Source organism: Aptenodytes patagonicus, chromosome 1, assembly GCF_965638725.1.
Source record: "Aptenodytes patagonicus chromosome 1, bAptPat1.pri.cur, whole genome shotgun sequence".
NCBI classification, from domain to species: domain Eukaryota; kingdom Metazoa; phylum Chordata; class Aves; order Sphenisciformes; family Spheniscidae; genus Aptenodytes; species Aptenodytes patagonicus.
In genome coordinates, this window is record NC_134949.1 from 122,250,973 (window position 1) to 122,310,912 (window position 59,940).

At 42.5% G+C, this 59,940-nt stretch overlaps 2 protein-coding genes across 6 annotated transcripts; both read left to right on the forward strand.

The window, feature by feature from the left end:
- The first annotated feature begins 9,091 nt into the window (after positions 1–9,091).
- IFNAR2 (interferon alpha and beta receptor subunit 2) lies at positions 9,092–32,603 on the forward strand. 3 transcript variants are annotated; one of them, XM_076353170.1, is made up of 10 exons: positions 9,092–9,208; positions 10,065–10,304; positions 12,780–12,876; positions 16,211–16,255; positions 16,567–16,696; positions 16,886–17,049; positions 19,385–19,557; positions 26,995–27,157; positions 27,604–27,722; positions 31,149–32,603. In XM_076353170.1, the coding sequence occupies exons 3-10, from the start codon at positions 12,834–12,836 to the stop codon at positions 31,836–31,838; spliced, it is 1,527 nt and encodes a 508-aa protein (XP_076209285.1). In that variant the 5' UTR covers positions 9,092–9,208; positions 10,065–10,304; positions 12,780–12,833; the 3' UTR covers positions 31,839–32,603. The 3 variants fall into 3 exon arrangements, with proteins under 3 accessions (XP_076209285.1, XP_076209293.1, XP_076209301.1); XM_076353178.1 differs by having other exon boundaries at positions 10,070–10,304; XM_076353186.1 differs by lacking the exon at positions 10,065–10,304 and adding an exon at positions 10,351–10,668.
- A 1,262-nt stretch (positions 32,604–33,865) lies between these two features.
- Positions 33,866–48,853, forward strand: IL10RB (interleukin 10 receptor subunit beta). Of its 3 annotated transcripts, none has more exons than XM_076353221.1 (7): positions 33,866–33,966; positions 37,754–37,877; positions 39,189–39,358; positions 41,558–41,724; positions 43,886–44,036; positions 45,584–45,741; positions 48,080–48,853. In XM_076353221.1, the coding sequence occupies exons 1-7, from the start codon at positions 33,918–33,920 to the stop codon at positions 48,290–48,292; spliced, it is 1,032 nt and encodes a 343-aa protein (XP_076209336.1). In that variant the 5' UTR covers positions 33,866–33,917; the 3' UTR covers positions 48,293–48,853. The 3 variants fall into 3 exon arrangements, with proteins under 3 accessions (XP_076209336.1, XP_076209328.1, XP_076209318.1); XM_076353213.1 differs by lacking the exon at positions 33,866–33,966 and adding an exon at positions 34,955–34,999 and having other exon boundaries at positions 41,561–41,724; XM_076353203.1 differs by lacking the exon at positions 33,866–33,966 and adding an exon at positions 34,961–34,999.
- The last annotated feature ends 11,087 nt before the right edge of the window (positions 48,854–59,940 follow it).

Genomic DNA, 59,940 nt, shown 5'->3' on the forward strand with positions numbered 1-59,940 from the left:
GATACAAAATAAATCTAACTACTCTGTCAGCCCACTGCAGCTCCAACACAATCTTTTTATTATTTTGGTATGTCTATGTTACATCTTAGCGAAGAGACAAAGCAAAACAGGAAAAATACAAGTGTTCATTTCATTTGGTGTGTGGACTAAGAATAATTGCCATCAATATTGATTAACCCTTGGGGACACCACTGAATTTAAAACCCACAGACAGTGAAATCCCAGCTGATGCATGCTCTGCTTTGAGTAACACTTATTACATGTGTCTATGTTTATATTTATCTGAGAAAACGGTTAAACTAATGGTCCCACACTGGGAATAATATGTTATCATATGCTCCAGGATTGTGCAGTTTCTGCAGCTCTCTAACCCTACCAGGTGCTAATCAATGACAGGTTGATTAAAGTTCTTCCAAAACTGAGCATGCTGAAAAAAAATCAAACCATTTCTGAGTGTTTAGCAGCCCCAGAAAGCATCCGATAGTCTTCTAGCTCAGTGCTGGTTTTTAATGAATATACGTCACCAGAGACGAGATTCTGTACCACCCTACTGCAGTCCCTACTAGGTTAATTGACTTCACTGAGGTGGCATGAATTCATGCAGAATTTGGCTTAACAAGTCATCCCTATATTATTTTAGTTATTGCACTACAGGCAGTGAAAACTATGGGCCAGGTACCAAATCCACTGTTAGTGCGATACCAAATCAGATCCCAACTCAGTTATGGGATATACCGAGGCATCAAAGGCTAGCAGAATCACTTTAATGAAGAGGACAGGTTGTTAGTAATATTAGCCAGGCAAATTAATTCTCTGTGATCTATCTTCCAATTAATAAGTATTAAACCAGATTTTTTTTAACATGTATTTTATATTTAAATTGTACAACAATTTCATCCATGGCTTACTCCGTGCCTAGAAACGGATGTTTCACTGGGGCTTTGTATGAAGGTTCCCATGGTTGTTTTCATTACACTCAGTGCTGTTATGTGATGATACAGTATTGTGTTTACTTACTGGAAGTACTCACTACAGTAGACATTTTAAATGTAAGAAAATATTCAGTAAATGTCCTGATTTTGTTTTGTTTGGGTTTTTTTTTTACTTAAGACTTCTCTGTTTGTATTACAACTACATCACATGCAGGAGAAAGTATTTTATTTATAATAGGGCGGAAAAGGGCATGCTGTATTCAACCAAGTAATGAAACACTAACACGATTTTAAATTAAAGCTTCAACTGTTAAAAAATAAGAGATCTAAAGTACTGATCTGTGCATCTGGCTTGCAAACAGCCATGCCGAAAGCACAGAGATGTAGTTACATAGAAAAGAGCTCGTTTATTAACTTGCTTGTACAAAAACTGTCTTCACACAATTAGTACTACTAGTAGTAAAAAAAGTAGATTTGGATTTATTCTATACAATGCACTTAGAGTAAGCTGTAAAAATACGCAGTAATAGGTGAAAAAGTCCTTTGTCATTACATATAGGAAAAAGTGGCAACTTGGAATTTTTTCCAAGGTTTAGACTTCAGAGACCACCATCTTTAGGAAAGGAGGTGCGGTACTTCCTGAAAGGTTAATTTTACACTGGAAAGTGGCCACATCTTCCCAACCAAAATAAGTGTCCCATCTAGAAGCATAATCATGGACTTCCACTGTGCCATTATAAGGCAAGGATAAGCACTGTTTCCTGCCCACCCATCTGGGAAGTATTTATTATATATATGGTCCTCATGCATAGCAATGCCTATAACTATCCTAGAACTGTGAAACACTGAATGAACTATACTTCACTGTACTTGCTTAAAACTTTCTTTTTAATCCCTGACTAGATCTTCAGCCAAAGTTTCAAAGCAGGTATGAGTTATATTTTAAAGTGCTCCCTTTTTCATAAGAACATTGCACTGTGTGCGACAGCCAAAGAGCGAGGCCATGGGCAAGTACTGTCTAGCACTCTTTTCCTATCTGTCATATAAAGTTGCACAGAAATTTAATCAAACTTTTGTTAAGACACTTAACAAGCGGTAAGCTGCCAATACTGATTATCCAACCAGAAATGAAAGGCTTATTCAGACCTCCATTTTCAAACACAAACCGTATCTTTGAGAGCACATAAAAGTCACTATAAAACTGAGAAAATGCTTCCCATCTTTAGTTCTTTTCTTCCAGACAAAGAGTATGGGACAGATTTCGGGGTGAAAAGTATCTACTAGACAACAGGGAGTCACCATTCCTCTTCTACATCTCCCTAGTCCAAGGAGGGAAGTACAACATCATGTTTCCAGTTGTGATTCTCTACATGATAAACCACGTAGAGATCAAATTAAATTTTGCAGATCATGATAAGCAAGGATTCAGTCTAGCACCTGCATATCCCCTGAGAAAATGATCAAGGTTACTTAAGGTAGCGCTTTTTGGAGAAAAGTTAGCAGGTTCTCTAGAATAATCAGTGTTGAAAGGTAATATTTGTCACTGCTGTTACTGAAGTGTCTCAAAATCCCAGCCAAAGACCAGAAATCAGCAGTAGTCACCTTTTACATGCACATGGCCTGACAGCTATCTTTACCCAGAGAGAGCTCATTACCTACATGACTCACAATACAACGCAGGCAGGACGCAGTGTAAGGCATGTAAGACAGAAGAAGCAGAACCTGTACAGCGAGGACCTCCACAACCCAGGTGTAGAGGCTTAGGCAAGGAAAAGCTCTGATGGACAATCCATTTTCTGCAAACATGAAACAGATCCTTTTCCTGTGCAGTTGAAATGCCACCAGGTCTACATAACATTGAGTTTCACGTGTCTTGCCATGCCTGCGGATTTTATTTCTTCTACGTGGCAGCTGTATGTAAGAACTCGGCTATATTCCTGGAGCCATTATGCCTATTAGGTTCACGTGGAGTTTGGAGCCTTCACAGTACCTGAAACGCCACAAGGAACCTCTGCGAGTCCACAGGCACTGGAACAGCCCATGTTCACAAAATCCTGTTATCACTAAGCACACCTGGCTTGGATGTCCCAGAGTCCGAGTCTGTCCTCCTGATTCTGCAGCCATAAGGACATAAGCTCAGTCAGACTTCATCACACCTAAAATTCAGTTATACCCGTGTCCTGTCTCATGCAGCAGCCAGCAGCACAGACCTCAGAAATAATGTAAAAATGGGTTAAGCGTCTAGTCATACCTTAACATTTAATTTCATCTGCCACTTTAATCTATCCAGTAACCCAGTGACAGCTGGGAAGTATTGCAAAGTATTTCTACCCTGCATAATTTCACACTCGCAGTAAACTTCGTCTGCCTGCTCCCTTTTCCAGGTGATTTCTGAATGTGCTGAATAGTGCAGACCCAACATATGCCTATGCGGAAGAAAAACATCCTGCACCCACTGTCTAACCTATCCTAGAGTCCTGCATTCCCTCATACTCCAAAAATAACCAAGGGTTGTGCTTGGCACCCCACCAGAAATGTATGGCATCTCAGGCCCCGCCACCAAAGGCAGTAGTTGACACCTTTCCCCACCCGCCCAAGTTGAGGATGAGGCAAGTTCTCTCCCCCCGCCCGTCAGGATTAGTTGGCCTGCAAGGTGAGACACAGGGGTGATACAGGTGACACCTGAAGGTGACAGGCCACATCCTAGAGACACCGAAGAATTGGATTTTAAGCAATCTTTCAAGAAACAAAAGATTTCTTAGTAAAAAGGAGAAGGATCTCACCAGTTTCCTAAGCCTACAAAGGGACAAGGAAGTTGGGCCAAAATTCAGAAATTTGCTTTTATATTACAATTTGAGTCAAAACACAGAGGTGGTAAAAACTGACTGAAATAAGTCATTTGCAAAGTACTGAAGTAATACCGGAAACCTACTCTGTCTCTCAGCTTTGCACAGTGAAGTCTTTCAAAACAAATAAGCATAAGCGTCTTTTGTGGGGACTCGCACAGAAACCACACCTCTCTCCCACCAGCAAATCTGAAAGCATGTCAAAGCACATGACCAACACAGGAAGACAGATTAAAGACATGCATGAATAATAAAAAAAAAAATTTGATGGCTCCTATTTTTAGTGTGCTGGTCCATGATATGCTGGAAGGTTTAATAAAGTACATCTGAGTTCTGCTAAGAGAGGTCTCAGTCTTCCAAAGTGTTGATGAAATCTTATTAACACAAAGGCGAAGAGCATAAATAGGTGTATATCTAATTTTAATGCAAGTACTTTCTACAAGACTTCCAAAGTACTCCTCTTCAATGTCTTTTCCAATACTCTTTCCTAGAGAAACAGCATCACCTTCAGGCCAAAAAAGATCACATTCCAATTTCTTTAGTCAGGAAAGACTTAAAAATCACTTCTCAAAATCTTGCACATTTTTTATTTCTTTCTGATCCTAGATTGCAAAATATGAACATACAAAAAAAAATTTATAGGGCTGCACAAATTAAAAAAAAAAATAGGGGGAAGGGGCAATCTCTCCTAGTTTTGGATCCACTGAAGTTTCAGAACAGTCCACACAGTTGAGCTCAGAACAAAATAAAGATAGCAAAAACAGAAATAAGATTTAATAGAAATAGATGTGTCAGAAGTAAATAATCAGGGAAAGTTATATAAAGATGCCTACACCTGGAAATTGTATAACAATGTTCTCCCTAACACTATTGCTAAATCGGGTGCACCAGTACTAGCGTTGACAGTAAGCATAGCAACTGGAAGACAGGCTCACAGCACTTTATACTAGTTCTAATTAATTCACAGCATTTATATACTCAGTGAAACCCTGCCAGTATAGAGGATCGGCCCTTACTAGAGGTATCAGCGGTGAGGAGAAGAAATGAAATAATGCAGGACGTGGAAAAGTTGAGGATATCTCAACTGGATGTGTGAGATGAAATGAGTGCGCCATGAATTCACAAGGAAAATAAGAGCACCTCAGCCCTGTCTCTCTACATCTTTCTTTATTCCCTCTTTCTTTGCAGTGGGCCAGTGTTACCAACAAACCTATCAGTAGCCAACTACTATAGCAATTATTTTGCTATAGTAAATAACCTGAAATGCCCAGTAACAATAATACAGTCAAAAAGGTCAACATGGTGTATGAATGGCAGAAAACAGGAAGTTTCAGGGTGTGCACGCAGAAGAAGCTGTCAGCACAAATTAGGTCAAGCCAAACGAGACTTACGTGCACACTAGGTACTTCCTTCATATCAGGGAAAAAAACAGATGTAGCGGTGCATAACTTCAGGACAAATACCAGCTTGTTGAGCTATTTTGAAATGATCGTTTGAATTATTTTCATATTACTGCCTGTCCTGGGGTATGGCATACACACATGATCATCTTTAATAGTAAAAACTATTGAGCACAATTAGGATGAGCAGCCACAAGAGAGGAGGTGTGACAATGGTCTGTTATTCCAAAAAGCTTGGGAACTACCATTCTGTGCAGCACAGCATGGGGACTGCCACGTGTGTTTAGCTCCTGGGCTTACTCCTCCAGCTCTACAGCAGCAGTTGCATCCACAGACCTGCCCACAGCTGGCAATTCTTTGGCTCGTCTAGATACCACAGTAGCTCCAGAGAGGAACTGGATGATCTTTTTGTCATGTCCCAGGCTGGCTTGTTGTGATATGCTTAGAATACTTTGGACCTCTGAACAATCTCCATGAGCTCCATAAGCTTTGGCCTGTGCAGACAGCGATGGTCTGACCTTGTGTCAGTCTAGACTGGTGAGACTTTCCTTCCAGACAGCCCTGCATTCAAAACCTGAATAGCAAAGCGACAACTGAGAAGAGAGGGTGCTTACTTTACCAGTGTTAAAATCTAACTTTTAACCCCAGTGCTGTGTGTTAAGATTCCTGCTCCAAATTCAGACATAAAGTACTAAAACGCAGAAGGAAATGTTTCCGCCATTGCCCTAATGAAAGAGCAACCGCTTCTCTCTGCCCAGAACTGAACAAATGGATGACAGTGACTTCTTCTATGCTAGTTAACCTTTTGTAAGCTTTGCCTTTCTTATATTAGTTTTGAATCTAGTTTTAAAACTTCCTGCTCTTTTAACAATCATGTATTTCATGGGTTAGCAGTGGCACATTTAATCCTGAGAAATAATTTTACTGTAAATTAAATTTGATTCATTGTAACAGATGAATCACAGTGAACACTTCAGATTATTTTATGTAACCTTATACTGCACAAAGGAAACTGAGAAAGAGAGTGCAGACACCTTCATTGAACAGGAAATTTAGCATGTCAGTTACTTCCTCGAAATGCCTTCGTTCCTTCCCAGTGTCAGCTTTACACGGCATGTTTCACAGGCAACAAGCTGTTCTTTATCCAGCATGGGCCTTGTGCAAGTAATGCATCAGATGATCTCTCAGAGAGCAACTGATGAACCAGCCATCTCACCTATGAAATAATAATATTTTCCCACCCCAGCAAAGGGATCTGAAGCCCATGGAAGAAAAACCCTACTTAAATAGAAATAATAAGTATGACATTATGAAAAATTAGTCCAAATAAGGAAAGAGTTTCCTTATTTAAAAAATAAACACAGGAAAGGCATAACTCCAGGAATGGGAAACAATGTAAGAAAGCCCCTGAGGCTAGTCAGAAAGAAAAACATTCTGCGTGCAGGAAGCAAGCAGAACATTAACAGATACCGCATATAAGTGGGAGGGATTTTAACTTACGAAAAGGATCAGGTGCTCTTCAGGTAATTCAGCAATGTTGCAGCTCTGGGTACTCTCTGTTAGTCTGAGCAAAAAGAAAGAGCCAGCAGCCATGGAAAGGAAAAAGCAAAGGCAAAAAAAGACATATCCTAAAGCTAAAATCTTCAGTGATACCAGAGATCGTGAAGTTGGCTTTGAGCATGGGTAAAGGATAACACAGATACCAGCACACAACTGAAATGGCAAACTGCAATTTTATTGTAAGAGGTTTACAAACAAGCTTACTCAGCAGTCACTGCATGGATGTAAACAGTTCCCTGCAGCCACTAGCTGGGGACCTATAAAAAGGGAACCTGACCCACTGGATCTTCTGCTCCACCTTTTCCGAAAGGCTTCCTTGGAAACGTTTTTCAAGTTTTTTCTGGCTTTTTTGCCAATCACTCAGGCTGAAGGCTGGTATCTTTACTCCTCCCAGCAAAATTCTTCTCCCTTTACCCCTACAAATATTGGCTAATGACAGTCTCCCATAACATGGTCTCCTTTTTGCTGGCTTCCCCATCACAAAGTAGGTAGGCAGCCAAGCAGGTGAAGGAGTCCCTGCATCTGAAGAGTCAAAGGCGAAGTAGCCGATTCCTGCACGAGCCAAAGCTGCTGAACTCTTACCCCTCCTGCTGTTGCTCACTTAAGCTTTTTTCCCCTCACCACTCTCTCTCCCCCATACAACGGAGCCAGTGACTTGAAGGTTGCTTCATCCCTCCTGTACCTAGGCCAGACAGAAGATTCACTGGACGACCAAGTGACAGCATTATCACTGGAGACAATGAGGAAGGCTGGCGAGAAAGCTGAAGATCTCACTTTTTGCTGTATTTAAAGAAGTGGAGAGGCAAGGAATGATCAGAAAAAGGGAGAAGGAAATGTAAAGAGAAAAAAAGCGCAGCTAAATTTCAGCATCTTCAGCACCAAGTGCTGAGAGACCACAAGAGCCAGTGAATTCATTTGATAGACAGGAAAGTACAATATGGTTTGGGGCAACTTCTGCAAAGATGGCAGGAAACTAGAACAAGGTTTCACTAAAGATAATGCTGAAAAAGCAGCTAACAAAAAATAGAAAGGCTCACAGGTAAAACAGCCTTAAGAAAAAAAATGTGCGCTGGAGCAAGTGGAACAACAACAAAAAAATAAAAATTAGAGTTTAGGAGACCTTTATGTTTGGATAGGCAGAAGCTGAGTGAGCCATGGGAAGGTAGTGTCAGAAGTATAAAGCAGATGTAGGCATGCCGAAAAGCACAGTACTATTGTGGCAGAACTGTTCAAGGCAGAATATCATTAAAATTTCGACTGTCCTTCTGATTTTCATTCCAGCCTCTGCTTCCAGGTAAACGTTCCGCCCTTCAAAAAGTTATTTTGGAACTGGAATCGAGAAACACAAATAATGATAACTCACAATAACTCACTCATGAGACAAACTCATGCAAAGACATACAGTGAATTTAGCCTGTTTGGAATTTCTAGTCAGAACTGGGACTTTTTCAGTTTGCATCTCAGATCCAAGGTTATTTCTTCATGAAGGAAAATGGAGAAAAACTGTCTTCACTACTTTTGAGCTATTAATGGGTTAAAGCAATATGTATTTTTAATCAGAAAGTTTGTAGAAGCCTAAAAGATGGTGATTGGAAATCTCAGGTTTGCTTTGCCTTGTATGGCTTAAGGAGATGCAGCATGACCTCATGTCCAACCACCGAACAACTCCCAAAATTACACGTGTCTCCATCAGTGAAGAAACAGAGGCCGACAGACAAGGAGATGTAGTCGGTGAGGCCGCAGGTGCAGCAGGACACGGCCACTAACCAGACCTGGTTTCTTACCCCTCGCTCACCTCAGGTAGGTACCACGATCTTCTCATGAAGATCCCTCACATGACATGATCCAGGCTATATTTAATACCACATTACTGCTGTTTCCACTATCAGAAACTACTTGGACAGAGGACAGCTCATCCATTTGGGTGTCCATTAAGGCAAATATTTATGAAGCGCTTGGCAGCAGCACCATGCTCCCTCAACACTAAGGACAAGGAGACCACAAACGAGGAAGGGGATCAGCAAGCGCTTTCGCAGCTTTCCACCGAGACTTCCTTCACGACAACAAGCATCAAAGACGGGGGCGGAGGGGTGGGGGTGAGGCGAGGCGGGTAAAAGAAAGCGAAACAAGGGCAGAAATCGCTTTCCGCGAGCGTGGGGAGGGAAGCTGTGCTTCGCCAGGGCAGCCTCCGGCCTCCGGCGAGCCGCGGACCCCGCTCCGGATGAAGCGGCGCCCTGAGGCCGGGGCCCAACGGTCCTAACGGCCACTGCCTCGCAACGTACGCCGGCGCCGGGCCGGGCCGGGCCGGGCGGCGGGGGCGGGGCTAGCCGCGCGCCCCGCGCCGCAGCGGCCCCTCCGCCATTTCCCGTTTGGCGCCGGCGGCCACCGGCTCTCCCGCGGCCTCACAGGGCAGCCACGGGGAGCCAGCGCGGAGCGGGGCCGAGCCCGCAAGGATGCCGCCTGCTGCGAGGTACGGCTGGGAAGGTGTCGTCGTCTCCCCCCCCCCCCCTTTCCCTTAGTGGGTCGCCGCCTGTGGGGCGGGGGTGTGGGCGCCCGTCTGTGGGGCGGTCGTTGGAGCTGTTCCGTTAGAGCGGCCGGAGCGAGGCCTGGGGCGGTCCCTAACCGCCCCAGGGTCCGGGCCGGCCGCGCTCGACGGAGCGCCGTGGTGTGCTCCCCCCTCTCCTGGGTTATTGGGATTGTTTCTTCGGTAGTGTTACCGAATGCAAAATTGACCCTAGCGGTAGTCCGTGAAGTGCATCGTAGCTGGTTTTGATGCAGGTAATCGCGTAGCTCAAGGCCAGAAATTTGTAAGGAAAAATACACAACGGTAGACTGTGACAGAGCTGCTTGTCGCAAGTGCTGTTGCGTTGTTCTCCCTGCCGTGCTGGAGCGGCACAGGGCAGCCGAGGAGTCTGTTGGTATGTTTTAATGCTGCATGTCCCACACTGGTTCCTCCAGGGGCATGCCCGGCTCACCGGGAGCACTGCTGGCGGTGTATGGAACATGGATTTCTGGTTAATGGACTTGGATTATTAAGGTTAAATGATTTCGATATACTTAGAACCGACTTATCCAAAGTTGCCCAGCAAAGCCAGGAATAGAGCCTGGGCATAACATTACAACCCACAGCGCGATTCCTTAGCTTACATGGTTTCGGTAGTAAAGTTGATCCATACATTGTATTACCTGTGTAGGTTGAGAGCGTTCCTCTGCTGACTTCTCTGCCTGAAACATCTCCTGTGGTGTCTGTCTCTCTCTGTGTCTTTCTCTCAATGTTCTGATAAGTAGATTTCTATAAATAAATATACCATCTGCTTGTTTCAAAGAATAGGGTGTGTTTTCTGCTGTACTGATGTGGAGCTTTTCTGAAATACAAGCCAGTGACTCTCAAAACTTCAAAGCCTACCTTTTTTCTGATTGGAAGCAAATACAAAACAACCCAGCCTGACCTTCAGTTAAAAATGAGCTGCTACTGAAGATGATGTGGAAGTGTGGAGCTGAGTTTTGAAAGCGCTGGGGGCTTCAGGCAGCTCCCAGGAGAGTTACTGTGAGGCCAGGCTGATAAGGTGAGTAGGGGCTGGACTCAGTAGTATTTCTATGGTTTCTCTCCAGGGATTGCTAAAGCTCTGAAGAGGAAGAGTAACAAAAGCTAATCGGAGTTCTGGCAGAAATGGTTTTCCCCTGGAATTTCCCTGGCATTGATAGATCTGCAGAGGACATCCAGATTTAGACAACTGTGCAAACTTGGAGATAAACCTGTTTTGTCACATTTTTCTTATATTCTGAGGTGCTAAACACATAGTTTGGCTTTGAATATGCATCATGTAAGATACGTGTGGTGTTCTGCATACAGAGCCATACACAAGTCACTTCAGATTCCAAGAGTGGGACAGATGTTATTCGTGACAGCATGTACAGCAAGGATCAAGGGTACTCAAATACATCTATTGCATAATACTATATATGGAGTGCTTTGAACACGTCTTGTGATTAATTGCAAGGATTAAGACATAAAGGAAATATTTTGTTAAGTGAATTCAGGATCCTCAAAGTTTTCCCCTTAAGAGAAAATTTTGAACCACCTGAAAAATCAGATCCTGCAGGTGTAACTGTTCTTTAAAGTGACTGTGAAAGTAACATTGTTTGGTATTAGCTTTCTCTGTGACTTCTGAACAAAGCTGGTAACCTTGTTGAAGTAGAAAGATTTTTTTTTTTCCTACTTGTGTAATCTGTAAGATTAATCTGAATGAGAAAGTCAAATTATTTTATCTTCTGTCTGTCATGGTTTAACCTCAGTCAGCAACTGAGCACCACACAGCCACTCGCTCACTCCCCCCGCCCCGGTGGGATGGGGGAGAGAATCGGAAGAGTAAAAGTGAGAAAACTCGTGGGTTGAGATAAAAACAGTTTCATAATTGAAATAAAATACTACTACTAATAATAGTAATAATAAGAAGAATATAGAAAGCAAGTGATGCACAATGCAATTGGTCACCACCTGCCGACCGATGCCCAGCCAGTCCCCGAGCAGTGGCCCCCCCGGCCAGCTTCCCCCAGTTTATGTACCGAGCATGACGTCACATGGTATGGAATGTCCCTGTGGCCAGTTTGGGTCAGCTGTCCTGGCTGTGCCCCCTCCCGGCTTCTTGTGCACCTCCAGCCTTCTCAGTCGGTAGAGCATGGGAAGCTGAAAAGGCCTTGACTAGTGTAAGCACTGCTTAGCAACAACTAAAACATTGGTGTGTTATCAACATTATTCTCATCCTAAATCCAAAACACAGCACTGTACCAGCTACTAGGAAAGAAATTAACTTTATCCCTGCCGAAATCAGGACACTGTCACATTCACTAGTGCCAAAACTAAATGGACTTGATAGATATGTGTGACTTAATCGCTTTCTGGTTTGCTGATATCAGTGATAAACTTAAAGATTTTGTAACTAGTAAATCTTATTTTCTTATCCATCATTTTTAATTTGGATTGAAAAGAGGAAGACTGGTATTTTATATCTCCTAAATATTCCTCATGCTTGAATGAATTAATAAAATAAACCAAATGGAAATGAAAAGAACGTTCTCTTTGTCTATGGAATTATGATTATCAGTTGCACAGATACAGGTTCTCAACATTTATCCAGTGACTTCCTATAGTCATGCTAAAACTTTGAGCAGAGGAAGATTGACATCTCAGATAAGGTGTTTTTTAATTCATCTGATTTTAACATACTGTGTTAAGTTTGACCATAGTATGCTTTGTCGTGATTTTAAATTTTAAGCTGCTTGTTTTGCAGAGAAAATAATTTAAGTTGTATTTAAAAATAATTTTAAATTAAAAAGCAATTTATTTGTATTAAACCTGAGGAGAAGAGTCTTTGGAAATAGTTATACCCTTGCCCAGCCATCTATAGATTCACAGTTGTTCCTTAGTACTTTGCCTGTAATTCAAAACCAGATTCTGCAAATATTAATGCTATGAGGAAAATAGGGTAAAATAGTAACATCGAGGAGAGGGAATATTTTAATAGATCTTATGTATTTAAAAATTGTGACATAAACTTCGTAACTTCCTTATAATTAATAATTTTATAATATTTTTTTTCCTAACCTCCCTCTTGATCTACCCTCTTTCTGGAAACATTTTTTACAACAGTGATGAGTTCTTGTAATATTTCAAATAAAGCCAAGCAATGTTTATTTTCATTGTATTTAATAAGTTGGAGTGAGTGGGGCATAGAATTTTCAGATGCTATCTTCATGGAAAATTAATACAAATAATCATACAATGCTTTCTCTATTTATTTGAAATGGTAAGAGCCCTTTCCATGTGAAAAAAGGAAAGTGCTATTGTCATAAAATTGCCTGTCTAATCTGAGTATCCTTGCCCACTCCCCACCCCCGACAGCAGTAACTGTTTCAATACCACTGCCTCCCCCCAAACATTGAAGAGGTTAAAATAACTCTTTGTACGTAGACCTCGTTTTACTTGCAGGTAATTTACTAAGATGATTTGCTGAATGTGATTGTTTTTAATGTATTTGCAGGTACAGAAGCAAAATGTTTATTTTACAATCAGTAGCCTGTATTTCTTAATCACTATGGAAACACTGATGCATGGACCAATGCGTTTTTATCAGCTTGGTAAGTTGCCTGTACCTTTATATTGTAAGAGGAGTAGTACTGCTAATTTTTCCACCAATACTCCTTCCGAGTTACTGAAGTAAGATACCATCATCTTCTTATAGAGCTCTCCCTGGAATAATTCACAGAATCAAGAATCTAGTGTATTATATTCTACATACTCCATTCTATACATAAACCATGATTCTCCTGTAAGAAGGAAATGCTTTGAAACAGCATACTGCATTTTGCCTCTCTAAATGTCCAGTGAACTCTTAGTTGGATGTGTTGTGTTTCATTTCTTACCCTAATTTTTTTCAGGACTCCTTAGTTTCTGGATTAGCAGGCACAACAAACATAGTTTGTTGGCTGAGCTGTAGCTGTAGTGAGAAACTGTTTTGATAGGATCATTTAATTCTGTAAAAAGGATAAGATGGTAAAGAAGATTCCCCATTCAGTTTACAGACCATCTTTATTTCTCCAGTCTTAATTTTCCAGGTTATTTGGTGTAAGATTTTTTTTTCTTGTCTGTGTCTCTTATGTAAGAGTGTAACCTACAAAATTTTGCAACTCTCCAACTATCTCCAACATGTTTGTTGAAACAAAGTTCTGAGGCAGTGTGAATTCTAGATGAATGGACTTTCATGTTGATAGGGGAGAGGCATTTAAAAATCACAAATATGGACAGAATAGAAAAACATTTATGTCAACAGGAAATACATCAGCAAGACAGCTGACACATGTGAGGTGGCTGGTATAAGAGAGAATGGCAAAAGACTGCATCTCCTAATCCAAAGGGCTTGCTCCAAGGAAGTGTGTCATTACTAGAGTCTGTGCACTGACACTCTCTGTTTCTGTAATGGGAATAGCCTTAATGTGCTAAAGGCTGTGTGCCTGTTGGGAGAAGGGAGAATTCCTGCCACAAACGATTACAAATCTGAGCTTGTGTTCAGGTAAAGAATAATAACTGTTAAAGTATTGCTTTGTTATTCATACCCACTGGATGTTTTTTCCAGATAGGTGATCTGTTATTATATGGCAAGAACTCAATTGTTCTACTTTTAACTGCACTTCTCTAAGGGGATGTTTATTACTTGGTAATAACATAGAAGAACAAGTGCAAAAGGAAGATGTACAAGCGTCTGTGGTTTGAATGGCAAAACGAAGCTTGGGAAAGATGAGTTTTCTGTCTTGTGAAAATATAAATTTGCTGCAAGTGCAACTCAAGCGAGTTGCTTAATCTCTTTGCATCTCATTTCAGAAGGGATGCTGGGAGCATAGTTTAATATTTGTGAGACAGATGTCTGAAGAGCCAGATTTATAGGAGATACTTGGCTAAGTATCCATCCCAAATGATTTCAACAAATTTAGGTGCTCAGGTGTATTTGTGTGTGCTTTTGTGTGTGCCCACTGCTAATTAAAGGGCAATTTTTAAGGCACTTCTCTGCAGCCTTAAAGATTCTGTGCAGATATCTCTTTAATTAATCGAGTAGGAAATTTTTCCTTTCCTCTTCCAGTACTCTCTGCAAAAGTAGACAAGGATCATAAAATAACTGCATTAATCCATTAGGAAATTCTCCCAGTGTGTCTGGGACAGGACAGTTCCCACTGACCCACTACTATTCTGAATCCCCTCTACTTTACCAGGGATATGTATTCTGGTACTGTGTTTCACATAGTCAAGGGTTGGACCAGATGACCTCCGGAGGTCCCTTCCAGCCTCAACCATTCTGTGATAGTCTTGCCCTATCCATTATTTGTAGATCTCCATAAAGATTGTTTTAATTTTTTTATGAGGTATGTCCCAGGTTTCTTTTCTCTTTTAATGGTCATTCTTACTGTGGCACATCTTGTTGACATGTCGGGTAGTTCTGTTACATTATTTGTCATAGTGTGGCACCTGAGAACCTCAGTTGTGGACCAGAGTGCTACTGCGTTAGTTGCTGTACAAATGTAAAGTCAAAGACATTCCTCATGCTACAGAAGTTACCATTCTAAGTGAGATGAGGAGAATAAAAGAATGTGTTAAGGCAGTAGTAATCAGCACAGTTCAACAGAGGTAGCAGGCCGGCGGTGTTTTAGGTATTGTCATATTTTTGGGTAGAGGGTTTAGGTGTCAAGACAAAAGAGAGTTCGTGGAGAAGAGTTTTAGGGAAAATAATGAAGTAATTTTGCAGATATTTCCATGGAGTTTGTCAAAAGCATGCATGTTTCAAATTGCACTAAAAATTTCTTTGCCAACTGAGTATGGGAGTAGGCATCTCATCAGTAGGAGGATAGGCCACAAAATGCCTTTAAAATGAGGACAGGAAATTTATATTTGTTGCACTCAGAAGGCGGAAGGGAGCTAAAGGATCTTGAGAAAAAAATTAGAAGGGTCAAAATAATAATTTCAAGAGTCTCTTGAAGCACCACGCTGAAAAGATATGAATGATGCAAGACTGGGTTGGTCAAGGAAAAGAATTCTGGATACAGTGAGAATCTGGGTGAACGAACAGTCTCTTACGGAGGCTATACAAGAAGATGTGGGGACCTCTAGAATATCAGGATCTGCCAGAAGGCTGGGTTCAAGAGATAACTTGGGCAGTAGGCCTGACTGGCAGGCTGAATGTGGCCTTACCCACGCCCTGTGACAGGAGAAGAAGAGTTGCAGCATCTGTTGGTGGTTTTTTTTCTTTTCTTTTGCAGGCAGAGAATAGAATGCTGTAGAGTTAAACACCCACAGGGAAACATTACAGAAACAGGACACAAAATAGAGAGGGAGTTATGAAATAGAGCCTGAAATAGGAAGTTACAGGAGTTAGCTGACTGAAGACAGTGAGTAATATACCAAAGCTGTTAAACTACAGCCTCCAGGACTCCCCACGTTTAGCAAAGAAGGACATCTGTGAAGATGATTCAATGACGTTCTTCAAGCAGTAATAGTATCTTTTCCCAGACCAGTTTTAAGATTCTTGTTGTGACTTAAAATGGTGTTTAATAGACAGTGAGCTACCTGAAATATAGTCAGAATCCTCTAAGACAGTATTTGATAAGAACATCTTAAGTACGTTTATTCACACTGAGTCTTGAACCTCACCTGGCAGGGATCAGCATAAGCCTGAACCACTGTGTAGTTATCAAAGAACTAGCTCCTAGGAGCCTCGAATTAATGATAGAGGTTGGAAGGGGACATCCCATACTCTGGGGAAGGAGGGAAGGGTAGAGGAAAGTAGTAGGAAGAAGGTGTGAAAGAAAGAAACAGTTCCACTGAGGGAATACTGAGTATTTGTTGCAAATTAATATTGCCAATAAAAAGCTAATAATCAGACATTGTAGATGTACAAATGCATTAATACGTAGTTTCATTTTCCAGTGTATATCAGCGTTCTGTCTACAGCTTGTTGTTGCAGCTTGACTGGTAAGAGTTTTTATTGTCTTTCAAATGCTTTTCCTAACACAGTTCAAAAAACCTTGCATATTCTCACCAAGCATCGTTTTAAAACTTCATGATTTTTGAAGAAAGAACTTAATAGAAATATAATACAGGAGGACAGTCCTTTGCATTGTTGTTTCTATTGTGCTGAGCTCTGTTCTGTGGTTGCTTTATTTTGGGGCAAATACTGGGCTGTTCTAATTGCGTTTATTGATTAGAATTGTTGCAATCTCACATTTGTTTGCCATTCATATTGGTGGGTTGTTTGGTTTTGGTGTTTTTTTTTCCATTTCCAGAAAGATTTCTGGGAGAGCCACCTCATGACCTGCAAATGAAATCTTGCAATTTTCAGCACATTTTGTCCTGGCAGGCAAAAAGTGATCCAACTGTGCCAACGTACTATCGCGTGCTGTACACTGACCGCAGGCAAGTCTTATTTTAAAAGACACAAATTTGACTTTTAATGTTTATCGACTCAAAATACTAAGGCTGGGGTTTTCTTGGTTTTTGTCTGTTTTTCCACTCGGAAATGCTTCCCCCCCCGCCAATGCTTTTTTGTATCAGAGAATCCTGATAGATTATTTTGATCTTTTTTTAACTTGTTTTCATTTACAGGAACTGGAAGACTGCTAAACAATGTTCAAATATTACACAACTCTCCTGTAATCTGACAGATGATTTTAACGATACTTCCCTTGACTATTCTACATTGGTTCAGAGCTTCATAGGAACTGAAGTATTCAATTCTTCTGTGCTTCATTTTACACCATTTACAGACAGTAAGTTCTCTGTCTGCATTTGCTCATTTTAGTAGTTTTTATTGATAGCTGATGTATAAATGATATTCTGCTAGCTTTACAGTAAGACACTCCAAACTAACTTAGTCAGTAGCTTATTCCTTTATCTAAGAGAATATGAATTTGTATATAATCTATCACATATCAGTTACAAGACGTAGAATATATAGACAGCTTTCTAAAATTAGTGGCTACAGTAGTTCTGATAAATGGATGAGGCTCTGGTTTTGAAATAAAATATATATATATAAATATAGAGGAAATAGCATCGTGTCAAGTATTGACAAGCACAAAGTAAAAATCTCTTAAGTGCATAAGATACATGACTTAAACCAACATTGTTTTTATGTCTTCTTTGAGTAGTTAATGTTAAGAGTTAAAGAAATACCGTGTCTGCACTAGGTATAGGGGAAGAGATGTACTTGTTTGTTCATCAACCTGCTCTTTTCCCTTTCCTTGCTGAAAGAAGGTGCTTCTTAGCTGTGACATCTTCGAATGCCAGAGATGGCTTCACCCTTAGTTGTGCTTAGTATTCAGTTTTGAAGTAACAGAGACGGAGATTGAGGAACAATTGGAGGGCTACAGAGGAGAAATAGGTCATGTTACCTCTGAATTCAGCACAGAGGTAGCTGCTCCTGTGTCCACTTACAGTCTCAGAAATTATGAAAAATTGGAGGGGATGGGGAGAATAGCCACAAGGATAACTGAAGGATTTGAGAACATCCCTCTGAGGTGGAGGCCTTCAGTTGTTCAGCAGTCAGTTTAATAGAGAGAAGGATCAGAAGGTGAATTGACCACTAGTTAACAGGATGGCAGGCTTCTTCAGTCTTGTAAACAAAGCATAACAGCATGCCCTGACTGGAAGCTGAACCTAGATAAATTTTAGCTAGGAACAAGAGGCATATTTTTAATTGACCACTGGAACAAACTGTCAGATGCTCTGACTGATTGTCCGTCACTGGCAACTTGTAAACTGAAATTGGATGTTTTGCTAGTAGTTCTCTCGTTCAAACCATAAGCAATTGAGTCAAGTCGCGTTTTCCAGGGCACGGGACTTAGATGAACCCTGTAGTCCTTTTTTGTTTTACAGTGCCTGAATAGGAAAGAATCAATATTCTGAGGTATTTCCCTACTGGGTGTAGTTGATACCTACCTTCAAATACCTACGGTGGAATCTCACTCCTGTTGACAGATGGATTGAGCAAAGACAGAAAGGCTTCCTAGCAAAAAGCCAGGAGAACAACCACATTTGACTGTAACCAGATTTAAGCTAATGTTAATTTGTAACTGAAAACAAAAAATGAGAAAGGAGTAAGCGTGCAACCATTTGACTAGGACATGTTTTCCTGTTTGAGAGTAGATGAAAGCTCACGTTGGTTCTAAGTATTAAACTTTCTTTTTTGCTTTCTACCCTATTTCAGGAACAGAAGTAGTTAACAAATTTGTATTGCTTTTTTGAATTTTGCAGAGGTTGGTAAACCAGTCTCCACCTTGATCAAAATGTACATGCTTCTGGAAAAGACAAAAGTGAAATGCAAACTCTAAATTTTCATGGGTTTTTCCCCCCCCCCCCCCACAATGTAATACACAGGAATGGAGGATTATGGAGATAGTTTGTTCTCACACCATTTTCCAACATTCCTACTTCTTTCCTGTGTTGGAGGAAAGAAGATCTTAGGCTTGATTCACTATGGAAGTTTCTCTGCTCTTGATGGATGTGTAGTTTTGGAGAGAGGACAATTAGCATGCATGGCTCTTCAAACACATACATGTTCTGAGGACCCGAACTTGGGAGATTACTTTAAACTCAATGGAAGTCTCACAGAAATGTAACTATGTTTCGCTCAGTCCTCTGCCCTACTGTCAGTAGAGTTTTTAGTCTTTGGAGCTCAGCTGTCAAGTTTGGACCTATAGCCTTCCTTGTAACCAGTATGAATATGTGCAGGGCTACACACCGCTGAATTTCTACAGAGATTCCTTCCAGAGAGTGACTAGAAGATGATGATGGGCAAGAAAGTGATCAGCTTTTCCTATACATTAACCTCAGCTTTCCTCTCAAATAGATAAAAAGCTCACATCTCTGTGGAGCTGAAGCAAAACCTCCGTCACTTTTCTGCTTCTTCCCTCCCCTCCACTGCTTTCTGTTTTTAAAATCTAGTCATGTGGGAAAAGATCGTTTGACTGTGGAACTTAAATGTTGCAAGGCCTTGTGGATTTACAACAGTGACATACTCTGGAATCTGATTAGAATTGGTACTGAATACATAGTGTATATTTTTTCCATCTTTTTTTTTTTCCTCCTTCTTTTTTTCAATAGCATACCTGGGACCACCAGAAGTTAATATCAGTTCCTGTCTAAACTGCATAAATGTCACCATAAAGCTGCCAACCTCTCACTTCAGAGAAAATGAAAAGCTACTGTCTTTAATTGATATATATGAAGAGCTTGATTATGGTATAACACTGAAAACACTTGATGGAGAGCATAAGGTAAAGAACTTTTGTTTTATTTGTGCTTTAGGGGAGAAATACAGAAAGCATAAAATGGCTGTGATGGTTAGCAGATTCACAGAAGCAAGCATGTGAGTAGAAGATACTTAGAAGAAAACAAAGAGAATGGCCAACATAATCTTAGCTTCCTTTTACTGCAGAGAAGCAGGCCTAGAAGAGGAATACTAGTTGTCCTGTATCCTTACTTGAAATAAAGCACAGGGCACTGGCTCAAGTGATTATTCTCTGGGAAGACAAGGGAAAGACAGTTTAGCAGAACCTATTAGCAGGTGTATGCACAGCTGATAGGAAAATATGTTCAGAAAGCAGTTCAGTAGTTGTCTGTCAAACTGGAAAAATGTGTCCAGTTAGTTTCTGAAACAACCTATTCTGGGTCTGGTACTATTTAAATTTTTTTTGTGTGTGTGCTGAAATAGAGAGGTAGATAGGCATGATTACAACTTAAAATGATCCTCACAAAATGGAGAAATAATCTTTAAAATAACAGGAGATAATTCAATAAGGACCAATGCAAGGTGTAACACTTAAAAATAATTGTCTGTGTAATAAGTAGAGTGGTAACAGCTACACAGGCTGTTTTGCCAGAAAGGATGAGAGCATTCTACAATATTACAAGCTAAACATGACTCGCATGTTGCTGAGAGATAAAAAAATCCTATTTTTACGTACTCAGTACTTGTAAAGCCCACCTACCCCGCACCAGTCTGGGGTTCAGAAAAGGCACGGACCAGTTGAACAGGATCCGGAAATGAACAGTGAGGACTGTGGGGCATCCTGACACATGACCTGTGAGGAAATGCTGGAATAATAGGGGACTACTTAGTGTAAGCAAGCAAAGCACAGTTAGAGGCCAGAGTCTCTGAATATGTAAACATTTCCTACAGAAAGGGAGGAAATAAACTATTCACTGTGACTGTCACCAAAAACAGTGAAGTGAAATTGGCAGTTGTGCAGACTTTAGGTTAAACATCGAGAGAGACGTTAATACCTGGGCTGGCAAAGCACTGGAGTAAGTTGCCTAACTAGAGCATGTACTGCCTGTGCTGGAAGTTTTGAACAGCAGGTCAGACGGGTACCTGTTGGGAATTCAATCTCTAATGTCTAACTCATTCTGCCGTGAGTCACAGAAGAAGGACCACAACTTGCCTGCCATGGATATTTTCCCCCTGATTTCTGAATCAGAATGTCACTTGTAGTTTCAAATCTGTAGAATCTATGTGAGGCTACTTCAAGGGGGCATATAGTGACCAACAGTTGGAGACAGAAGGCAATTTATCTTTGATAATATGATACTTCACAGACAGGCGTAAGGTAGGCATCTTGACATCAGCTAGAACTAGAGGTGAAGCAGCTAAGTAAACCGCTGAGTTACTGTGTCGGTTTTTGCAGTTTCACGTGCTACTGCATTTCTCTGAAATAGCCATAATGTTTGTTCTGGTTTAACCTCAGTCGGCAACTGAGTACCACACAGCCACTCGCTCACTCCTTTCCCCCACCCCCGGTGGGATGAGGGAGAGAATTGGTAGAGTAGAAGTGAGAAAAACTCGTGGGTTGAGATAAAAACAGTTTAATAATTGAAATAAAATAACAATAATAATATTATTATAATAATAATAATACACAAAGCAAGTGATGCACAGTGCAGTTGCTCACCACCCGCCAACCGATGCCCAGCCAGTTCCCGAGCAGCAGCCCCCCCCGGCCAGCTTCCCCCAGTTTATGTACTGAGCATGACGTCACATGGTATGGAATGTCCCTTTGGCCAGTTTGGCTGTGCCCCCTCCCAGCTTCTTGTGCACCTCCAGCCTTCTCAGTCGGTAGAGCATAGGAAGCTGAAAAGTCCTTGACTAGTGTAAGCACTGCTTAGCAACAACTAAAACATTGGTGTGTTATCAACATTATTCTTGTCCTAAATCCAAAACACAGCCCTGTACCAGCTACTAGGAAGGAAATTAACTCTGTCCCTGCTGAAACCAGGACAGTATCCACCCCTTATTCTATACCATCTACGTCATGCTCAAGTCCCATATTTTCCAGTACATTTTCATTAATCACCACCCCTTTTCCTGGGTTTCTTTTAATATATATATATATACACACACACAGATATCATTCCCTTAGTCTATGGGCCATCCCTCTAAAACGTTCAGTGAGTTCATTTAGTCCATGACTTTGGGCTCCATCTGTCGTAATAATCTTCCAGGGCAGGAAAGAGGGAGGTGGTATGTGGTGTTGGATTGTTTCATGTTGAAGTCAGTTCTGGTACCATCATCACTGTGCTTTGCTTGGTTTCACTGAAGTTATTCTTCATTAGTCTGGGTGATTCTTATTGTAATATCATTAGTATGGCATATAATATTATGTAGCACTTAACATCACATAATTCAGATCATTGGCTGTTCTCACCCAAAATCAAATCCCCTTGAGGTACACATTGGACTTCCCCATCCTCCCGCATTATCCACCAAGTGCACCCAGGTCCTTGAGCAAAAGCAATCCCACGGATGGGTTTGCCTTTGCCCGAGGCAGGAATAACCCAAACTGTTTTCCCCAACATATTTTTTATGTGCACTACAGGGACTTTATTCCCATCTACAGTACGTAAAAGTTTTGACTGGGCAGGGCCAGCTCGATTGGCAGATCCCCTGGTGTTGACTAACCAGGTGGCCTTTGCTAAATATATGTCCCAACGTTTGAACGTCCCGCCACCCATTGCTCTCTGCGTAGTCTTTAACAGTCCATTGTGTCATTCAATTTTCCCGGAGGCTGGTGCATGGTAGGGGATGTGATACACCCGCTCAATGCCGTGCTCTTTGGCCCAGGTGTCTATGAGGTTGTTTCGGAAATGAGTCCCGTTGTCTGACTCAGTTCTTTCTGGGGTGCCATGTCGCCACAGGACTTGCTTTTCAAGGCCCAGGATAGTGTTCCAGGCAGTGGCATGGGGCACGGGACATGTTTCCAGCCATCTGGTGGTTGCCTCCGCCATTGTAAGCACGTGGCGCTTGCCTTGGCGGGTTTGTGGGAGTGTGATATAATCGATCTGCCAGGCCTCCCCATATTTATATTTCAGCCATCGTCCTCCATACCAAAGAGGCTTTAACTGCTTGGCTTGCTTGATCGCAGCGCATGTTTCATGTTCATGGATAACCTGCGCAATAGTGTCCATGATCAAGTCCACCCCTCGATCACGAGCCCATCTGTATGTTGCATCTCTTCCTTGGTGACCTGAGGTGTCATGGGCCCACTGAGCTATAAATAATTCACCGTTATGGTGCCAGTCCGGATCCACCTGAGCCACTTCAATCTTAGCAGCCTGATCCACCTGCTGGTTGTTTTGATGTTCTTCAGTAGCCCGACCCTTAGGTATGTGAGCATCTACGTGACGGACTTTACAGCCAGGTTCTCCACCTGGGCAGCAATGTCTTGTCACAATGCGGCAGCCCAGATGGGTTTGCCTCTGCTCTGCCCATTGCTCTGCTTCCATTGCTGCAACCACCCCCACAGGGCATTTGCCACCATCCATGAGTCAGTATAGAGATAGAGCACTGGCCACTTTTCTCATTCAGCAATGTCTAAAGCCAGCTGGATGGCCTTCACGTCTGCAAATTGGCTCGATTCACCTTCTCCTTCAGCAGTTTCTGCGACTTGTCGCATGGGACTCCATACAGCAGCTTTCCACCTCCAGTGCTTTCCCACAAGATGACAGGACCCATCAGTGAACAGAGCATATTGTTTCTCATTTTCTGGTAGTTCATTATACATTGGAGCCTTCTCAGCACACGTCACCTCCTCCTCTGGCAATATTCCAAAATCTTTGCCCTCTGGCCAATCCACGATCACTTCCAAGATTCCTGGGCAACTGGGGTTTCCTATTCGAGTTGCATGATGTGTACAGGGGACCCTCCCTCTGAACATCCAGCCCAGCACCGGCAGTCGGGGTGCCAGGAGGAGCTGTGCTTCAGTGCCAATCACTTCCGAAGCAGCTCAAACCCCTTCATATGCTGCTAATATCTCTTTTTCAGTTGGAGTATAGCGGGCCTCGGATCCTCTGTATCCCCGACTCCAAAACCCTAGGGGTCAACCTCGAGTCTCCCCAGGTGCTTTCTGCCAGAGGCTCCAGGTAGGGCCATTCTCCCCAGCTGCGGTGTAGAGCACATTTTTTACATCTTGTCCTTCCCGGACTGGCCCAAGGGCTACTGCATGAACTATCTCCCGTTTAATTTGTTCAAAAGCTTGTCGTTGCTCAGGGCCCCATTTGAAATCCTTCTTCTTTCAGGTCACTTGATAGAGAGGGTTCACAATCAGACTGTAATTTGGAATATGCATTCTCCAAAAACCCACGACGCCTAAGAAAGCTTGTGTTTCCTTTTTGCTAGTTGGTGGAGACATGGCTGTTATTTTGTTGATCACATCCGTTGGGATTTGATGACATCCATCTTGCTATTTTATTCCTAAAAATTGGATCTCCTGTGCAGGTCCCTTGATTTTGTCTTATGGCAAAACCAGCCTTCAGCAGGATTTGGACTATTTTCTTCCCTTTTTCAAAAACTTCTCCTGCTGTGTTGCCCCACACAATGATGTCATCAATGTATTGCAGGTGTTCTGGAGCCTCACCCTGTTCCAGTGCAGTCTGGAACAGTCCATGGCAAATGGTGGGGCTGTGTTGCCACCCCTGGGGCAGTCGGTTCCAGGTGTACTGAATGGCCCTCCAAGTGAAAGCAAATTGTGGCCTGCACTCTGCTGCCAAAGGGATTGGGAAAAACGCATTAGCGATATGAATTGTGGCATACCACTCGGCTGCCTTTGACTCCAGTTCGTACTAAAGTTCTAGCATGTCTGGCACAGCAGCACTCAGCAGTGGCGTGACTTCATTCAGGCCACGATAGTCTACTGTTAGTCTCCACTCTGCATTAGACTTTTGCACTGGCCATATGGGACTGTTAAAGGGTGAGCGAGTCTTGCTGATTACCCCTTGGCTCTCCAGTTGACGAATCAGCTTATGGATGGGAATCAGGGAGTCTCGGTTGGTGCGATATTGCCACCGGTGCACCGTGGTGGTAGCAATTGGCACCTTTTGGTCTTCAACCTTCAGCAACCCCACAACAGAGGGGTCCTCCGAGAGACCACGCAATTCATCCACTGTTTGTTCCTCTCCATCTTTCCAGGTCATCACTGCCAATGAGTTGGCGTATGATGATGGTGCGCTCCTTATAAACTTCCGCCACATGGGTCGTGTGCACTTGACTTCATCTGGATCTTTGGATAGCTGTTCACTGCTCAGGTCACCAGAAATCACCTCCAGCATAGCTAATTCTCTCAGGAACTGGATGCCCTTCTCCATGGTGATCCACTTGCCTGGGCGACGTATGACATCTTCCTTGAAGGGATACCTTTCCTTCACGCTTGACAAGAGTCGCCTCCAAAGGCTGAGGACTTGTGTCCCTTTTCCAATGGCTTTGTCAATGCCCCCTTCCCTAGAAAGGGATCCCAGCTGCTTGGCTTCCCTACCCTCTAATTCTAGGCTACTGGCCCCATTATCCCAGCATCGGAGCAGCCAGGTGACAATATGCTCGCCTGGATGATGGCTGAAATCTTTTCGTATATCTCGCAACTCACTCAGGGATAGAGATCGGGTGGTTACTGCCTCTTTCATGAATTCTTCCTCTTCTTCCTCCCTGAGCAGTTGCCGGCCCTCCTCTTCCTGTTCTTGTGATGGCCCTTCTCCAGGGTAGTCTGCCTCATCCACTTCTTCCTCTGGCTCCCTTTTAGAAGAAGTTTCTTCCTCCCTTACTAAACGAGCCGACTTCTGCTTCCAAGATTTCTTCTTGTGTACAGGGGCGACTGATACCAGCACAGGTTGGCTTTTTGGTTCAGCCGCAGGGCTTGTCGCCGGGGTCGGAGTGGCCGCAGGGCCTGTCGCTGGGGTTGGAGTGGCCACAGTGCGTGTCGTTTTACCGTCGGATCCAGAGACCTTCTCTTCCCTTTGAGGATACTGAATAGTGTTGAACAGGGCTCGGTAGGCATGGGCCAGGCCCCAGCACGTTGCAGTGCTCTGTCTCTCTCTAGAGTTGCCAGGGTGACGGCATACTTTGTCCAAATGTTCTATTAACTTTTCAGGATTCTGCACTTGCTCAGGGGTGAAGTTCCAAAACACTGGGGGTGCCCATTGGCCTAGGTGCTTGCCCATCCTATCCCACACACCCTGCCACTCATAACTATCCAGCCTTGGGGCAGATCTCTGGATGAGATTCTTAAATTGCTTATTAACTTTAGACAGAACCGAAACAATATTCCCAAGAAATACCAATAGAAGTATCTTAACTACCCAAGGCTGTTCAAGATACTGAAAAGTTACTGTAATGAAGGAGGAGACATCATAGAAGGAGGTAGCGAGGCTGCCATTCTGTATTTCCTCCGTAAAAAGACTCTCAGAAAAGTTACTGTAGTTGCTGTTTGTCTCCACGAAGTGGTATCCATAGTACAGTAATGGCTTCATTGTGAAATTCAGATACCAAATTAAGCCCAAGGTCAATGTTTTAAAAATAAACCTCCCAAGTGGAACATCACCAATCACTGCAGACCACAGCAAACTGCAAAAACCAACACCAATCTCTAACATGTACAGCAAAAAAAATGAGCACGATGCAGATTAGACAAACCAATATTGAGAACAGAGGAACCGACATTGTGACCCACAACTGTTAACAGATATAAATTCCTGAATACGCTCTGGTTAATCTGTTACTGTCTCGAAGCCTTCGTGCCCCACGTTGGGCACCAGAAAGGACTGTTGTGGTTTAACCTCAGTCAGCAACTGAGCACCACACAGCCACTCGCTCACTCCTCTCCCCCCCGCCCCCCCCCGGTGGGATGGGGGAGAGAATTGGAAGAGCACAAGTGAGAAAAACTTGTGGGTTGAGATAAAAACAGTTTCATAATTGAAATAAAATAACAATAATAATAATATAATAATAATAATAATACACAAAGCAAGTGATGCACAGTGCAATTGCTCACCACCTGCCAACCGATGCCCAGCCAGTCCCTGAGCAGCAGCCCCCCCCGGCCAGCTTCCCCCAGTTTATGTACTGAGCATGATGTCACATGGTATGGAATGTTTCTTTGGCCAGTTTGGCTGTGCCCCCTCCCAGCCTCTTGTGCACCTCCAGCCTTCTCAGTCAGTAGAGCATAGGAAGCTGAAAAGTCCTTGGCTAGTGTAAGCACTGCTTAGCAACAACTAAAACATCGGTGTGTTATCAACTTTGTTCTCGTCCTAAATCCAAAACACAGCACTCTACCAGCTACTAGGAAGGAAATTAACTCTATCCCTGCTGAAACCAGGACAATGTTTTATCAGTGGCTGGGGATCTCTTTTTAGGCAAATAGCTAACTTTAAAACATTTTCTTCCATGGCAGAGGCCACGTAAGAAAACCACTGAAGAAGTTTTTAGTACTGTCATTGAAGAATTGTATCCAAATAGAAATTACTGTGTGTCTGTTATGCTCACTGCATCTCTAAACCAACGTTCCATCCCATCAGCCTGGAAATGTATAACTGCAGATTCTGTAGCTCAACAAGGTAACTGTGCTGTGGTGCAGGAATGGATTGTCAGACTTGGTTATGTGCAAGTGTTTTCTTTTTATGTAGCAGGATTTACAAGTCAATTAATCCTAAAAACAATAAGAGAGAAAGTACCTTCCGAGTGATAAACATTGTGAGGATTTATAAGTGAAATATAAAAAACCCATCTACTTTGGCGCTACAAATCTATTGTTAATCCTGTGAGCCATACAAATCTCCACTAAGTGCATAAATAGTTATCAAAGATGGTGTAATTTCTTTTTTAATTCCTGAATCTAATTTGAGATTTGGTCTTGTTTTGACTTTGGACCAGGTGACCTCCAGAGGTCCCTTCTAACCAAAATTATTCTGTGATTCTAAATAGCTGTTCTGAATGTGGAATTTGAGGTGTCGTCATTGGAAACTTCATTCGTGTATGTTTGTTTGGTTTTTTTCACTTGCAGATTATCATGCAATTGCAATCGTAGGTGCTATATGTGTTTCACTGCTGTTAGCCAGTGCTCTGAAGTGTATGCATGCAGGAGGTTATATTCTTCAAGACAAATCACTTCCACATAACTTGGTATGTAACAATTCTCGTATTTAACCTTCCTGGTTGGGAGGAGGAAGTTTACCAGCTGAAATTTCTAATCCTGTGCAATAGGTACAAGTTATATAAGCACATATAATTTTTTAATTTGCGGTTTACCTGTGTCAAAGATAGTCTATAGGCTTCTAAGTCTTGTCTGTTCTGCAGAGCAAATATTCAGTCTTTTTCAAAACCATTTCTTGCTACTTCCGTAACAAGTTACTAACAAAGGAAAGGAGGTGTGATCATCCCACCCTACTCAGCGCTTGTCAGGCCACACCTGGAGTACTGTGTCCAGTTCTGGTTCCCACGGTGCAAGAAAGATGCGGACAGACTGGAGAGGGTCCAGAGGAGGGCCACGAAGATGAGCAAAGGGCTGGAGAACCTGCCCTGTGAGGAAAGACTGAAGGAGTTAGGCCTTTTCTCCCTGGAGAAGAGAAGGCTCAGGGGGTACCTCATTACAGTATTCCGGTACTTAGAGTGGCTACAAACAGGACAGAGGCTCTCAAGACAAGGGGCAGTGGGTACAAGTTGCACCATGAGAGGTTCCATCTCGATACAAGAAAGAAATGTTTTACAGTGAGAGCAATGAATCACTGGAACAACCTCCCCAAGCGTGTGGTAGAGTCCCCATCCCTGGAGGTTTTCAATATGTGATTGGGCAGGGTGCTAGATAATCTCATCTAGGCTCCCTCTCCCACGAAAGGTTAGACGAGATGGCCTTTCGAGGTCCCTTCCAGCCTGGGCTGTTCTATGATTCTATGAAGTTAGAGGGGGCAGGTAGTAGTGAAGGGGAGACACCCTCAAAGTAACTTCAAATCAACTCTTTATGGTACATAGAAGCAGGCTAGGTCCTACAGCAAAGCACCCAGCATAGGACAATTAACCCCTTGCCCTTTGAAAATTACCTTAAATGTAAACACTTCCTGCAGCAGACAAATTTCTTCTACTATCTGAGCCAGAACAATAACTCCAAAACAAAAAACCTACTCCAGTTCTTAGGTGAAGTGTACAGGGAGAAGACATGGTCTCCACCAAGAAGGATGCTCTGAAAACATTCAGGAGCAATGTGTATCCGTTGCTCCTTAGCAAAGCAGTTTCTGGCACATTTTGCCTCCATTGCAGCATTGTACTCCTCTCTAAGAGCAAAACCAGTTACCCCTGTAATACTTTTCCATTTATTACACCAAAAATCAGAGCGTTCCCTGAAGATTTGAAGATAGTTTAGCCAGGTCCCTGGTTGCTGGAGTTTAAAGGCATTTTGAGATATTCTACAACTGAAAGCAAATATTTTAAACTCGCCTTCAAGGTCTTCATGTTCCCATAGGAAAGCAAGCTGAAAAGACAAAAGGTAGCTTTAAGACCCAGTTGGGTATGGGCGTATTGTTCCTGTAGTGATGCATAAAAATGGCCTAGAGTTGGGAGTTTTGGTCTCATTCTCCCCAAAAGATGGGCCAGTTATTTAGGCACATCTGGAGAAGAAAAGAGTCACTGTTGGTGCTCTAAGACTTTTTTTTCGAAAGCTATGCTTCACAGTTATTGTCCACAACGGGCGTCAAGAACAGCACGTGAGAAGCGCTAGAAGTAAAAGTTCAGCAGCCTGGTAAGAGCAAGGTTTGGACGGTTGTTGGAAATGATCTCACACACAACAAAGAAGAACTTACTCTCAATTCACCTCAGCAAGGAGACAACAGACAGACCATCAAAGACCTTCGGTAGAGATGAGACACTGCTTTGAGGAAGCAGTCTTTAAAGCGTGTTGTTTCTCAGGTTTCCTGAGTCTGCTTTGTAACATCAACAGTAGCTTCTCAGTCAGAGGAAAAATCCTCTTTCCTGAAGTCAGATACACCTTGCGGGTCCCCAACCTGCCAGTTTCACATGTATCTCATACCGTAGATTGGGATGCAGTTAGGTGCAGCTATGTCCCTGCTGGAAAAGTATCCTAGTTGTTCGTTCCAGAACTGTTACTAGCAAGTTCAGGATCACTTCTCTGGGTAGCCTGGTGTCTGTCTTCCTCCTCCAGTCTCAGTAATGATTTATTACTGTATTCTGTTATAACCAGGGATTAGTGAAAAGGATGCCTGATAGTGGAAAACTTAGTAGGAAAAAAAGGATATTTATATGCAAGTTATCTCTGCCAGAATCTAGAGCTGGCATAGTATCTTAGAAACTAACTCCTGAACCAGGCTGTCATAATCTACCCAAATATTGGCGTTGAATGGAAACAAAAAGCAAAGGAAAAGGAAAGAGACAACATAGCTCTGGAAGAAAACTTACTCGGGGTGGGGGTAGGGGGGAGGATGGGCACATACACCAGGCAAACAGTACCTGCATCACCTTCCAAATGCTAAGCTATTCTCAGCAGTCACATACAGCGATTGGCAAAAAAGTCCATGATTAAGGAAGAGTACTTAAGGAAGAAAGAAAGGTAATGGTAATATATCACTCAAATTGTTCCACCATTTTGAATAAAATAATCTTTCTTTGACTTCTTCTGCGATCAAGTGTCATGTTTTAGCGCTTGAGGAAGCCAGTCCCGAGTCAGCTAATGTTTTCATTTTAATAGAAGGAGAAGAGACTGAACTGGCAGTAAATTTCAAGCAAAACCAACAAGATTCCTGGAACTTGTTTCTATCCATCTTTGCTTGTTTGCTTTTTTTTTTATAGTCTCTGACTTCTTTTACATTTAATTCTGTGGGGTTTTTCAGCATAAATATTTTCCATTTTCTACAAACGTATCCAGAGCAGATTGGTCTCAACTTTTTCTAAGACTTTTTTCCTCATGTTTCTGACCTTTGCTATGTCGTTATCTTCATATCCCTAAGATTGCTGAACGTGACTTTGCCAAGTAGTGTCTAAGGTTAATTTTTTTATTGTCAACATTTCCCCCCAATGCTTCGAATATTCAATAATCCTCAGAAGTGCAGAGTAAAACTGAGAAAACAGGACTTAGGATGTTACATAGTTCATTGCTTCAAATGGTACATTTCTAAAGGCCATTGAAATTGATCATCCGTGTAAGGCTTCTGTTTTGCATGGTAACTGCAAGAGCTAGTAGCGAGTTGCAAGGCTCACCTCACGTTTAAGATGTATTTCTAAAATGAGCTTTTAGTCTTAGAAAGGTATCTCAAAAATTAGAATTCAAACATTTCATACCTGACACTGCTTGGCACTGGTGTCATTTCTTTGAGGCTGTCCAACGCTGTGTGCCTTGATTTGTAATGAAGGCTGTCATATTTACAGGAATGGAGAAGAGGGAACAGTCCTAGATGCCCTGAACTCTGCAGAAAAAGCCAAAAATGTGGCACAGAAGGAATCATTTGTTTGACAACCTCATGACCGGGGGTATTTTTTTCATATTTTTCTGTGCCTGTGTGCAAATTTGGCTGATTTTTTTTTTAATTCGCTTTGCTCTTTTAGGTGTTCATCAGGATGTTGGCCTATTCACCTTGGACATCGGAATCTGAAGACATAGCCTCTGTAGAGATCATTTACAAAGAGGTTAAAAAAAAGGCAAATGAATCCAGCAGTGGTGTCAGTGATGAAGATGACAGTGATGACAGTGACAGCAGTGCCATAAGTAATCATTACTACACAGGGCGTGATATCATAAGTAGAGTACCTCGTTCCTCTGACACGCCAAATGTATTCGTGCAGTGCTCAACAGATAGCACATGTGACAACAGCGGCAGCCAGGCAAGTGAAAATCCAGACGCTGACCCAGAAGATTTTGAAGAGCATGAGACGGACGTTGAAGAAGACAAAGATGCGAGTAGTGAGTTACTTAATCCTTTCTCTGAGGTAAATTGTAACTATTCTTCTAGGCGAAGGAACAGTGCTTGCTTTACCATTAACTTGAAAAGTGTGCTGTTGGGAGCCCTCGAAGAGAATGTGGATGGTTCTGCAGCTCTTCTCTCTTCCCGGGAAGATGCAATTGACTGGCAGTGTACTCGTGCTTTTCAATCAAAACTCCTGGGTGACGCAGAAAGCGTGCAGAAACCACGTTGTCATAACAGCTCTCACGAATGGCAAAATTCTTCTTGTTCTTCTGATGAAAGCGACTCATCAGTTTCAGATACGGACCAAAAAACTGAATACATAAGAAGATGAGTAAGTGAGAACCACTGTTACTTTATAATATACGAATTGATATTGTCCAGCTTTATTTCTGGACTTAACATACAGAAGATCTTGTCTTTTTCTTTCTTTAACATTCTGTGAGTATATGCCTGAACACTGAAAATACGCAACACTCATTTTTAATGAATACTTCTCGCGTCTCTCCAGGTTGCTGCAGGTACAGTTCAGGCTGGATTCTCCACAGAGAAACAAAAATGACTGTTCAGATGCAGCAGAAAGAGTAGCTATTTCATGCCACGGTTTGATAAGGACTTACACCTTTCAGCTGTTAGAAAGTAAATCTTTTCTGTAAATCAAGTGAGAAGTCAGTTTGGGGTGCAGGGAGTTGTGAGTGGCTGGTCTCTCAACCAGACCGCTTTTTTAATTTGAAAGGACTCTGCTGTTGTTCTTTAGCTCTGTTGATGGATTACTCTGAAACCTGTTTTGCTGGATGGATTGCTGTATTCAAGTCAGTGAACTGATTTCTACGTCTCTGCAGAGAAAGCTGATCAAGTGAAATAATGGGGGAGGCAGAGAGAATACTCAGCTTACAAAAGAGTTCTCCTTACTGTGAATCAAGGCATTAAATACACCTTTTCATATTTTTTTTTATATAACGTCATGCATGTAGTATTGAATACTACACTTTTAAAAAAATTTTTTATGACATGTAAACGTTACTGCAGTGTACAGTTATACTTTAACATTTGTGCTTCATAAAAAGAAAATTTTTCACATCCCTGTCTGAATTTTTACTGTGGCTCCTACATGCCTTTGAAAAGCTACATGAGTTAGCCTGCTAAGAATTTACTCCTTATGGGAAGGCTTTTAGGTACCGCAGAGCTGAAAAAACAACTTTTTTCACCTTGTGTTGATCTGCTTAGGTACTGCTTTTCTGCCCGCAAGCAGTTTTCTGGCCGCCATGGCTGGCAGTCGTTCTTTTGGTCAGGATAGCTGGGAGTAATTTCGAAGGTGCGCGACTTTTAAGAATAAGTAGGCGTAAGTACCCGACAGCTTGGATCTTGACAAGTTAATTATTTGCAGCTTTACGCATCCGTAGAATTAGCGGATGGAACTTCCGCTCACAGTGACCCTGTGACACTCTGCTGTTTGTACAGTGCAGTTGGTGTGCACCTCTCCGCAGTGGTAGAAGCCGGGGGAATCGCTCGCACGTAAGCGCAGGCAGTGGGACTGCCCATCCCAGGGAAGGCCAAACCTGCCTCGTAGCCTCATTTAATAACAGGAGGTGATAAGTGGGCTGGAAACAAATGTATTAAACCCCCACAAAGAACTGGTGTTTTCAGTTGGCAACAGTAATAGCTTGAGAAAGAACCCTTTTTACTCTGTGAATAATAAAACTGCTCCCCTGGCCCGCAAGTTTATGCTGGTTTTGATCAGGGACGCTGAATGTTGTGGTACAAGTAGTGGCATTGGCATCTTTGGTGCAGGCCGGATCCTGAAGTCAGGAGATAAACCTTACCTCAGGTAACGTTCGTATTGCCTGCAGCGGGAATTGCGCTCAAGATCAGGCTTGATGCTGTGCGTCATCTGACGTCTCTTTATGCATTATTTATTCATCCACTTTATGCTGACCTCCCATCTCCTGTCTTCCCGGCTGCCAGGCTGCGTGCTGAAAACGCTCTTTAGAGGTGATGAGCATCCAAGCAGCCAGGCATCACTGATATATTTTAAAACACAGCACCGATGAACAGCTTTCCAAACCTGTGGGGAGGTTCGGGTGCTGGGTATGCTCTTTCTGGAAAGGGGAACGCGGCCGTGGCGAACGTGGGGAGGCTTCGGAAAAGCTGGGGTGAGCCGACCGGGGCGCGGGTGATGTTCCCCCCGGCGCTCGGAGGCGGTCAGCCCCCTCGGCCGAGGGTGAAGCCCCGCAGCCCGGGGCGGCCGCCGTGCCCGCACGCCGCCGCGCCCCGCCCCGCCCCGCCCCGCCCCGGGAAGGCGGAAGGGTTTCGGGGCGGCCCCCCTCCCCCGCCTGCGAGGGCAGCGCCCGGTGCCATGGCGCGGCGACGCCGGCGGCTCCGCTGCTGAGGGAGGCCCGCGCCGGGAGCCGTCATGGCCGCCGCCCTCCGGTGCGCCCTCTGCAGCTGCCTCCTGCTCTGCGGTGAGTCCGCCCCGGGCCTGGCGGGGGGCGGCGGAGGGACCCGGCCGGCCCGGGCGAGGGCTCGTCCTCCCGATCCCCGCCTCGCCGCGGGGGGGGGCCGGCGGCGGGGCCGAGGGCGGCGGGAGCAAGGGTCGCTAGAGGCGGCCGGCTTCGTTCTCCGGGGCTGCGCTGCCCCGAGAGCCCGGGGGCCGCCGGTGGCGGGGTCACAAGGAGCTGGCGACCGCCGGGGGGGGCGCCGCTGCCGCGACGAGCCGAGCGGCACCGACAGCGAGCGAGCAGCCGGCCGGGAGTCCTCCGCCGCGCCGTAAGGGGAGCGGGGAAAGGCCGGCGGCAGCCCGCCCGCCCTTCGCGGGGGACCTTAGCTGGGGGGCGCGGAGGGCTGCCGGCGGGATGCTCCGCTGGCGGGGGCCCAGCTCCCGCTTGCCGACGCGCTTTTCTTTCCCCGAAGGCTGTACCTGTGCTGGGAAACTGGAACTTTCCTTTTCGGTTTTGGACACCTGTGCAAGTCCCTGTGATGAAACGGGCGTGTGGGAGCGAAACTGTGCTCTTCCAGGCACAGTAACCGTGAGCTGTGGGAGCGCGGGTGTAGCTGTGCCTGCAAAGCCCGGCACAAACTGGCCTTCTCTGGCAGAGCTCGTGCTGCGCCGGGCACGGCGAGAGCACTCGGAGAGCGGCCACCATGGCCACTGTCGTGGTTTAACCTCAGCCGGCAACTAAGCACCACACAGCTCCTCGCTCACTCCCCGCCGGTGGGATGGGGGAGAGAATCGGAAGAGTAAAAGTGAGAAAACTCGTGGGTTGAGATAAAGGCAGTTTAATAGGTAAAGCAAAAGCCGCGCACGCAAGCAAAGCAAAGCAAAACAAGGTAATTCATTCACTCCTTCCCATTGGCAGGCAGGTGTTCAGCCATCTCCAGGAAAGCAGGGCTCCATCGTGAATAACGGTTACTTGGGAAGACAAATGCCATCACTCCAAACGTCCCCCCCTTCCTTCTTCTTCCCCCAGCTTTATATGCTGAGCATGATGTCACACGGTATGGAATATCCCTTTGGCCAGTTGGGGTCAGCTGTCCTGGCTGTGCCCCCTCCCGGCTTCTCGCTGGCAGGGCATGAGAAGCTGAAAAGTCCTTGACTAGTGTAAGCACTGCTCAGCAACAACTAAAACATCGGTGTGTTATCAACATTATTCTCATCCTAAATCCAAAACACAGCACTCTACCAGCTACTAGGAAGAAAATTAACTCTATCCCTGCCGAAACCAGGACAGCCACTTAAACTGGCCCGGGCCATGCGCTTCCCAAAACAGGCCGTACCTAAGGCTGTGATGTGAGCTGTGCACAAACCTTTCATTTACAAAGTACAAAACCACAGAAGTATTTTCTCATCTCTTTGGGTCCACAGTGCTGAATAAAAAACTTTACCTGGAGGCTTTTCAAGTAGAAAACGCTGTCAGGGAAGCGAGCCTTCAAAAGAACCATGCTTTGTACTGGGGATTTACAAGCCCACCTCAGACCTTTGGAGGGAGCTTCCTCAAAGCGAGGGCAGCACCCTAGAGAGGGTCCTTTGTAGCGAGGACCACGTCGTGCGAGAGAGGAGAAATCAGATGCCTCGTACTAGCCAGATTTTTTTTCAGCTGGGTTGTTCACGCTGAGTCTTTACAGCCTGTTACCTGCACCCATCTTCCTTAGCGTTCTGCATACCTGGGATTTTGCAGGTAGGAGAAGGTGTGGTAGCAGGAGGCCAGAGGTGCTGCAGAGGGGCACAGCATGTGCATGGGCAGAGATCTCTGAAGGCGAGTGTGGTGACACTGAGGGTGGTGAAGCACTGGCACAGGTTGCCCAGAGAGGTGGTGGATGCCCCATCCCTGGAAACATTCAAGGTCAGGTTGGACGGGGCTCTGAGCAACCTGATCTAGTTGAAGGTGTCCCTGCCCACAGCAGGGGGGTTGGACTAGAATCATAGAATCATAGAATCATTGAGGTTGGAAAAGACCTCTAAGATCATCGAGTCCAACCATCGACCCAACACCACCACCCACTAAACCATGTCCCTAAGCGCCTCATCTACTCGTCTTTTAAATACCTCCAGGGATGGGGACTCCACCACTTCCCTGGGCAGCCTCTTCCAATGTTTAACCACTCTTTCAGTAAAGAAATTTTTCCTCACGTCCAATCTAAACCTCCCCTGGCACAACTTGAGGCCATTTCCTCTTGTCCTATCGCTAGTTACTTAGGAGAAGAGACCAACACCCACCTCGCTACAACCTCCTTTCAGGGAGTTGTAGAGCGCGATAAGGTCTCCCGTCAGCCTCCTTGTCTCCAGACTAAACAATCCCAGTTCCCTCAGCCGCTCCTCATAAGACTTGTTCTCCAGACCCTTCACCAGCCTCGTTGCCCTTCTCTGGACACGCTCCAGCACCTCAACATCCTTCTTGTAGTGAGGGGCCCAAAACTGAACACAGTATTTGAGGTGCGGCCTCACCAGTGCCGAGTACAGGGGCACGATCACTTCCCTACTCCTGCTGGCCACACTATTTCTGATACAGGCCAGGACTAGATGACCTTTAGAGGTCCCTTCCAATCCAAACTATTTTATGATTCTATGATTCTCTGAGTGCCCGAAGCGGGTACCGGTGAGGGCACGTATGCACAGGGATGGCATCTCTCAAGGAGGTCTGGGTGCAGGGGAGCAAGCAACTTCTGCTGTCATGATGTGAAGTGCGTTTGAGTTGATTTGTTGGGTGCGAGGGTAACATTGTGGGAATTGAGTCTGTGAAATAGTTTTTATTTAATCAGGGTATAGATTTAAAACTCTTGTCTGCTAAAGGTGGGTAACTGACACGTTCATTTCATGTGTTTATGCATCAACTATAGACATATAAAATAGGTTATTTATCTTAGAACATACGTCATTAGGTTTTACTCCTGTGACATTTAAGCACTAATCTGATCTGACAGGGTTTGTTTGCATTGATCACTTGTGTTGCAATAACGGGCCAAAATTCTATTTTAGCTTCAATACCAACAATTATTTTAAAATAATTAAATCATAATAGTAATGGACTGTTCATCAATACTACTTTAGGGTTTCCTTTATTCGGTTTCAATAAAGCAAAACGACCGTGTTTTCATCGCTTGTGAAGAGTGCCAATTAATGATACGTTTATCTGTGTGGTATATTTAATAGCTCTCTTGCCTTCGAAGGTATTTCTTGTTTATCTCTGTTTTTCAAAAGCGTGACTTAATAACAGAATGAGTAAAGCATTTTAAATGGCAATGTTAATCCATGCAGTGATGGTATAAACATGCTTACGGTGGATTTTTTTAGAATTATTTCAGTCTTATACCCAGGTCTATGTAGAAAGACTGTTCATGTTCCTCTTCAGAAAAAAAAACCCACAACAAATCAATCCACACACCCATGTTATTTCCGTAGTGCTACTGGAGCACTAATTAGAAAAACTTGATTTTGACAATGTCGGTGAGAGTTCGTGCACGTAGCCTGATGGGCCCTAAGTCTTAGGCAGTAACAAGTCAGTCATGCTTAAGAAATGATGATATCATAAAGGCCGTACTTACTGGAAATAATTGGTGCTGGCTAATTTGTTTTTGTTGCATAAGCTCAGGAGGAACGATAGGCATCAGGATTTAAATTAATTATATTAAAGGCTGTTTTAAAAAAAGCGTCTGAGGCAAGGAAGAGAAAGAAGGCTGTATTTAAGTTGTGGATGACAAGTCGCTGGAGAAACACATACTAAAATGTTTGTTTGTTTTTGATTGCTCCCACAGTATCTGGAATAGTGCCAAAACCCCAAAACGCAAGAATTATTTCAGTTAATTTTCGTAGCATTTTACAGTGGGATGCACCCAGGTTTCACAATGGGAACATAAGTTACACTGTCCAATCTAACAGGTAAGTCTGGGGGAGCTGTGCTTTCTTTAATTCGCGTTTTATAGCTGCGTGTGTTTGTGATGTGTTTCCTTTTTCATAGGAAGATCAGTAGCTGTCCCTTTCCTTTAGCTTGTGAGAGGCTTATCTTCTGAGCTAAATAACAGGGCGGAGGCATTTTCCACACATTTCATGCCCAAGGCAGCTCTGTACGTACTTTTTTTGGAACCAGAAACACATTTTAACGCCTGTCATTAGCTGCGTGCATGGTTTTTCTCTATCATGTAGCTGGTACCTGCGATTCAAGAGACTTAGTCCCGCTGAGCGTTAGGACCTTGCCTGATCTTTCACTCCAGCAGCATTTTGTGCTCTGCCACCAACGCGGCCAGCTTGCCTGCGCCCTTAGTGGAAATGCCCGATGAACTGCAGGCTGGTGGCTCGTCCGTTCAGAGCCTTAAACTTAGGACGCATTTTCTGAGGTCTCCTTTTGTCGGTTTTGGTGGGTTGATTTAGCTTTCATTGGGTTTTGCCACTGTGTCCTTCCGAGCTGGTCTTTCCCGTTGGGAAAAGTGGTCCGTGCGGCTGTACCGAGGAAGGCGGCCGCTTCCCCAGCCCAGCGGTGGGCTCCCTGCCTGCCTCCGTGCCTGACAAGGAAACCATGTGATGGGCCAGAGGTCTCGCGTTCCCGCTGAAGGTCGAATTCTTTGGCCAAGACAGGGAAGGATGTAAAGCGGAGACGATGGCCCCCACAGGCGGGTGCCTGCTGAGGAGAAATCCCCAAACTGAGGGTACGGGCCATCTTAGTCAAAAGAAGATTTTTCTGGGTTCTGGTAGCAATTACCTGTTGATCGCTACGTTCCTAGCTGGGCTTTTGGTGCAAACCAGAAAGAATATCATTTATTATACGGTTCCCAGTCAGTTCTCAGGCTCTATTTTCTCTGGCTTTTCCTTATATGCATATCGTAAAGACAGTCCTGCACAAAGTCCGACTTAGCAAAGCCGTGCATAGCGATATTGTCTTAATATTTGCAGACTTGTCTGATAACTACCATCTGTTGGATGGAGTTTTGTAACCACTGTCAAGAAAAGGGCATCTATTTACTGAATCGTAATTTTAATCTCGAACTTTATCACAGATTTACAGATGCATATAAAATACTTAATGTGTATGTACACACCAGTAATAATGTTTCTTATACACTGGATTTTTCTTGTTCATGAGTCATAATTGATTGTTTTAAGAGAGATGTGCCTCTTTTCCAGTTAATTGAGAGGAAAGACATTTAGTCAGTTATAATTTACCCATCATATATGTTTTGTTTCTCTTCCATACAGCATCAATTTCCCTGGAGAGACATATGAAAACGTGAGCACAAACTTGAGACTCACAGAGTGTGACATCTCTTCTCTGTCTGTGTATGGAGACTACAATTTACAGGTCAGAGCCGAGTCAGAAGATAACCATTCAGACTGGGCGACCGTCAGATTTAAGCCAATGGATGACAGTAAGCCTTTTTCTAATCTTCCACAAAAAATATTGTCTGCTATTGATGTACCTTTACAATTTGCCTCCATAAGAAAAGCTGCAGCATGCAGATCGCTTAAATTTAATTACATTGAACTATAAAATCTTAGTTGTAACACTTCCATTATTTGAAGGCAGAAGTTGCTGTCAGGAAGCATAGTAGGTTCATTATTATAGTAGATGTTAGTACTGGTACTTGAAATACCTTTTGAGGAGGTTTTAAAAAAATTTATTTTTTTCCCTTAAAATAAGGCTTCGTTTATATTTCTTAGCCAGGGAGAGCTTTTCTTCAAGGATTCAGACTTCCTGTATATCTAAATAAGTTCAATTACTTTCTCCTTCATTGCTATGTCAGGCAAAAAGCTTTCTTTTTATTTTTTTAATTAAAAAAAATTCACAGCGAAAGATGAATTTTTACTCAGAAATCTTCATTTGCCATTCTCTTAGTGAGGCTTTACAGTCTTTTGTGAGCGATGATTTAGACATTGCCTTGCATTAGAGTGCACAACAGAGATGTTAATCATGTTGCTGTCACCTGAGCTTGGGAACGAGGGAGTGGTTTTTACCAATAGGCGTCCTTTATTTGTACATTCTTACGCCACTCATAAGCAAAAGTGAAATTATTTTAGATTACAAAGTTATTGTTACCCAAGCCTTTTTTCTCCTCACAGCTGTTAATACAAAACCATGCAGGAAGCTTCTGTTACACCTCATCTTTGAGAAAAACTTTTAAAAATCCTTTTCTTGTTCAGCCTTCATTTGCTTGAATTTCATCATTCTGTTCCTTGGATTTCAGAGTGTAATTTCACAGTTTACAGCCTTGTTTTCCAAAAGGCTTTTATTGGTTATCTCTCTCCAAAAGCATAATGTTGATATAATTTGATCTGCCTCGAACAGAAGCACTGAAACATAGCTCAGAAAAAAAAAATACAACGTTGCAAGTATAAATTACAGCCAAAAGAAAGTGTAATACAAAAAGTATGGATGGATTTTCAGAGCCGAGAGCAAACGTGTAAATCATTAACAGAGTTGTAGTTTGACGTAGTGTTTGAAAGAGCGTGCGTGTGGCCTTCAGAGCAGGCTTGGCTTTGGAAAGGCAGCTTATTCCTGAACTGGGGAAAGCTGGATACAAAACTACCTGGAAAGAAAGACCTGGGAGTAGTGGCCAACGGACCAAATCTCTGAGGAGGACATGAGGATTTTTAATGTTGTCATAGCTGGCCTGAGCAGGGCATCATGATAAAAATATCTGATATTCCTTTCTGTGTTATTATTTCTGCTAGTGCTTTTGTAAGAAATTCCACACTGTATTGTAGGAATAGCCTGAGAAAACCAGAGTAACCGAGACCCTTGTCACGTTATTTTTTGCAAGTTCAGCAACATATTCATGAGCATTACATGAATGCATGGTCCAGCAAGTAGATCTTTTTTTTTAAATTAAAGAAAGACATATTTCTAGAGGAATGCAAAACTGTCTGTATATTGAGCTCTTCCTTTCTTAGACACTTGATAGCGTGGCTGTAGCCAGGCAGAACTTGAGTAGAGGCAGCCAAGGCAGAGTTGTTTGTTGGCATTACAGGAGACTTTAATGGAGAGCTCATTGCAGACACAACGTAGTTGGTAACTAAGCTACTCAGGAATTAATTTAGGTAGTGGCACAAAAACGTAATAAGGACCAGCCATTTTCAAAATACGAGAATATAATATTCAGCCTAAGGAGCTCAATCTTCAAGACATGCAGAAATAATTCAAATGTTTCAGTTTTTCAAAGTGATCACAATGAAAGAAACATTAAATCACTTCACTAGAGGGTCTCCTCAGAAAAGACAGATGTTGCAACAGCTTGGCCCAGAAAGAGAAGTGAGTGATAACCTATAGAAATAGTCCTTCCTCTCTCAGGAGTCACCACAGCTGGCAAAAGAGAACTGAGTTAATTTAGCTATGGGAAATGTAGTCTGCAAAAATATCTGTTATTTAACTGCAAAAATAAATCCCTTTCAAGATCAGTTCTATAAGGAAAGGATTTATTTATGCCTGACCCGTGAAAGGAAATTACTTTCTTCTAATAGGTAAAATCATTTGAAGCGTGAATCGTCACAGGTCGTGTGAAAATGTCAAATTGAAAACAATGTGAAACTGAATTCCTTTCTTTCTTCTCTTCCACCATTCTAATGTATAGCAGTCGTTGGGCCGCCTGATGTAAAAGTGAAGTCTGAGTCTGGGTCCCTGCATGTGGATTTCATAGGCCCTTTTGCTGAACACGAACATGACAAGTGGCCTCTAAAGCAATATTACGGCTCGTGGAATTACAGAATACTGTACTGGAAGAAAGGCAGCAATACAGAGGTAACTTCTGCTTCCTGCATCTTGTGACTCCATGACTTTGACATATGCTTTTCTTGGTAAAATACCGTACTGATGAAGTTCCGAAAGCTAACAGTACTGAAGTAAAAATGTATCTCTACTAATTACAGTGTAATAAAGTCTAGTCACTACAACTGGTACTCAGAGCAAATGGCAGGTAGCTGTGTAGTTAAACAGTAGCATGGATATGATTTGCTCTTTCCATAATTAGAAATAACTGCTATGTTATGAGAATTTATTCCCTCAGTTTAGTGATGATTTATTTGTGGTGCAGCCTGCCCCACCAAATCTCTGTATTTCACACATACAAGGAAGGGTAAACTCAGAAGCTGTAACGTCAGCAGTATCTGTGATCATGGTGATAAGCTGACTTAGATTCAAATCTCATGTCGTTCAAGTATTTGTGCTCTTTGTGGGACTCTGGGCTTTGAATACCACCATGGCTGGGGCCTTATCTTAACTGTGGTCACCTTCACTTCTTCAATTTCTATCAGTTGTAGTTCGCTTTCTTCCTCTCGTGGACAGCCTCTTCCACAGACACGCCTGTTATTCAGCTCAAAAGACTTCTCCATACAAAATGCATGGAGAAGGATCATAAATAATATATTAATTATAGGGTCATGAGTTCTATTACAGGAAAAAAGGAAGCCCTTTACCAGAAGGTATCAGTCACAGTATAATTAGTGCTTTGTACATCGGTACAATTTTCACATAATAGGACTCCACTACATATAATTCTGATTTGTATTTGTTACCCTGCAAAATTCTTTGGCATTCAATTCCAGAAAATGAAGGATCATCATTTCCCAAAAAACAGACTGGTTTTCAATTCCCAAACTGCAAGAAATGAAGGTATTTGTATCAGAAACAGTGTGGCCAGCAGGAGTAGGGAAGTGATTTTCCCCCCGCACTCGGCACTGGTGAGGCCGCACCTCAAATACTGTGTTCAGTTTTGGGCCCCTCACTACAAGAAGGACGTTGAGGTGCTGGAGCGTGTCCAGAGAAGGGCAACGAGGCTGGTGAAGGGTCTAGAGCACAAGTCTTATGAGGAGCGGCTGAGGGAACTGGGGTTGTTTAGCCTGGAGAAAAGGAGGCTGAGGGGAGACCTCATCGCTCTCTACAACTACCTGAAAGGAGGTTGTAGCGAGGTGGGTGTCGGTCTCTTCTCCCAAGTAACAAGCGATAGGACGAGAGGAAACAGCCTCAAGTTGCACCAAGGAAGGTTTAGATTGAACATGAGGAAACATTTCTTCACCGAAAGGGTTGTCGAGCACTGGAAGAGGCTGCCCAGGGAAGTGGTTGAGTCACCCTCCCTGGAGGGTATTAAAAGACGTGTAGATGTGGCGCTTAGGGACATGGTTTAGTGGTGGACTCGGAGTGTTAGGTTTATGGCTGAACTCGATGATCTTAGAGGTCTTTTCCAACCTAAAGGATTCTATGATTCTATAAATTTCCATAGGGATCAAAGAAGCAAAAGGCATAGACTGTGTAACTTCATAAGTTGTTTTTCAAGTGGATGCTTGCTTAAAATGTTGAAACCTAGCTAGAGTCTTCTCACCCCTGAGAAAGAATCTGTTACTATGTAATGGGGCATGTTGTAGGGATTCCTATACTCTGCAGGGACCATATAGTTACAGGGACATAACCAATCATGCCTCTAAACAGCAAGTTGCATCTGCTGTCAGTCACCTAATAGCTTCCACAAGCCTTTTTCTTTCTCTGTCATTTTCTTTCTTTTGTCTAGATCATCCATCCTACTTGCTCCATCTCAAATTAAATTATGTTTGTCTGTGACAGCACTCTTCGTTGATCTTATTTGGTTAGGCAATTGTTTCTCTCTGCAAGCAGATCTCATTTATCACATCTCTGTAGGCCTCTTTAGCCTAAAACTTCATTAATGCTGCTAGAAGCAGCCAGAAATTCAGTGGTGTGAGTGGTCTCGCACTCTAACCACAGGTGAAATCAATGTAGACTTATCAGTTATGTGACATAGGCAGGGCATTTCATTCTGCCTTTAAAAGCCTCATTCATGTTGCAGCTATAACTGCTAGATTTGTGCTACTAAATGTAATTTTAATTACTTAGCTAGTCCATTCAGTGGACTCATGCTTTTCAAATTTTTTGTATTCTTCTCTGTTATTAGGTAACTCACATAGATACTAAACATAACTCTGAAATATTATCTCAGTTGGAGCCGTGGACAATATATTGTATTCAAGTGCAAGCAGTTATCCCCGAGTGGAACAAAACAGGGGAACTGAGCGGAGAGCTTTGCGAGCAGACAACCCACAACGGTAATACCTGGTGCATCGCAATGGGACACGCGCTGTAGGGAACTAGGAGGTGTGCAAAGCCATTCAAAATGAAAATCGGCGTAACGTGTAAACCTTCCAAAAATGGATGTGTTTGTTACTTTAGCATTGTTTGTTTGGTCGTTAATATGTGTGCACCTTTGGAGCGGAGGAGTTGGAAACGAAGTGAAAACTACAAGCAATATAGCACCGATGGCATGATGCTTTACTTTGCCTCAGAGGCCTGAAAATGAGAGTTAAATGGACCATAGGCTCTTCACTGATCACGCTGTGTGCCTGAATTTCTTTTACTATTAGCTGTATTCATTATCCTGTGAAAGCCTTTGTTCCGTATATCTGTAACTGAGAAAGGAATTGGACCCTGTGTTGCAGTCTGCTTCATCTGGCGATATTGCCAGTGTCTGTCATGAGGCCAGGTCATGATGCTCTTTCTCTGTGACACACAGCAGTTATTAATCAATAGTATAAACAATTATTTTGTTTCGATGCTTTCCTTTTCATTTTGAAGGCAGTTAAGTACCAAAAGCGCTTTCCTTTCCAGCCATGCCACCTTAGCTGCTGTCTGTGGAGTCCAGCAATAACCACCACGTGGCCTGACCCTGTCGTCTTAGCAGGGAGCTTTATGTCCCTAGTTAAAAGAAAGGATAGAGTCCTAGATACTGTCTTTTTCACAGGTATAATGTGTATTTCAAGTAACTTACACCCTTGGATAACTTGTGGAAAATCAGACACCCAATTTGATGAGGAAGCCATCTAGGGGGAGGCTGGGGAAGCTACTGGGCTGACCTGTTTCTCACACGTTTTTCCACATAAAATGTTTCCTCATATATTTTTCCCACATGTATATTATCTGCATGCACTGCAGTTGAATTGCAGGTGGGTTTTGGTGGTGGTTTTGCTTGTTAGTTCGTGGCTAAAACAGTGCTTAGCAAGCGTAGGTCGGTTTAAAACATTTATACAGTGATGTATGGATACATTTTCATTCCCATTGCCTGGTGTGAAATCCCCGTGCGTGAGACAATTTTTTTAAAGGCTCAGTAGTTTAGAATTTTACAGACTTTTATCCCCTGCTGTCTTGTCTTTGCTGCCATTTTTACACATTTCTTTAAGAGAAAAGTGGAAGCCTATACTCCAGTAGTGTTATGTGTCAACTCCTACGCTCCTGAAACACCAAAGAGTGTACAATAGCTTTTTACATTATATCACCTTGTGGGTGGTTCTCTTGGTCTTTTTTCCTTTAATCATTTGCCTCGTAGTGCGTGTAGAATCACCAGTACGTGTAACTGTAAATGTCTAAATATGATGGCTTGTAAGCTTACTTTATTGAGAACTTCCTCAGCCTATTCAGACTAAAGATTTAAGAGCTAAGAGGTATTTTGCATCTGGAAACAAAGACTTATGTTTGCAGTTACAATTTTGTAATAGTTTGTGGGGTTTTTTTAAATTCCATAGAGAAAGTGATAATTTGAAAAGAATATATTCAGAAATTAATAATCACAGTTTAATTTTTTTTTTCTTGTCCCTTGCAGGTGTAACTCCTGTGTGGATAATTGTGACCGTTCTTATAGGATCAATGTTGGTCGTTGTAATATCTGTTCCTGTTTGTTTCTTTTCCTTTTTGTATCTATATCGACTCACCAGACATGTTTTCTGCCCTTCATATATTTTCCCACAACACTTGAAAGAGGTTTGTTTTCTACCTAACACAGTTAAAATCAGACTTTTCAGCAGAACCGTCTGCCCTTCAAAGGCCCTCTGTGCCAAAACCTTTAGAGCTTCTTTTATTTTGCCTTCTTTCATTTGCATCTGATTGTTAGCCATGTGTAAAATGCAGACTATTCTGAACTTTCAGACTTTAGACCTTAAACTTTTAGTTTTAGACTCTAAGAAGCAATGCTGGTTATCTGTTGTTATATAGTGGTTGTGTATGGTAAAACTTGCTCTTCTGCCAAACACAAAAAGCCGTTCAAATAGGCATAAATGATGAAGTCGTGAACTTTGGAAAAAGCTGACAAAGGAAGGTACTTTTCAGTATGAGAAAGGTACTGGAAGTTAGTTTATTTAATATTCAATTTCTGGCATTATAAGGTCATAAATTTTGCATGAACGTTACCTCAGTTTTTTCATCATGTTCTGTGGCGCTGCGTAGACATAAGTAAGAAGCAGTGAATTGAGACTTCCTTTTGAAGTATACCATTGTATAATAAACTCTGAAATACCGTCATTCTGAATTGTTCTGCACAGAATGGTCCAAAATATTTAAAAGCTGAACAACTTAAAAACTTGGCATAGACTTTTAATCCTAAAGCAACTGCCTAATTTGTAATATGAAGCTCCATATGGCTTAGAAACAGGATCTTTTCTTTTGTCTTGAAGTGAGAGAATAACAGGTGTTAACCTTCAGTTCCTCTTTTTAGATAGTGAACAACTGAGCTATCTGTCTCTACTATCTCATCTTAGACTTAAAATTGCACACTTGTTCTCCTGAAACAAAGTTCTTTCGCAAATATAATAATGACTTTTAATGTAAGTAAATAACGTAGTGAAATCTGAAAATTCAAGATGAAATGAGAGCAATGAATGTTAGCCATTCCTGTCGGGGAATACCACTGACCCTGTTACCCACATAGCAACTTAAAAAGGCTGTATCAGAATCTCCTCCAAGAAACAAGGCTATACAGAATGTTACGTACGCTAAAGTTAGCAACCTATACTCTTCTGAGTTTCTTGCAGTTTCTCTGGGTCTTTCATTTGGACTCATTTAGAGTTCTGTAGACTAAGGCTTTGCAGCTGACTTAGCAATCATCTCGTGCTTTAAGTTGAGCACATGCTCAGCACACAGTAGTTTGCTGAACCTGGAGCTCAGCTGTTGGGAAGGTAGCATTGCTCTGATCAATACAGGATATGGTCAAATTTCAATTTGCTCACAGCTTTCTCACAAGAAAGGGAGAATTTTCATTTTGTGCTAGTGGGTTATAGTGGTTAATCACAGTAATCAAAGGTTAGTCGTGCTTACCTAAAATGACATTTCTCAAAGGCAGTAGTTTCACTACGTGAACATTTGAGGTTGCAGGTTACTGACAGAACATTTCAAATCACGGTTTGCTAGAAAAAGGTCTAATAGTAATAATATTAGTATTTATTTTTGTAATTACAGTGAACAGGACTCCTGATAGAGCAGCTTGTTTCTTATGTAAAATGCACTAAAGTAATAGACAGGGGTCAGGTCACAAGAACAAAATGTACTCCTCCAGCCACTACCAATAAAATGAACTGCCACTTCAGCTGCCAAAATGAGTGGTTGACATGTTATTACTGTGTTGAGTAGGTGTGCTGTTCTTGCGTTGACATTCAGAATACAGTCATGACATGCTGCGAAGTCCATGTTGATTCTTGAGGCCGGTTCCATCTTATCAGCAGAACAGGGAGTGGGAGGAAGTTGTGCTATTTCGGTACTAAAGTTAAGTCCTCTTTCTCACTGAACTGCATAGCCCCGCAAATCTCCCTCCCTCTCCTTTGCTTGACTAAATGGTTATGGTTTATGTTGACATTTAAAGCATGACTATTTGACGTCTGAGCAGGCAGCTCTCTGAGATGGCAGGAACAATTCACATCTTTTGGAGCTATTTGACAAATCTCTCTGTGAACTCCTGCACCTACAGTCAAGTCACCGTTTTTAGGTTTTCATAGAATCATGGAATCATTAAGGTTGGAAAAGACCTCTAAGATCATTGAGTCCAACCAAACAAAACCTAGGTATTTTATTTTTTTAAGAAAGTTTATATTCCAAAGAAGTCACTAACCCCTGGGTTATCTTCTTGCAAATAAAGGCACTTTCGACTTCCTTCCAAGCCTTGCACAGGATGTTAAAGCAAGCAGAGAGATTATTACATTGTCGCCACTCTGGGACTTCTAAGGATTGAGAAAGCCAATTGATGCGTGGAAAACAATATAAAACATATTTCTAAGCAAACAGGATGGTATGTCTGGTGCAGCCTAATTCTCGTTTCCTCTTTCCTTCACAGTTTTTGAGCAAGCCTCCCAGTGGTTTGCAGTTTTTTTCTCCACTCCCGCAAGAGGAGCATCTTTTTTATGACAAGCTAACTGTCATTTCAGAAGAATCCAAAAATCAAAGCGATGAGACAGGGGATGAGGCCAGCAAGACAACAGAGCACCTTCAGGACTCTGAAGAAGAACATTCTGATTCAAGAATAGTACCAGCTTCAGAAAAGGCCTAAATGCACTCCTCATACTTTACTCGGACCAGAAGAAAAGCAAATGGGCTGTTGAGTTTATCTTCTTCTTGCTGCATTCTTAAGACAGTAAAAAACCATATACGAAAATGTGTACAGAGACTTTTGACAGAATCATATTTTTTTTTTTTGAAGTACAAGAAACTTGACTATAAATGAGGAATTAAATGATACGTAATTTTTGCCACTGTTTGTAGTGGCTCACTGTTAAGTTGTAGCAATACCTAGGACTGTATCATGACATTAATTTAAAAAGCAAATGTCATATATATATATATATAATACTAGTTAATTTAACTTTGATGAGCTATTTATTGCAAAAGCTAATCAAAATGACATATTGTGTAAAGTTTATAAAAGAAAATCATATATTATAAAGAAAGACCTGATCTGACTTACTTTTTTTTAATGAGAAATTGTGTGTATTTCTTAAGGATATCCCTAGTGGCATAATCTTTCTATTGAATATTTTTTTACCTGATGCAAAACTGTAAAGTTATTATGATGGTACGAACTTGGTATGAATAAACCAAACACAAATATTCAGTGTGTTTTGCACTGCAAGGTGTTACTCATACTTCATCACTAAGGATAACGGGAACGTACCAGTGCACTGCCGGATAGCCCTCTATGTTCAGGTATTGCTCAGTCCCCTGAGCCTCTGCCCTGCAGTTTCTATGGCTAATTAAATTTTGCCTACCTAATCCAGAGGCCACTGAAGTCTGTGGAAAACTTCGCAGCTAAAGTGGGAGTTAAAAGGTAGGTTCATTTTATTTATCTACTGATACATATTCTTAACTGAAAAAAAGTAAATCCAGGTTGATGTGACTCCCATGCTGCATAACACAATCTCACCTGCATAGCCCTGTTCATGCATGTGAAGGTTACGTCCACACCAACATCAGGGCGTAAAGTGTGACCTTTGCACAGGTCAGACACTCGCAGGTTTTGTGAGTGATGTGAATTTTTTTGTGTGTATTATTACATCAAAACGAGAGTGAAAAATTAAATTCTGTCAGCAAAAGTAACTTGCCATGAGTGAAGTTGTGTGTAAAACATAACTTGATGTGGGAACTGCAAAATTTTTGGCTATGGTTTTAAGGTTTGTTAATTAATGTGTAAATATTCACTTCTTGGGAACTGTTGCAGGAAGAAAACATAAGGAGAACAGGCACTGATTCTTTGTACCACACAGCTATATGTAATCTGCACGGTTTTTCTGCACTTTTTAATTTTCATCATATTTTGGTTTAATGTGGAATATGGAAAAAATGGGGAAGCATTTTCATTTTGGTTTTTTTTAAGGCATTTTGTTTCACCGGTGCTTTTCTTCACCTCTCGCCAAAGCTGCTCTGTGAGTGCTGATCCTAATGAAGGCTGATGTCCTGTGTCTGATACACCCTTTCCACCGTAAAAATTCAGCTCCCTGTGTGTTCCCTATCCCTCCTTCCACAGTAGCAGCTTCTTCTGTATATTCTTTTTTTTTTTTTTTTTGGCTTTCAGAAAGGCAAAACACACATAGCATAGCTCATATGACCAATGCATGTGCTGGTTGGCTGGCCAGCTGCTGTCAGAAGAGAAGAGGGTTGAGATTTCCCTGCCTTTTCCTCGCTCTTTTAGTAGAGCTGCTTTCATCTATTCGGCAGCTGATTTTCATGGAAGAGTGGGAAGTCTATCAAATGTGGCTGAAATCAATCAGCTGGTTCAAAGGTTATGGTGAGGGCACAGATAAGGCAGTCCATGTGCTGTGCCACTTCATTACAGGTTCATTGGTTAGCCAAATTGGGGGAGAGAAAAAAAATAATCTTGGCTATTCAGAGATACAGTCTTTTTCGATTAAGCAGGAAGAATGTGTGCAAGAACATCGTCTCTGAAATTTTGAGAGGTTGGCTTCTCCCATTTACAAAGAGGAAGTGTTTCCCCTCGTGTATTTGCCAATACCAATTGTTGTACTATCACATGAGAGGAGAGGGAAAGACTCTGTTCTCAGAATTCTGCTTCCTCTTTCAACACCTCCAGACACATGGGAAAAGGAAGGATTTGTGCTGACCGCTTTGTTTGTTTAACTTTTCTTTGATGTGGAATGCAGTGTCTTTAAAGAAACAGCTGTTTTAAGTTCATGTGAGCCCATCTTTAACCTACTGTCTATATCGTTGTCAAAAAGCCTTTATATAGTCAATTCCAAAATGAAAAATATATTAAGATTCCAGCTGCACCACGACTAGCATGAAATAGGAATGAATTCCCCAACTCTGCATCTCAATAGGTCTCTCAAATTTCCAGAAAGTCCGGAGACCTGTACGATCCTAGCAAAGGTTCAACCCCCAACCATACCATGCTCCAGTTGTCTGAGGACATCAAGCTAACAGAGCTGTTAGACTACACCATTGCTAGTGTTATTCTAATGCACATAACTTGGTAAATAAAGTTAGGAGACTATATGCCACACAGAGCAGAACTGAAGGCTCCAGTGCAGAATATATTTAATAAAGATCATCCTGAAAGGGCAGAGAGACATTCTGTGAAATCCTGATTCGATTATCTGGTGCCAGAAGTCTTATTTCATGTAGAGCTAACCTTGTAGTCAGGGCATCCTCTAACACTGATGTCTGCTTGCTTGTCTGCTCTCCCTTCGGTCATATAAGCATCCAGCATGTGCATTTGTGCAGTGTAGAAAAGCATCGTTTGTATTCCGGTTTATAAAGGAATTCAAAAGTAATGTTAAATAATGATTTGACCTCGTGGAGGACTGCGATTAATGCTTCATTGCTGACTTCTCACCTCAGGTTAAATCGCTTTGCTGCATTCTCCTTATAATTCCCTCAGTTCTTAAATGAGGATTATGGTTTGCAGATACTGCAGTGATGGGAAAGACAGAAGCCCCCTAAGTAAGCAGACGGACATCGTGAGCATAACGACAGAGCAAGCAGGAGAGGGGTAAGGCCTGTAGCTAGCACGAATAGCACCTGAAAAATCTCAGCAAGGCTGTTCAACACACTGTGAGGAGGACAGGGGAAGCTGTACGTTCAGTGACCGTTAGAAGACAGATTTAGCTTGCTGAACCAGGCAAGGCATTTCTTGGATGATTCTCATTTTCTTTGCTAAATATCACTCTTCTGACCTCAGAAGAGGGTTTATGACTAAAAAGACAGTTATAAGCTGTCCTTCAGAGCTCCTACATGTGCTGCTCATTGAGACCTGACTTGTGGTAAACGTGGAGCGTGCTCACCTCCAGGCATGATCCACAGCAGTTGAAGGAACCTGCCACAGACAAACAAGGTTCTTCCTCCACACATAGAAGGAACTTTATGTAAAATTTCAGGCACATGATATGAAGTGCAAATACAGAGCAGCGCAACAAGAATGGAAAGAATTCACAGCACTATGAAAAGGGAAAGCCCGTCTCATTTTTCACTTCTGACTTCTCACCTCTAATGTATTTTGTTCACCTCATTTCATATTAACCTGACCCAAACCCAGCTAAGCCATTAATGTCTACAGCTTTTACTCACACATTGCTAAACAACTATTCCTGGGGATTTTGGGTTTTTCCAGTGTTTTGTTGTTTAATGGGCTAAGACCCAGTAAATGGGTTACAGTTAGATAAAAGGACTAAGTGACAAGGGGTGATGTATTCAGAAACCCTAATTCTAGCCCCATAAGGCCAAACCCTCAGGCTCTCCCAAAACAGTAGCTCCTTCAGAAGGCAACTACCTGGGATCCTTCTCTGGAAGAGCGTCTCTTTCCTTGATGGCTACAAAAAAAACCTAGGCTACTTTTTCCTCTTAGGCAAGGTTAGTCGACACAAATACCTCTCGGACATCTTGTACTCCTTCTTTCTGCTCTGCAGGGAAGTCAGGAATCTAGTTGTGACCGGCACTGAGGCCGGGCATGGCTAACGTCAGATATCGCAGTGCCACTTGAGAGGAATTAAAGCTGATTTTTACTTTTAAAGGTCAGCCTTTCCTAAGAGCTCCTAAAAGCAGTCCAGATTTTTTTCTTCAGATTGACCTGCAGTTTGGTTTGCTTCAGAGGTCTTCCTGTTCCAAACTGAGTCCTCACGGGATAGCATTTGTAGGTGAGAGCCCTCTTCTTCAGCCACAAAAGCCACAGCTTCACTGGGATGTGTAAAATGAGCCAACAGGCCTGGGGACAAGGTGTAGCCTCTGGCTGTACAAATGGGCTGCATGTCCCCACAGGTACCCCAGGCAGTACACGGCACCTAGTGCCTCTTCAGAGAAGCAATAATTTAGAGAAGAGTTGATCTTGAGCTAAGCTTGTGGAGACTATGATGAAAATGAATCAATAGAATAGGTGAACTTCTAACTGTGTTATGATTTAGACTTCAAAGTACGGAAGTATGCTGCTAACTTTGGCACAGCGTGCCAGGAGTTTTGGCAAAGCGATGAGTAAAACAGACTACTTTGAAGACCTGGGAGTTATTGGAAAAATATTTTAGACATGAAATGCAAAGCAGAGCAGGATGATTAAGGAATGGAGAAGTGGGGAAAACTGAGGCAGAGCTTGTGGTGAACAAAACAGATTGTAGAAGAGGGCAATAAGGTAGGACAGTAAGAGAAGGAACAGGAGTTTAGCAGGTTCTGGTCAAGGGAGTGGAGTGAGCATTTCAGGGAGAAAGGGAACACCGGAGCCCATGGCCTACCAAGGGACTAGGGATGCGATCGCCCACCAGCTCCACATTTTTCTTTTATCTCTCCATATTGGTAACTTCAGTGTCTTCCCTCCCCAGCAGGTCCTGGAGGCATCAGGGAAGGCTGGCTGGCTGCAGAGTGCAAATCCACATCTGCTGGCTGCCCGGCCAGAAAGAGTCCCGCTGAACAGCATAGCCAGAAAGACTTTCAGGAACTTCAACTCTACATCAATGACAAGCTCTTGAAAAAGCTTTTAAACAGATTCTTAACCAGAAATACAGCATAAGAATTTGTGACATTGTTCGCCATTTTTTTCTGAGGCGGGTTGGGAAATAACCATTATTACTTGGCAAAATGTAATTTTCTAGTAATCATTAGTTATTGAATAAGTGGTATGGAGTGTCTGTGCAAATCAAGGCTCCTTTCCCTGATATTGCACTGTCGTGAAAAAGAAAGGTGAAAATAGCTGTTTTACAGAAAGAACTGTGAATAATCAACAGGCTTAGCTGACTGTCTGCATGCAATAATCTGGAAGTTGCTCATTTGCACTTCCTAATATGGAGTCCTTTCTTATTTCTTCCTTACAAATTGGATTTCCTTAAGTTAATTTTGCATGCTTTCAAGAAATTATTGTAAAAGACTGAAGGCATGGAATGATAATGATATAAAAAAGACAAATGAGAAACCACTGATGAAATCTTACAGAGGAAATCCTGGCTCCAGCAGCACTGATGTGCATTTACTAACGCTAGGATTTCACCCTGGAGAAAGCACCAGACCAAAGAATCTGTTTAGTAACTTTCAGCTCTTCCATTTTCCCATCAACTCTGACATCATGTCACTCAAATATTGTCTCTCATTTCTACTCCCTTCTCTCAGCTCCTGTTGTTTACATTACACTTTTTAAAACTAGATTGCAGGGACTTTTTTATCCCATCTCTGTGAGTAGCGTAGTTACAAAGACAATGTAAATCACAACTGGAGCTTTGCACATGGGTTAGATTTTCAGACATACTGACATAATGGTACAACCAGGCTCTGAAACTCACCCTACAACTTGCTGATCATTATGCAATGTTATCTATGAAGATGAAAGTTGTAGATGTACTATAGTTAGGCATTTTGAAGATACTAGATAGGTCTCCACAGGCTGTAAAAAGACAGGTTGACAGCAGGCTTTCCACATTCTTTCAGCCTGGTTGATGCAAATTATGACACCTCGGTCCTTCAAAACCTAATGTGCTGTTCTGACCAGATGCCTGTGTTTTATTTACCTGAGTTTTCTCATGTGCTGAAAATATTCAGCTGTTTCATGGCTAAAAACATTTCTGACACACAGAATTATATCTGTCCCAAACCCAACTTTGTTCTTGTAGATCTTAGGGTGGAGGGTCAAAAGAAAAGGGCAAGAGCTGAACCTAAGGGTCTTTCGAGAACTTCATGAGTGTGAGAATAAAATACTAATGCAGGAAATATCCTTTGAAATAAACTTAATAATAAAGTCCTGTGGTGTAGCGCTACCACCTTTATCGTTCCAGCTCTGAGCCTGACCTTGCTCATTGTATCCTGCTCCTTTCCAAAAAATTAGAAACTGGTGCCTGCGGTGCAGTATATCCAGAATACAGCAAAGGTGAGATCAGAAGGGTGCACAGAGCAGGCAAATGGTGTGTCATCTCAGCACCAGTATAGGAGCAGCTGTGAGAAACAAACAACTTCAGCTCTTGTCTGAGGCCTTCCGACTCTTATGGAGCAAGAGCCACTCTCACAACTCCAGAAGCCTCGCATCAAAGCAAGACCTTACTCACATTTTTCCTAAGGAGAAAGGGCACTTTGCTACAGCAACTAATAAAAAGATTAAGACTGGTGTCAGGCATTGTCCTCCTTACCTTGGAGGACTCACTTGCTCCTCTGCTGGTGGCTGAAGCCTCTAACGGAACACCTGGACCACATGGAGGAATTCTTTACCCCTTAAGAAGCTGCAGAAGAAAAGGAGGTGGGGATTGCAAGGTAGAGAAGCACCACCTGGAAGGCTTAAGTTAGCCGATGAGTTCTCATCTCAAATTGTCGGAGTTTCCCTTTGTTCAGTGTCGACGACGGAGCGGGAGTTGCGATTCCGGAGTAATGACAGATCTCAATATGAGTATGGTCATTCTCCTTTATTTACACTTATAACAGGGCTTATATAGTTACCTACTATGGACACGCGCTACCTGCAGCTTGCAGATAGGTTACAGCCTTGTGTTCACGCGCATCTATGCTCTAGCAGATTGGCCCGTTCTTTCTGATCATGCAAAATGCCTTCATGGTCTTTATCTTGTTTTTCTCCTTCCAGCTGCACATTCCTCTCTCCGTTATTTTCTGCTTAAGTGCCTTGTCATGCCAGGTGGTGCAGTGTTTGCTCATTAAAATCAAACTCAGGAATGTCCGTTAGTGAGACTCCCATTCCCACATCAAATGATAACTGTGTCCTGGACAATACCAGCAAAAGTCAGGGAGAAATTCCCACTATGGGAATGCAAAGATGCAGAAACCGGTATCAGAAACCAGTGATGTAACAGTCCATCATTGGATCTTTGCCACAATAAAAGCCACAGAGCATTTGGTCAGATTGAAGTGCAAATTAGAATGAGAAGGGATATTGAAATATTTTGGAAAACTTGAACTGCTATTATGTAGCTTTCCCCGATGTGAAATACCCCAATCCCAATGAGATCAAAGTCTCAAAAGGAAATTGCTTGTAACACATGAAGGAAGAACTTGCATCACATAGATACGTACCTGTTTACACTGACAAAAGAGTTAACTTGTTAACTATAGCCTTGCTATAGTTCATGCCATGCTATTTGGAAGGGACACACACACGTGTACTTTTATGAACTGTGGTTTCATGTGAGTACAGCAGTCCAACCACACTTTGTCCAAGAAATGTAGAAATAGAGCCCAAATGTCCAACCACAGTGCTGGGAAAGAAGCAGGTGGGGTTTTTTAATATATACTTCACTTGTAATGTTTTTAGCTTCCAAAACTACGTAGAAAAACTATCACTCAGGTGCAGAATATCAATGAATGAACAAAAAATTGGTCTAATTCCTTTCAGTGAACATCAATGAACTTTGTGCACAAGGCAGAAGTGGTAGGTTGTAGTTTGACTTTAGTAAGACTTTTCATAATATCTTACAAGATACTGTCACAGACAAGTTAAGGAAGACTGGTCTAGGCAAAAGGAGACAAATATGGGGCTTATAGTGGGTCACAAACTATAAATGAGTCAATGTCTCACTGTTGTGAAAGAGGCAAATGCCATACAGAATACACAAACCGCACTATAGTCCACAAAACACGTTAAATAATCCTTCCCGCTATTTAGCACTAGTAAGGCCATGTGGAGAGCTATATCCAGTGCTGGGAAAAGTCTGGAGGAGGACAAAAACATGCTTTGTGAAGGAAGATGGTATTATGTGGTCTGGCAAAAAGTCTGATGGCAATACCATGACAATCTTCAAAAATGTGAAAGCCTTCTGAAAACAGGAAATGAACCATCTATGCTGTATGGCCGTGACAGACAGGAAAGCAGTTACAAGACTGCAACAAGACAGACATGAGGAAAAGTTTTCTAATGATAAAAAAGTATGGGGGATATTGCCTGAGAAGTGGCATATTAAAAAAAACCAAAACAAAATAACAACTAGATACAACTGATCCTGCCTTGGGGCTGTACAATGAACCACTGGACTCCCTACGGTTCTTCCTTCCTGAACCGATGTTTCTACGCTTTTCAAACAAGATGAAATACTGTATTTGCTTCTTTTATCCTGTTCCAGAGTTGACATGAGAAGAAACAAGCAAATGATTTCTCTTTTGTCTGTCAGCCAACTGAAATAAATTCAGTGGAGCCTGCATGGCTTAGTTTCCTCCATCACGTGTGTGTTTTAGTATTGACATTGATGACCACAGGAGCACACATTGTTTTACCTTCTGTTTGGTTGCCTGTGTACTGGAGATAGAGCTTCTCTTCTAACAGATTGTATCAACACCAGTTTCTGTTCCTTTCTTCTATAATATCAGTGAGGAAGTTGCATCCAAACATATTTATTAGGTTACTAAATATTTCTACCAGTAATAAACTAGTAAGCTAGTTGTAGTTCATGACCTAGACCACAAAATGGTTACGGTGAAGTGTGTTTTACATAAATAACTTGCCATAAAAATGTTTCCCTATAAACTGTCTGAGCACAAGATAACAAATTATCATAGAATAAATCTGACTCGGGGTCAGAAATGCCCTGCAACAATATATCCCCCTAAGCATCATGTTATATCCATGCATTTATCTTCTACAGGCTCAACCATAATGCATCACTGATTTCAGTAATAGCCCATTCTTGACATGCAGCATGGATTTTTTTTTTCTGGCAAGGCTTTCATAGCTGAGCAGACTTTATCATGATCAGCTCTGCCTTATAGATGTTTTTAACCAAACTCATCATTTTAGTATCACAGTACCCTATATCTTGCAAGAATACATTTTGCATAATGCCTGCAGCCAACTCCTAAGTTTAAAGTTTTCCTCCCACTAAGATTGAAAAAAAAGTACTAAGTACATCTCTCAGCTTTTAGCACTTCGTGACTGTGCCAGCCAAGAGCTGGCAGTCACATACTCTCAGCCACCAAAATCTTCAGTTGTCCAAAGCCTTTCTCTCATCACGTATCAAATGCTGCCACCAGAGCCCATAGCCTTGGTCTCCCTACCTTGGTTTCAAGAGTGTGTGGGTGTACGGGAAGCTGAAAGAGGCTGTATGAACCACTCTGATAGGAGCAGCCTGCTCCTACCCACCCTTCTTCCTGCTGTTGCTCAGATCTCTGCAGCCACAGGCTGCAGGCACAGAAGCAGCATGCTTCTTATAGGTGTCTAAGTGTTCCTGTAAGTGTGTGTGCGTCAGAAAATACAACGCTTCCAGGAAACAATGAACCTTGTATGCATATGTTGTACATATGGTCTGCACACGTACAGCAAATCCAGCACTCCTGGGAAGGGATGGAGCGACCCTTGTGGGACAAGTCTGCTGCTTACACGCAATAATGCCCATCTTACGATGGGAAAGAGCTGTCTAGTATTGGCTCTGTTTGACCCCATAAGATGCTGGGTGTCTTCCTCAGCTGGAGAAGCATAGCATCAGTGATGCACAAAGTGAAGGCCTGTTTGGTGTCAGCCATTAACACTGTGGACATAACCGTATGTCATTTAGGTTCCTTCTCAAGAAAACTGCCAACCTGGAGAGCCCTAGTTGTTGTTACGAGTGTGGCCAGTCAAGATCAATATTAGAAAATTACCAAAGAATTGTTCACAGCAGACTAACAGGAACGTAACTGCCACTGGAAAGGCTTGTCTCCTGAAAATGGCATTCCTAGTATTTAGGAGCTAATAAAAGGTTGTCATTTCACTCCATTTATCAAAGAGCACTGACAGTACAATAGCTATGCTGAATGTTGCTTTGAAATCCTCTTGTTGAGATTTCAAAGGTACTTCAGCAATACCAATATACCAACTTGTTTTTTTCACAGCTTCAGAAAAAGCATAAAAAACAGCCTTTGTATTAAAGAGCAATCAGTTTACACAAAATCACACAGGAAGTTGTGGTGAAGCTGACAATATTCACAGATTATGTCCTACTTTGTTACTTTCATCACAACGTGCTTTCTCCTCACTGATGGTCTATTGACTACATCATATGATGATCATGATAGGTATGATGGCCCACACCGAGTGGTACTTAATAGCCTATTATTCACTCAGTTCTGTTACACAATATACTTCTGCATTATATATTTATTGCATTGCATATTGATTGATCCAAATAAATTAATAATAGAAACCAGAAACTAAAATTACATTGGTTGTTTAAACACTCCATAAACTATTTTTGCTTTAAAGAAACTGTGCTAGGTACAGGCACCTGTAGCATACTAGATAACATTAGACACCATGTGTTTCAAAGGACATGGTTATCCACAACCTCTTGTCCACAGCCTTCACTGTAATTGTATCAGCCTCTTCTCAATCATCAGTCTTTTTGATAGGACAGGTTTGCAGCTTTTACATCCCTGAGTTGGCTAATGCTACATATACATTCATTCATTCATTTACAGGAATCAATAGCATCTGCATTTCATAAGCACAGTTAGATACTGATGGTACTGGCTTTTAACAAGCAAAACTGACATTGTGGTTACCTGTTGATGACCACCTCAGAAAAGGAAATCATTGAAAGGTTATCATATAAAAGAAGTTGATGCAAACCATAGAAATACTCTGTCTGGATCAAATTTTGCCATCTTAGATGGTATGAGTGATTTGACTGCCTCATGGACTTGAGAAGGATCCCTGCACTTATAACCCAAAACAAAGTTAATTGTGTTGATTTTTGTATCTTGCCCTATAGCAATCCTCAAACGTTTCTTAAAACCTACTAAAACTCCATTTATGCGTGTCTTCATCGGTGTCCCAGGAGAGCCTAGGCTTAGCAGACATGCTGAGAGTATGTGTAGCACCTCATAGCAAAAGAGGTATCAACAGCAGCTAGGAACACTTTTATCCAGAAGTATGGCTGGAAGGACTGTCATCTCCTTAAGCAACAAAAAATGTAATGTTTATAGCACCTACGATGTAGAGGGTACGGCAGATGCACCCGCCCTGACAAAGACCGGGGTCATTAAGGCGGCTGCGTCCTCACTTTTCGCGCCCTTGCTTTCGCGCCTTTAAGGTGGTGAGTGCTGACCGTCAGGTGCACACCTTGGGGCAGTGATTATGGTCAGGTATACACCTCGGGCGAGGGGTAAGGAGGTCGAGGCCCTCAGCCAACCAGAACCGACCACAGGTCAGCTTCGACTAGGGTATAAATGGAGCCCCGCCGGAGGGCAAGTGGGGTTGGTCCTCTTTGGAGCAGTGGGTCTGCAGTCGGGGACTTTCCCCTTGGGTCGGGA

Coding starts and splice junctions, on each gene's coding strand:
- IL10RB (XM_076353221.1), top strand. CDS start 33,918: ATGGCCGCCGCCCTCCGGTGCGCCCTCTGCAGCTGCCTCCTGCTCTGC. Junction 37,878..39,188: donor TACACTGTCCAATCTAACAG/GTAAGTCTGGGG, acceptor TCTTCCATACAG/CATCAATTTCCCTGGAGAGA. Junction 45,742..48,079: donor TCCCACAACACTTGAAAGAG/GTTTGTTTTCTA, acceptor TTTCCTTCACAG/TTTTTGAGCAAGCCTCCCAG.
- IFNAR2 (XM_076353170.1), top strand. CDS start 12,834: ATGGAAACACTGATGCATGGACCAATGCGTTTTTATCAGCTTG. Junction 12,877..16,210: donor AATGCGTTTTTATCAGCTTG/GTAAGTTGCCTG, acceptor TTCATTTTCCAG/TGTATATCAGCGTTCTGTCT. Junction 17,050..19,384: donor TTTTACACCATTTACAGACA/GTAAGTTCTCTG, acceptor TTTTTTCAATAG/CATACCTGGGACCACCAGAA.